We start from the raw sequence: 71,390 nt of genomic DNA, 5'->3' as shown, positions 1-71,390 counted from the left end.
TTGGAACAGAAGGTTTTGCAAGGGTCAATGTTGAAAAATTACCCATGCATGTGTTTTGTATATAAAAAACTATAATAAAAAATGTAAGAGAAAAGAAAACTATCTTTGTATATATTTGGAAAAAATAAAATACTATTAAAAATCAGAAAAAAACATGCTCCAAATCACTATTGATTAGAGAAATGCAAATTAAGACAACTCTAAGATATCACTATGCACCTGTCAGATTGGCTAAAATGACAGGAAACGATAATGACAAATGCTGGAGGGTTTGTGGGAAAATGGGGACACTGATACATTGTTGGTGGAATTGTGAACACATCCAGCCATTCTGGAGAGCGATTTGGAACTATGCTCAAAAAGTTATCAAACGGTGCATACCCTTTGATCCAGCAGTGTTTCTACTGGGCTTATACCCCAAAGAGATACTAAAGAAGGGAAAGGGACCTGTATGTGCCAAAATGTTTGTGGCAGCCCTGTTTGTAGTGGCCAGAAGCTGGAAAATGAATGGATGCCCATCCATTGGAGAATGGTTGAGTAAATTGTGGTATATGAACGTTATGGAATATTATTGTTCGGTAAGGAATGACCAGCGGGATGAATACAGAGAGGACTGGCGAAACTTAGATGAACTGATGCTAAGTGGAAGGAGCAGGACGGGGGGATCATTATATACTTCAATAACAATACTATCTGATGATCAATTCTGGTGACGTGGGTCTTCAACAATGAGATGATTCAAACCAGTTCCACCTGTTCAGTGATGAAGAGAGCCATCTACACCCAGAGAGGACTGTGGGAACTGAGTGTGGATCACAACACAGCATTTTCACTCTCTCTGTTGTTGTTTGCTTGCATTTTGTTTTCTTTCTCAGTTTTTTCCTTCCTTCTTAATCTGATTTTTCTTTGCAGCAAGATAATTGTATAAATATGTATACATATATTGGATTTAACTTATATTTTAACATATTTGACATGCATTGGACTACCTGCCATCTAGGGGAGGGGGGAAGGAGGGAAAAATTAGAAACAAAAGGCTTTATAAGGGTCAATATTGAAAAATTACCTGTTCATATGGATTGTAAATAAAAGGCTTTAATTATAAAAAAAAAAAAAAGCTAACTTTGAGAAGCAGCAGGAGTATTGATTAATCATTGTTCATCATCATTAATCATTGTTAACAAGACAGAGGTGGAAAGGGGCAAGGGGTTAGGGCTCTCTATGCTGGCAGGGCACAAGCAGGGAGACAGGAATAAGCATTTCTACAGCTTCTACTATGTGTTGGGTATTGTACTAAGCACCTTACAATTATTTTCTCATTTGATCCTCACAAAACATTGGGAGGGAGATACTGTTATTATTCTCATTTTGTTGTTCAGTCACTTCTTGGCAGAGACACTGGAGTGATTTGTTATTTCCTCCTCCAGGTCATTTTGCATATGAGGAAACTGAGGAAAACAGGGTGAAACGACTTGCCCAGCGTCACACAGCCGGTGAGTGTCTGAGGTTAGACTTGGTCAGTGGATGAATCTTCCTGATTTCAGGTCTGGAATTCTACCCACCACGGCTCTGGGCTGCCTCATAGAGGGAAGAAGGGGGATGAAATAGATGTCGCATGGGGAGGGGAAAGATCTACTGGGTAGGAGATGCGCTCAGTATAGTAGGTTGGAGTGTGGGAGTTGGAAAAAAAGCTTAGAACTTAGGCTATCAGAGCTGGGAGGGAGCTTAGAACAGGGGATGTCAGAGCTGGGAGGGAGCTTAGAACAGGGGATGTCAGAGCTGGGAGGGAGCTTAGAACAGGGGATGTCAGAGCTGGGAGGGAGCTTAGAACAGGGGATGTCAGAGCTGGGAAGGAGCTTAGAAAAGGGGATGTCAGAGCTGGGAGGGAACTTAGAACAGGGGATGTCAGAGCTGGGAAAAGGCTTAGAACAGGGGGTGTCAGAGGTGGGAAGGGGCTTGGAGGAGCCTCAGGGCTGAGAGGACTTTTTCTGCCTCTCAGAAAAGGGTTCTCTCTCTGTTTCACATTATGTCTGGTCTCAGCTATCACATCAGCCTGAGGATTTAGGAGCAGGTCCATAGGAGAAATTTTTTCTTATGTTAATATTTCTAAATAATTCCATGACAGAAACAGTCCCTAAAGAAAGCATGTGCTAGTCAAGCTGTCTTCTGGGGCACCACTATGAAGCAAGTAAAAGCTGGCTTCTGAAACCTGATTCTCTTTCCCTTCACTCTCTCTTCCCCATCATTAACCTTACCCCAGTCCCAGATGATCAAGGCCTAGTGTACAGTCCCGGCACCTACTGTGTGCAATCCATCAACAAACATATACTAAGTACCTACTGTGTGCTGAGAACTATACTAGGTACTGGGGACAGAAAGTGAAAATTTAATTAATCCTGTCTTCAGGGAACTTACAGTCTATTGGAAGAGCCTGAAGGTACATAGACATAGAAAGAAAAGGAAGAGGAGACCGATAGAAATAGACACCTGATCAGTGAGTTCATTGAGTGTAGGGAAGTCCAGGGGAGCAAAAGCCCTCTACAATGCAGATCTTTTTTTTCTCTGCATCTTAGAGCCCCGATCACTTTTTAGTGGTAATGGAAACCCCCTTGGGGGTTCATGACAATGGTCCAAATGACTCCCCACAAAAATTCCTTATTGGACCTTAAACAGAACATAACTATAAAAAAAATCATGAGTAGTATATTTAATTATGCTGAGATTTCACAACTTTTTTTTTTTTTTTGGTCAAAAGAGGTCCTCAGGATGCTCATTAATTGGGCAATGGTGGAACAAGCAATGGGCTATGAGGGTAATGGAAAACTATGGTGCAATAAGAAATGATGAATAAGCAGATTTCAGAAAAACCTGGAAAGACTTGGAAAAACTGATAGAAAGCGAAATGAGCAGAACCAGGAAAAACTTAAGCAATTTGGGGGGGATGACTCACTCTGAATGACTCAGCTCTTCTCAGAAACACAATGCTACAAAGGACTCATCAAGGAAAATGCTTTCCAGAACCAGGTAAAGAACCGATGGACTCTGAATGGAGATCGAATCATTGTTTCCCTCACTTACTTTATTTTTGTGTGTGTTTTTTCTTTTGATTTGCTTCTTTTTTCACAACTGTAATTCATATGAAAATATAATACACGTATTAATTATAGCAAAATGCTACCATTTCAGAAAAGAGGAGGAAAGAGAAGGAAGAAAAATGGAACTCAAAAATCTTATAGAAATGGATGCTAAAAAAATTAAAAATCGTTTTTTAAATGAATGCTAAAAATTTTCTTGACATGTAATTGGGGGTAGAATATTAATTTTTAAATAAAAAAATCTATCAATATGTATTGTATTAGAACTTAAAATGTCTTAGTATTGTTATAAAAATTGTTTTGACCAATTAATGAGCATCCTGAGGACCCCTTTTGACCAAAAAAAAAAAAAAAGACCCCAGAGTCTTTGACCAGACTTTGAAAACTGCTGGACTTTATATATATATATACGTATATATATATATACGTATATATATATATAATATATATATATATATATTATATATATATATATATATATATATATATATATGTGTGTGTGTATATATGTATATATACGTATATATACGTATATATATATATGTATATATATGTATATATATGTATATATGTATATAAATATATGTTAATGCCTATTACTTTATAAATCATGTTGGGAGAGAAAAATTAGAACAAAAAGGAAAAGCCACGGGAGAGAAAAAAACAAAAAAGAAGTGATTATAGCATGTGTTGATTTATATTCAATTTCTATAGTTCTTTTTCTGGATGCAGAACTGCTGGAGTTTTACTCTAGTTTGTTCTCTCTCTACAAAGTAGAGTAGAAAGCACAAGGCCTAGGAACGAAAAGGCCTGAGATCTCACAGTGGTTTTGGTCACTGACTTCCTCTGTGACCTTGGGCCAGCCTTGGGCCTCCTTATTTACATCTCCTTTCCCCTTCCCCTCCATCCCACATCACTCTTCCTCCTAGGGAGGAGGCCGGTGGCCCTAGGGAGGGAAAGTGCAGATTTCCAAAGCTGGGTGAGTCTCCAATTAAGGAAAGCCTAAGGAAAGAGAGAAGGAACAAAGGGAGGTAGGTTTGGCTGGGGAACCCAAGAAAGAACAGGGCCCACCCACCCTGGAGAGGGAAAGGAGGAAAGGTCAGGGGTTATCTTGGCACCTGGCTGGGGATGATGAATGCCTGGAAGGAAAATCTGGTTCTAAATTCCACCTCTCTGTCCACCCCTGGAGAGAATGAGCTGTGACTAGGGCATTGTTTATGGGTTTAAAAATAAAGGCTTCTTGGCATGGGCCCTGGTCAATGGGTGGGGGGAGACCAAGGGAAAGAAGGGTTCCTCTCCCTTCTCAGGCCCTAAAAAGGAGAAAGTGCCTAATTAGGACCATGGATCTGAAGCACTGAAGAAATTATAAAGGGCGTCTCATCCAATGGCCTCATTTTTACAGATGGGGAAACTGAGGCCCAAAGTTTGGAACTAACTGATTCAAGGGATAGAAGCCGGGTTTCCAACCCACATTGATAAAGCTGTTCTTTTTAAAATCTTTTTAAAAACATTTTTATTTATTTTCTTCTGGTGATACATGTTTTTAAATACACATTTCTTTATGAATCATGTTGAGAGAGAAAAATCAAAACAAAAGGGAAAAAACCAGAGGAGAGAAAAAAAAATAGAAAAAAGAAGCAAATGTACCATGTGTTGATTTACCTTCAATCTCCATAGTTCTTTTTCTGGAGGTAGGTGGAATTTTCTGTCCAAAGTTTATTGGGATTGCCTTCGATCACTGAATCTCTGAGGATCTAGTCTTGCACAGTGGATCATCGCACAATGTTGCTCTTACTGCATATAATGCTTGTTTCCCTCAGTATCAGTTCGTGTAAATCTTTCCAGGTCTTTTAAAAATCAGCTTGTTCATCATTTTTTATAGAAAATCATTTTATATTTCATTCCTTTTATATCCACACCTTATTCAGCCACTTCCCAACGGATGGGCATCCACTCAGTTTTCCAGTTCTTGCCACCACAAAAAAAAAAAAAAAAAAAAAAAAAACTGCTACAAACATTATTGCACACGTGGGTCCTTTTTTCTCTTTGGGATACAGACCCAGTAATGGCACTGCTGGGTCAAAGGGTATTCACACTTTTCTATTTCTTTGCGCATAGTTCCAGATTGCGCTCTAGAATGGTTGGATCAGTTCACAACTCCACCAAGGTAAAAGTGTTTATTAAACAGCCCTACCTCAGGTAGTTTATATTCTAATAGAGGAAACTAGCAGGTGCTGAAGCCAGTTCAAACCAGCTCATGAAAACCCATCATTGAATTTTTCATTGCATGCATTTATTTACCCCCCAGAAATTGGCACACATCGGGGCTTGAGTCTTCTTTTTATTGATTGTCTAGACTAAAGAAAGTGTGAATCATGAAGATTAAATTTAATAGCCTGTCCTGGGTGCATTTTCTAGCCCTGAGGAGATATTTGAGTTGTTATTCCTTTATTTGCATCATCACCCCGAGACCACTCCGAAAAGAGATCGAAAGGGTGTGGGAAAGGTCATGAACAGGAGGGTCAAAGTTTTAATGGATGGGTGGGAACCCCACAGGTGAAGGGGGGGAGAATCTCAGGCAGAAGGAACAGCCTGAGCCAAGACCTGGAGATAGGACACAACAGGACGCACTCAGGAGGCAGGGGTCATTGTAGTGGGTGAGAGGAGAAAATAAGAGAAGGCAGAAAAAGGAGGATGGTGGTAGCTGGGAGGGCCTTGAAGGCCAGACAAACTTTAGGGAACTTGCCATGAGCCAGGAGTAGAGATTAGCACAGTAGTGGGAGCTGAATCACTTTCTTAATTGATGTAAGAGCTGGGAAATACAGAAGGACCAATAATAATAATAATAATAATAATAATAATAATAATAATAATAATAATAATGTCCCTTCAAGAAACTTCCATTTTAGTGGAGGAGATTCTGTGGAAGTGACTATGTACATATATATATGGACGGATGTGTGGATATGTGCATGTGGGAGTGAGTATCTGAAAGAATATCTGTATATCCATGTACAGACATAGATATAAATGTAGATATGGACACAGATAGAAAGATGTAGGTAATCTCAGAGGGAGGCATTGGAGGAGGAATGAAGATGGAGGAAAGGCTTCTTGTTAAAGATGGGATTGAAAATGAACCTTGAAGGTATCGGGAAGCCCAGAGGCAATGGTGAGGGGACAGGGGGACTCATGGGGGACAGCCACCAAAAGGGCTCGGGAGATGGAGCTTCACCGGGGGAAGCAATGGCAGACAGGTTAGTATACTTGGACTACAGAGGAAATGGAATACACCGTAAGAAGACGAAAAAAGTAGGAAGGGGGAGGTTGGGAAGGGTTTTGAACATCAAACAGAGGATTTTATATTTGGTCTGGATAATAGGGAGCCACTGGAGTTTCTTGAGCAGCGTAGTGATGTCGGCAGTCACACCTGTGCATTTTGGGAATATTGATGTAGTATAAATGATAAAAAGACCAAAAACAAAAAAATAGAAAGGGGGAAGGTTGGGAAGAGTTTTGAACATCAAACAGAGGATTTTATATTTGGTCTGGATAATCGGGAGCCACTGGGGTTTCTTGAGCAGGGTAGTGATGCAAGCAGTCCCACCTGTGCAATGGAATGATTGATGTGGCAGCTGAATGGAGGGTGGATCCAGAGGAGAGAGACCAGAGGTTTGGAAGGCCAGGAGGAGGCTGCTGCCATAGTCAGATGGGAGGTGCCCGTGACCTGAAGCAAAGTTTCTTAGACTCCCTTGTTACCCAGGATCATTTTTATTGTAATGAGACCACTTAGCCATCCAAGGTCACCTAACCTGTGTTAAAGCTGAGATTCAAAGCCAGGGATAAAGACGACCCAGGCTCCAGCCCTGACTCTGGGCCGTCTGGTTTCCTAAATGAGTGACTGGCCTGCTGGAGCTCTCGGGGTCCCTGCCTGCTCCAGCTTTGGGGCTCAGTACTCTTCAGTTTGATCCCTTTCTGGGGCTCCTCTGGCCCCCCCAAGACTGGGCTGCCCCCTTTTCACGAGAGCTCTGTGAAAAGCCCCAGAGTGCCCCTCTCCTTTCCCTGGCCAAGCTGGGACCCTGCTTCCCGCCCAGCTGTACCCTGGTCCGTGGCACCGTGCCACCGGCCTCCCCCATCGCAGGCGGGGATCCGGTGTTTGCCCCTCAGCCCCCAGGGCCTCTGCTAAAGCTGGCACAGGAAGACGGCATTCCAGTGAGAGCACCCCCAACACCCACATCCACCCTTGCCAACCCTGGATTCTTGGCAGGGCGGGAGAGGGGGCCACCTCTGCCAGATCCATGGGAGAGGGGCTGAGGGGTGGGGAGAAGGGGCTGGCACAGAGCCAGGGCTGGGCTCCACCTGTTCCTGGGATGGAGGAGGAAACAGGCAGAAGGTAGAGACCGACTGAGCTCCTCTTCCCTCCCCCAACACACACAAGTGTCTGGATGCTCCCGTCAAGGACAAAAAAGGAAGGCCCTGGGAGTCAGACTCAGGTGGAAGGCAACTTGTGCGTCCCTGATCTGGAAAAGTTAATAAACTCTCACTGGACTGGATCGAAGCCGTGTGGGCTCCAAGGGAGCAAAGTGACCAGGATTCAGGGGGCCAGCCCCCACGGGATGAGGAATCTTTCTCTGACACTAGGCTGGGGGACTCAGCGCTTCAAGTCACTTCCCCATCAGGGTGGGGGAAATGTAAGCAGTGAAGTAGCTGATACCCAAGGGCAAAAAGAGTTGCCCAACTGTGACATCCCCTGTTCTAAGCCCCCTCCCAGCTCTGACATCCCCTGTTCTAAGCCCCCTCCCAGTTCTGATAGTGTTCTAAGGTTCTGTGCTTCTGTAACCTCCACCAGTTTCCCCAGTGTAGGCAGGTCCCACAGGGCCAGGCTTTAGAATGGGTTCTGGGGTAAAGACCCACTTAGAATGGGCAGGGGTTTCTCTGAGCCCACACTGGACCCATCCCCTTTTCCCTCTCACCCACAGCCCTTCAGGGGAGCTGGCTGGAGAAGGAAGAGGAAGCCACAGGAAAGAAAGGGAGGAAGCAGGTTCTAGCCCAGGGAAGAATGAGATCAGCGAGAACTGGTGGGGAGAGAGGGCGAAGAAGCCATCGACCCCTGACTCCATCCCCCGGCCTCCCCGTGGAGAAGAGAACAGAAGCGGGTGGCCCGGGAGTCTGGAAAGCCCCTTGGCCTCCTGGTGGGGGTGGGGTGGTTCCGGGGTGACCTCATCCCCCGGCTCCGGTCGGCAGGACTGGACGGACAGGAAACCCAGGACACATCAGATGCTCTATATTTAGTGTTTTTGATTCAGCTCCGAGACAGACTATATCCCTGACCTCCTCATTGTTTGAGACAGCCCAGGGGCCGGGCAGGCCCCCGAATGCTGGGTCCTGATTGATGCCATGCTGTCTGGGCCTGCTGGAGGCTGCTGGGAAGGGGAGCCTCCCTCAGCTCAGGCTGGAGCCAGAGGAGTGAGGGGGGAGGCTCTCCCCCAGCCTCAATTCCACTTCAGAGGAAGGAGGGGACCAAAGCTAGGGTCACTGGAGAAGAGAGGAGCCAGAATGAGCTGGGGGATACAAGGAGGAGGACCCCACTGTCAATCAATGGAGCCCTTAGCACATAGTAGGTGCTTGTTCAGAAGTTGTCTGTGTGTGTGGAGGAGGCTAACAGACAGATTCCTTTTTGGACTCTGAAGGCACAGAATCCGTATTCAAATCTCACCTCTGCTCCGTTCTGCCCATGTGGCTTTAGGCAAGCGGCAGGACCTCTCAGCCTCAGTTTCCTGCTCCGTAAAATGATTGATGACTAAATGGCTATTCCAAGTAGAGCATCCTTTGACTGGCATCCACAGCCCCCTGGGTTTGTCACCAGGTGCCAGGTGCTGGGAGTTCCCACTCCACTCGACCTTTTAATATTTTCTGACATCTCAAAGCTGAGAGACTTCAACTGCCATCTTCATCCCCCCAGACCCTTCCTCAATGCCCCTGAAGGTCATCCAGCTTTTAGTTAAAGATCCGAGGCCGTTGGACGGCACAGGGTTAGAACAGCAGGCTTAGAATCAGGGAGAACTGCCTTGGTCTCTTATTAGCTGGGAGATCCTAGGCAAGTTATTTAATCCTGTTTACCTCAGTTTCCTCATCTGTCAAATGAACTTGAAAACGGAATGGCCGCCCCTCCAGTATCTCTGCCAAAAACAAGCCCCAAGCCCAAATGGGGTCACACAGAGTCGGACTTGACTGAAAAATGACTCAGCAACAAAACCATTGATTCTCTGAGGATCCCCACAGAAACCTTGGGAGAGTCCCTTTATCCCTAGAGACCCTGGGATCCCCGAGTCCAGAGAATGACTCCCCAAAGTGAATTTGCTCAGAGGATACCAGATGCACTCTCCTCCAGAGACCCTAGGGTTCCTCTCCTTCCTTTGGGGGCCTCTCTCAGGGACTTCCCAGACCCTCGGCCCTTTTCCCCTGGAGCTATGGCCACAGAGTGATTTCTGCAATGTGCGGGTGAGGGCAGGGGGCACAGGGCCCTCAGTATGGGGGGAGGGGCAGCGAGCTGGGGAGGAGGGGATCTGAACTGCCATTGAAGGATCACAGGTGACCTGAGGAAAGCTGGCTCTTCGCCACTGGAGGCTCTGCCAGGGTCTGCCTGCGCAGGCTCGGCACCCGTCACCATGGCAACTGAGGGTCCAACCCAGAGATGCTTCAGGTGTACTCCCAGGCTGAGGGTCTCAGACTGCCAAAGGCGCCAAGGTTGGGGGAAGGGGACGACGGAACCCAGCCTGTCTGTGGGCGCAGACCCACGGTCCGTTCCAGCTGTCACCCACTTGCCTGGCAGACATGTGCCTCAGTTTCCCTATCTGTAAAGTGAAGGAGTCGGACTGGATGACCCCTAAGGTATCTTCCACATCTACTGTTATATTCTGATGACATCATCTAGCTATTCTCTCCTTTCTGTTGGCCCAGAGGCCAGCCCTGAACCTTCCCGGGATCCAAGCCCTGGAGCGTGAAGGACTTTTAGAGATCAACAGATAATGATAATAATAGCTCCTGTTTCTGGCTTTACCTCCTTTTGATCCTTCAGACACCCCCAGGAACTAAGGATGATTATCTCCATTTTACAGATGAGGGTCACACCGAAATTTAATTAGTAGTTAGCACCTACTGTATACCGATGACCTCGGTGCTAGGTCTTACAGTTCCAGTAAATGGATTCCTGGTCTCTCTTTGCTGCCAGTCAAATGCCCTTTTACCTGCATGAAGATGCCTCTCACTAGACTGCTTCATTTTAATCTGGGTCATGCCCAGCCATGCTGCAGCAACCCCACCTGCCTGTGGCTGTCCCAGAAGCCAGGTGGGTGCCCCTCCCTCCCTCAGTCCCCTGCACACCTGCCCCTCTGACTAACCTCCCTCAGCTGAGAGACAGTTCTGTGGGTCCTGGGGGCTGCCTGCTCTCTCTCTCTCTCTCTCTCTCTCTCTCTCTCTCTCTCTCTCTCTCTCTCTCTCTCTCTCTCTCTCTCTCTCTTTCTCTCTCTGTTTTTCTGTATCTCTCTCTCTCTCTCTCTCTCTCTCTCTCTCTCTCTCTCTCTGTCTCTCTCTCTCTGTCTCTCTCTCTCTGTGTCTCTCTCTGTCTCTCTCTCTCTCTCTCTGTCTCTGTCTCTCTCTGTCTCTCTCACACACACACCCCATGGTTTTTTTTTTTTTAATTGGGGTTAGGTGACTTGCCCAGGGTCACACAGCTACGAAGTGATAAGTGCCTGAGACCAGATTTGAACTCAGGTCCTGCTCTATCCACTGCACCGCCTAGCTGCCCCTCCACCATATGTTTTTTAAAATGTGTGTATATCTACATACATAAACACACATTTTGTATATATACATACACATGCTCACAGTGCATACACAAACATATATACATATAAAACATTTCAAAACTATGTGTATATCTACATACATACACATTATTTTACATATATACATTACATGTTCAATAAACATGTATATGTACCTATAAAACATTTCAAAACCATGTATATTTATATCTACATACATACATCGTTTATATGTATACACACATACAGTATACACACAAACATGTCTACATGCATATGAAACATTACATTGTGTGGCCATACATATATTTTGGGTGTATGGTGTATACATACACAGACATATATACACATAAGACATTGTAAAACTATGTGTTTATATCTCACACATACACACATGTTATATGAATATAAGATGTATACAAACATATACATAAGAAGCATATTAAAGCTTTATGTATTTATATCTATCTATATATTCACACAGTTTTATATGTATATAAACACACCACAGTAAACATACATGCATACAGATAACATTAAAACTACACACATGTCTATCTGCACACATACCTTATTTTACCTGTGTGCACACATATGGTATGTATGCAATGAAACATTATACGTGTGTACATTTGTTTACATACATATTCACATAGTTTATATATATATACACAGGCACCCCACATGCACATGTGCAGAAACACACAAATAAAACATATTAAAACTGTGTTTGTATATATCTACATACCTATTTACATATTTAATATATGTGTGTATATCTACACATATACACACCAATTTTATGTGTATACACATACACAAACATATACACACACATATAAAACATTTTAAAACTGTTTTCACATAAAATATGTGAATATATAAAAATATTTTAAAACTAGGTGTGTAGATCTACATATATACACACCAATTTGATGTGTATACATGTATCCATACATATACGCACATATAAAGCATTTAAAAACTGTGTGTGTGTGTGTGTGTGTGTGTGTGTGTGTGTGTGTGTGTGTGAAGGAGCACTGGTGCCCATCCCTGATATTTCACCAATATGGAGTGCTCCTCTGATGAATATTAGCAGACTTAGAGCATTACACAAGTGCTTGTAAAAAGACCAACAACAATAGTGATTCACGCTGCAGATCGCACACTTCTATGGTTAACAAAGCAAGGATTCTCACCCCTTTTTACAGAGAAGTAAACTGAGGCGGAGGGAAGTTAAGGGAGCCATCCATCTCCCTCCCCGCTTGCCCACCCCCACCTGTCTGCCTCCCGAGAGCCCCCCTTCCCCCCGCAGGCTCACGGAGGGGTGGGGGCCTCCCCGGGCTCGGGCTCCGGCTAACTGGGCTGCCCTCCCTCCCCAGCCACCCAGCCCTTACGGGAGCTGCTCCCAAGTCTGGATTTCTTGATTTCATGACTCCGTGAGTCATGTTATCATGTTCTCAGCAGCTGAGTAATCACCTGAGTTATTTATACCCCTGGCCCAGCAGGCTTCCTTCCCTCCCTCCTCCCCTCCTCCCAGGGCCGGGCTAGGGAGAGGGGATCTGAAAGGCTGGATGAAGAGGCAGCTGAACCCCACCTCCCCCTCCTTTCCCCTCCCCCACCGCCGGGGAGAACCTCAAAATAACCCGTGAAAAATCCCAAAACAGGATGGGCCGTGATGAGTGTCTTCGATAGCTCGCTGTCATTACCATTCCGGGGGAATTCCTTCCCTTTCCCGAGCTATTCACCAGTCTGGAAAAATAAAGAAGGGAAAAGCTGACATTTTTTCCCTTCCATCAAAACAGGAAAGAGACCCAGGGGAGGTGGGGGATGGACGGGCGGGGGGGAGATGGAGGCCGCGGAGCGCCTGGGTCTGCAGCGGGCCGCGGCTCCCGGAGAGCCCCCGGGCGGGCTCCCCGGGCAGTGCCCGTTAGCCGAGAGGCTGCCCGGGGAGGGGGAGGGGCGCCCTGCCGCGGCCGCCGGCATCAGTCCCCGCAGGGGGGAGCGCGGGGGCGAGGATGCTCGGACGCCCCCGGGCACGCGCCGCCGGCCCCGGGGTGGGCGCAGATGGGCCGCGGCAGCGCGGGCTGGCGTCGCCGTTTGGGAGCGCGCTCCGGGGCCCGGCTGTGCTCCCCTGGAAAATGAGGGGGCTGGACTCCCATCACTTCCAAGGTCTCCTCCAGCTCCGTCAAACCCACACGCCGAGTACACCCGGCTCCCGGGCCGTGCGCACTCACAGCCTCCTCCCACACCCGTGCCAGCCGCTACAGATGCCCCCCGCGACGCGAACACGCCCGGCGCCCTGACACGCGCAGCCCCGCGCAAGCGCCTCTCCGCGCGCACAGCCCCTCACAATATAGTGCCTGCACTGACACACACACATACCTGGGAATATAACCTGTATCCATCCGCATTTGTGCACATAACACACCCTTGCACTTACACACACACCTGGGAATATAACCTGTATCCATCCGCATTTGTGCACATAACACACCCTTGCACTGACACACACACACCTGGGAATATAACCTGTATCCATCCGCATTTGTGCACATAACACACCCTTGCACTTACACACACACACCTGGGAATATAAGCTGTATCCATCCGCATTTGTACACATAACACACCCTTGCACTTACACACACACCTGGGAATATAAGCTCTGTATTCATCCGCGTTTGCCACACACGCCCCTGCAGGCACTTACATCCTCACACACACAGGTGTGTATGTGGCACACTCGGCCCTGCACAAATCCACACTCTCGCCCACACGATATGCGTGCCCTTGCACACACGGTTCTATGACACCTCCCCTTACACAACATATCACTTACACACACACAGGCCAACTCACACGATCCTACCACCTAGCACCCCACTCGTGCCCTCCCCCTACATCCACACTCACCCACAAACCTACCATGTGCTTAACTTCCACGTGGTATATACAACTCATTTGCCCCTGCACACACACACACACTCCCCACCCTTGCCCAGGGGCAGCTCCGGGTCACCCCTGAGATAACCCCTTCCCTATTTTTAAAGAAATATTTATTCTTCAGTACTTTGCTTTTCTAGAAAAAAAAAAAAAAGAAGAGTCTCCATCAGATCTTCAGGAAACAACGCACCTAGATCTGGGACCTCCATCTCCCTGGCAGGAAAACTCGGGTGACTCTTTGTCCTTATTTCCATTCCCCAAAGAGAAAAGCCTGGCTCAGTCCTCGCTTGGGCCCAGTAGGAGGTTCCAGGCCCCATCTCCCTCCGCCCCAGAAGCAGCTGCCCCTCTTCCCCCACCCCCCGCAGCCCCTCCCCGGGCGCCGCGGCCGGAGTGTCCAGGAACACAAACCTTACGGTCCAGACTGTTACTGGGCTGGCACTTAGTCATCCCGGTTATTTATTGCCACCTCTGTTTATTCGGCTCTTTGATCTGCTCTGCCTCGGTGTTTGGACAGCAGAACCCGGGCCCTTTTCTGCCTGGCTGCTTGTGTTGGCCAGGGAGCCCCCTGGGAGCCGCCCAGAGGCCGGGCTTCCTTAGAGGGCCCAGCGAGAGCTGAGCAGGCTGAGCTAGCTGACTGGGCGACCCCGAGCGAGACCCTCAGCCCTCGCTGCACCCCAGCTTCCTAGCCTGTAAAATTAAGCTCCACAGGGTCCCACTGGGGAAAGGGCGCTGGCTGTGAAACCAGGAGGATCCAGGGAGATTGAGCTCGGCTGCTTGCTTCCTTGATCCTGAGCATGTCCCTTCCCTTCGGAGCCAGTTTTTTCCTCTGTAAAAAGAGGGGCTTGGATCAGATGCTTCTTGAGACCCCTTGTGACTCGAAGGATGAGTCTGGGCCAAAAACCAGCTAACCACTCCGAGCCTGTCACTTGGAAAGGACCCCAGAGGCCGAGGCCTCTCTGAATGGGAACAGCACAGGGCCATGGCTGGGCTGAGCAGGGGGCACAACAATACAGGACTAAATTTTCAGCATGAATAGCTGCCCATTATCCCTCCAACACAGCAAATGCTACAAATTAGGGCTCAAAGTGGTGATTTGGGGGATTGTCTAGACTTAAAGTGATGGAGGTGATATTGTCGATGCAAATTAACTTCAAAGGGTGTTGAGCCAGCGGTTAAACATTTACCACTGCTAGCAAAAAATAAAAAATAAATGGAAAATGAGTAGCTGCCCATCAATTGGAGAATGGCTGAACAAGTCGTGATATAAGAAGGTAATGGAATATTACTGTTCTATTTAAATAGGATGAACAAGCTGATTTTAGAAAATCCTAGAAAGGTTTCCATGAACTGATGCTGAGGGAAACAAGCAGAACCAGGAATACATTGTACACAATAATAGTAAGGATGTGCGATGATCAACTATGAAAGACTTGGTTCTTCTCAGTGGTTCAGTGATCCAAGCAATCCCAATAGACTTTGGACACAAAATGCCATCTGCAACCAGAAAAAGAACTATGGAGATTGAATATAAATCAACACATGCTAGGTTCACTTTTTTTTTTCTTTTATGGTTTTTCCCTTTTGCTCTGATTTTTCTCTCCCAACATGATTCAGAAAGCAACGTGTATTTAAAATAAATGAATTTTTTAAAAAGATTAAAAACAAAAAACAAACATTTGCTACTGGGCTTCTGTATATGACCTATCCAATGACTACCTTAATAGGCATCCTAATTCTACTCTGCAGAAGAGTTAGCTAGAGGCTATAGTATCCGAGGAAGATAACCACAGGCCAGGTGAGTCAGAGGAGTCTGGATGGGTGGAGAGAAAAGAGCCGGGGTCAAGGAGAAAAGGGCTGGGAAACAGCTGTAGCAAAGATAGGAAGGAGGGACTACACACTGGGACACTGGAGTGGGAGCAAAGACCTGGAAAGATCCTGCCTATGATAATGAGCATCTGGATTTTCCCATTGTGAATTTTCCCATAAGATTATAGATTTAGAGCTGGAAAGAACACCCAGTTAAATATCCTTAATTTCGAAATTTTAATGTATTTTTCAATTCTTTAAAAAAAAAAAATCTATTTTCTCTCTCCCTAATCGAAAAGAAAAAACCCCAAACTGTCCTAACAAATATGCATAGTCAAACAAAACAAATTCCCTCTCCTCCTCTGTGCTGGTAAAAGTTTAATATCCAGTTTGAAGTGGGGGAGGGGACACACTTTTAATCTGTCTAATTAACATTTTTCTCATCACTTTCTCCTAGGAGGAAAATCAATAAAACAACAAAGCCCAGATTTGTAGTTTGTCGATTCCCAAGGTGTAAATAAATGCTCACACCAAACAGAACAATCACTATTCAGTCTGACTCCCGACCACCCAGAATTCTGTCCCCAGAGTCCATCTCTGTCAAGAACTGGGGTCATGTTTCATCCTAACTGATCACTGCATTGATCTGTTTTCAAGACTTTCAAAACTGTTTACCCTTACAGTGTTGCTGTTGTATAAATTTTCTCCTCAACCCTTTTATTTTATACATTAGACAACTGAGGTCAAGAAGAGGAGAAATGACTTACTCAAGATAATCCAGCAAGTTGTTTTAAGTCTTAGAGAAGAAGAGAGAGAAAAAAAAAAAAAAAAGAAAGAAAGAAAGGTGGAGACCACTTGCTTTCCCTCTTCTGTGTCTCTAGTTTCCTTCCTCTCCTCTGCTCACCAATGAATTTGTGATTTTTCCCCCTGAATAGTATTTTATTTTTCCAATTACATGTAAAGATAGTTTTCAGCATTCATGTTTGTATTTGAGGTTCCAAATTTTTCCTCCCTTCCTCCCTTCCCCTTCCCCAAATAATCTGATAGAGATTATATGTGAGTAATCATTTAAAACATATTTCCATATTAGGCATGTTGTGAAAGAAAAATCAGAAAAAGAGGAAAAACCATGAGAAAGCAAAAGAAAAAATAAGTGAAAATAGTATGCTGTAATCAGCAATCAATCTCCATAGTAATATCTCTCTCTAGTTCCAGATGACATTTGCCATCCAAAGCATATTGGAATTGTCTCGGCCCTGGGCGTAGTTCCAAATCAATCTCCAGAACGGTTGGATCACTTCACAATTCCACCAACAATGCATCAGCATCCCAGTTTTCCCACATCCCCTCCAACATGTATTATTACCTTTTCCTGTCATCTTAGCCAAACTACTACCCATCATTTCTTAGAGAATAATATTCCGTTACATTCACATACTATAACTTATTCAGCCGTTCTCCAACTGATGGGCTTCTACTCAATTTCCAATTCCTCACTCTCAGAAAAAGAGCTGCTACAAACATTTTTGCATACATGAGTCCTTTTCCCTCTTTTATGATCTCTTTGGCATACAGACCTAGCAGTAATATTGCTGAATCAAAGGGTATGCAGAGTTTGATTGCTCTTTGGACACAATTTCAAATTGCTCTTCAGAATGGTTGGATTAGTTCACAACTCCACCAACCATTCATTATCGTCTCAAAAACTAGCACCTCCCCCCAACATCATCCGCCAGAAAACAGACCAAAATATTGTCACATCTTCTCCAACATTTTTCATTTTCCTTTTTTTTTCTTGTCATATTAGCCAATCTGATGGGTGTGAGGTGGTACCTCACAGCCGCTTTAATTTCCATTTCCCTAATCAGTGATGATTTATTTTTTATTAATGTTTTTATTTACAATCAATGATGATTTAGAACATTTTTATAGAACTGGATAGCTTTGATTTCTTCATCTAAAAACTTTCTATTCATCTCCTTTGCCCATTTATCAATTCAATATCTTCACTTTATAACTGAGGAAAACAAGATTCAGAGAAATCACCAGACTTGTCTATGACAGCCAGGTGGGGTTTGATAATATATGTTCTGAACCAAAGGCAACTTTTTTGCTCATCATGCCATGCTGATCTCTCAGGCGCCTTCTTCTTTCACATCCCATGATCCTATAAACCCTGCTGAACAGGGGCTGGCCATTTTTGACACAAAGCAAAGAGGGAGCTGCCAGTCATTTCTCTTTGTTGACACCTTGACTCCAGCTTAGAAATTCATCAGGTCAGATATTTAGAGCTCGAAGAGGACTTTAGAAGCCATAGAATCCAACCCCCTTGTGTTTTACCGATGAAGAAACTGAGGCACACAGAGGCAATGGCTTGTCTATTGTTACACTGGTACTCTATGAGTGAGGCAGAATTTTCACCTAGGTCTTCCTAACAGAGAAAACATCTTTCCTATTCTCATTAAACCCCTCTTGTCTCCTCTGGCCAGCCCCAAGCACACCCTCCAAAAAATGGAGGAGGGCAATCTGCTGGCCACTTCTGAAAGGACAGGGCCAACTCCTCAGCCACCCCGAGACATTCACTGAACAGAACCATTTTGTAATAAGAAGCAAAGGAAAAACCCATTTCAAACCAGAGGCAGGTCACGGGTCAGGACCTTTCTGCCTTCATCAGCCTGGCCACTGGCAAAGTGGCAATGGGGATCCCAGTTCTGACCACCCTGTGATTCAGTCCCTCTCAGGGCCAGGTACGCTGCCATGCCCGCCCCCTCCGATCCCAGTCCAAACATCCTCTTCCTTGTCTGGCGTGTCCAGTAGCTAAAAATTCCGTCCCAGTCGGTCCCAGTAAAATAAATACTAGCACTTCCCCCCAGCATCATCCGCCAGAAAACAGACCAAAGTTGTGCGCCCCCACCTCCCCCCACCCATACACATCAAGATCAAATATCACCTCTTCAGTTTGGCAAACTGGGAAAAAAAAAAAAAAAAAAAAAAAGGCTAATCTGTCTTTTCCCCTGTTTCCCGTAGTTGATCCCTTTGCTCGCCTAATTTTGGATTTCTGCAGTAAAGCATCCTCTGCTTTCCCCAGATCTAGGGTACCTTGGAGCAGCTGAACTGTGGGTAGGCCGGAGCCTTGAATATAGTTTTCCCACAGCCCCTCCAACATTTATCATTATCTTTTCCTGTCGTCTTAGCCAATCTGCCAGGGATGTCAAGCAATCCCCATAACAATGTCTTTGTCCAACGCAGAGGCTACAGGCTGTGGACACGTCCCCTTAAGTAACCCTCTCCCCCCTACGCCTTTGTACACAGTCGCCTCCCCTGGAATGCACTCAGTTCTCATTTGCACCTCTTAGAGTTCCTAGTTAATCCTTGAAAGGTAAACTCAAATGTCACTTCCTACAGGAAGCCTTTCTTGATCTCCACCAATGTCCTTGACAGATTACGACAAGTTTATCTTGCACTTACAGAGGTATACTTGTCTCCCCAGATAGAATCAGATTACTGTTGTCTGACCTCATCGGACCTCAGCTAGAATCTTGTGTCAACCCTGGCTTTCTCATTTTAGGAAGGACATGAAAAAACACTAGAGGGAGAAATCGGGATGGAGACGGGCCTTGGTCCCACAGGAGTCCATGTCACCTAAGAACTGGTAGAAAGAAACAGGCCGTGTTTTCATCTCCTTCCCAGGGAGGGATGTGAGAAGCTGTCTTGAAGTATGGAAAGATCTCCTTGTGGACAAGGGATTCATTAGACAGGTTTTTTTCTGGTTCTAAAAGGGGGTAGTTGGGGGAATGAGGTAGAAAGAAATCGATTTAGAGTTGATGTCAGGGCAAGTTTTCTAACCGTTAGAGACACCCCAAAGTGATCTGGCCTTCCTCAGGAGGCCGGGGGTCTCCAAAGCGACCCTTTGTCGGCCAGGACTTCCTTCATGTACAGGGCCGGATTAGGAGGATGCTGCGGTCTTATTTAATGTCAAATCCTGTGATTTCTCTATGATCCTCAAAAACAGGGAATTGTTATTTAGTCCGTGACCCGACACAGTAGGCACTTGTTTGATTCAGAACACAGAGCCACCAATGTCTTCAGGTGTTATGCCACAGTTTTCTTTAACTGTCCTGACTCAGTTTCCCTGTCTCAGTTACCTTAACTGTTCTGTCTCTGACCCAGTAAAACTAAGGATTATTCGCTCTCGGGTTATAAATTAGCAAGATAAAAGAGTAGATCTCCTGATTCTTTTATGGATTTACAATATTCCTTTAGAATATTCCAAGATCAACCCATGATATCTTTACTTCTTTGTCTCTGGAATTTTTAGGTTTTATGGCTTCCCCTCCCTGATAAAAAAAAAAAAAACTTTCCCTTCCTTTCTTTTCTTTGTCTCCAAAAAGGTATTTAAGAAGTTGTTGTTCCTCCATTCATTGCTGGAGTATGGTGGCTGGCAGTTGTATGCTGGACGCTGGATTCTTTGGGTCCTCCAGCCCTGGGACCAATATGGATTCCTGGGTCCCAGTATACTTATCTCTGTCTGACTGGATAATTCTGAGACGAGAGTCCTGTCCAGTCAATCTTACTCTCCCATTAATAAAATATTAAAAACTCTCTAATCTCTCTCCTGCCTCAGTTTCTCCGGCATTACACAGGGAGATCACGTTCTGCAATATATTCAAACGTGGGCAACTCCAAGATTGGTCCTGATAACTAAGAGAATCAGCAAAAACTTCCTGGGGGAGCTAAGGAATAAGCTTCTCCAGGGAAGGGGAAGGAGCTCGGGAGGCTATGGAGTCGGGGACACCATCTGCTTGCCCCAGGTCATGCATGGGAGAGGATTCAAACCCAGATCTTCCCATTGAACCACCATGGCCCTGTTTCTAAGCTTGTCCAAGACTGGCACCCTGGGAGAGTTCTGAGTCACATGAGTCCGGCCCACACCCAGCTCCTCCTTGGCACTTAGCCCCCCCCTCGGGGCTCAGAGCTTTTGTAAATGTTTTCTGTCTGCACCTAAGTGCCTATCATAAAATTCAATTCCCTGGGAGCCTGGGGCTGGCCAGCCCTGCACTTAGCTGCAGGGGGGAGCCACTTCGGCCACACCTCTGACGGCTGAGGTGAGGGGAAAGTGGGGAGAGACTTTCCCTGTATGGAAGGTAGTTCTCGGGGGTCAAGGGCCTGCTTTCCGGGAGAACAGTTGTATCCTCCTCCTCCTCCAACATCTCCATCCAACAGCCCTCACATCCATTTAGCCCAGAATCTAGAGTAGGTGCTAGCTTTGGGATCTGGAGTGGGAAGTGTAAGCACTATTTACACGTCTCCCTTCCTCCCTTCCACTCATCTCCACCCCCATTTTACTGAAGAAACTACTGGAGCAGAGACAAGGAAGTTCATTCATTCCAAAAGCATTTATTAAGCATCGCCTGAATGCTAGACGTAAAGATGCAAAAACAAAAGTCAAGCAGGGCCCTGCCCCTAAGGAAGGAGCACACAACTGGATCACAGATGAGTGAATAGAAATGATAAATAAAATCAATCAATGAGCTTTTATTAAGCCCTTACTCTGGGCCAAGCACAAGGACAAAGGGGCCCTCAGGGAACTTACTTTTTACTGGGGAGAAACAACATGGAGGAAATCACTCAACTGGGATAGGCCCGAAAAGGTTTCTGGTAGGAAGAAGGGGGCAGTTGGATGGAGTGTGAAGGAGACTGGGGGCTGGAAGCAGCCACAATGAAGTAGGGTTAAACCTACTAAAACTCTCCATTCTAGGAGGGTGAAAGGCACAGAGGTGAGAGATGGCAGGATTCTAACTCAAGATCTTTGACCTTGAATCCAGGGCTCCCTCTCACTCTAGACCCCCCACTACAACTAGGCTGTGCTTGTGAATGGGAGAAGATGTTCCAGGTGGTTTTGAAGCTTGTATCTGGTCTCCTACTGGGTGTGTGTGTGTGAGACCACAGGCAACTTCCTTCCCCTTTGCAGGCCTGTTTTCTTATCTGTAAAATGGTTTGACTTAGATAACCTCCGAGGTCCATCCAACCTTGTGCCGCGGCTGTCAGTTCCCCTCTCTGTGACTCAGTTTACTCATCTGTCAAATGAGGGTTCTGGACTCAATGACCTTTAAGCTTCCAGCTATGAATCCTAAGCTCTATGACTAACCAAGAGCAGAGAGGGTTCTTGGCAGAGAAGGTGAAAACTGGTGACTAGCTTGGCAATTAGGTCATTAGTTTGGGGCCAATCCAGGTTTAATGCATTGAAACTCGAATGTTGACGTTAGAGTGACAGAATCGAATGTTCTGTCGGAATCTGAGATTTCGAGCCAGAAGAGACATCCGAGGTCATTTGGCCAAGTGTCGTATGGTGCAGGTGGGGAAACTGAGGTCAGAGAGAATAAGTGACTTACGAACCCCAACCTGGACCTAGCAAGAGACCTCAGAAGTCACCCTTGAGACCATTTGTCCAAAAAGCATCAAGAGACTGGATCGAGTCTCTCCCCAGTTCCCACCTTTTCTTCCTTCCTCAAGTCACTGACATTGTACAGGGATCACCAAGAGTGGGATCAAAATTCCACTTGGATTCCCCACTCCTCCCCAGCCCAATTATACCCGTTAGAAAGGAGAGGACAAGGAATGAGGGATGAGAAGTCAAAGACCATGCAGAGGGCCGGCCATTCTCTGTACCTGGGGGCCAGACCTCCATGAATCCAGAAGAAATTCGGGAAGTCGGTTAAGCTCAAGAGCATGGAAGAGCTGGGCAACCCGGAAGGGCTTTGGAGTGGATCCAGAGGGGAGCTTGTCAGCAATTCACCTGAGTGTGTGTCAACAGCAAATACAAGACAGCCCCCCAGCTGCAGGCAAGACATGGTGCCCTCATGTCCCGAGGGAGAACCGGTTGGAAACCCTGTGGCTTCAGAAGAGATGGCAGAGACCACAGGAATGAGGCAGAGGGTTAGGGTCATTGTGAGAAGGGCGAATGTGGCTGGTGTGGGTATGTGGGTGGGCATAACTGTGGCAAAGTGGTTACAGAAACCCAAATTAATGTCACACAAGTTCACTCTTTCATACACAATCTTTTTTCTTGTTCACTCTCATATACAATCTTTTTTCTTGTTCACTTTCATACACATTTTTTTGTTCACTCTTTCATACACAATCTTTTTTCTTGTTCACTTTCATACACAATTTTTTTGTTCACTCTTTCATACACAATCTTTTTTCTTGTTCACTCTCATATACAATCTTTTTTCTTGTTCACTTTCATACACATTTTTTTGTTCACTTTTTCATACACAATCTTTTTTCTTGTTCACTCTCACACACAATTTTTTTGTTCACTCTTTCATACACAATTTTTTTCTTGTTCACTTTCATACACAATTTTTTTGTTCACTCTTTCATACACAATCTTTTTTCTTGTTCACTCTCATGTACAATCTTTTTTCTTGTTCACTTTCATACACAATTTTTTTGTTCACTCTTTCATATACAATCTTTTTTCTTGTTCCTTTTGATACACAATCTTTTTCTTGTTCACTCTTTCATACACAATTTTTTTCTTATTCACTCTTTCACATACAATCTTTTTTCTTGTTCACTTTCATACACAATCTTTTTTCTTGTTCTGCTCTTCATACGGGAATGTCTGTGTTTGCTGTTATGTTCATGATACAAAATCAAAGCAAGAAAAAAAATGTTGAAAGGAGGAAGTGAGCAGGGCATTTGATTGGTGGGTCTGGGGAAGGGGGGGGGGCAGAGAATCAAGGCCAGCTCCTTGGATAAAAGAGAGGCATGTTTGCATTACCTACCACATAGGGTGCTTGATGACTAAAATAATATTATGCCCAAGAGGAACCTGTGGGTTTCCTCTGAATCCAAGGTCTTGCTCACCAAGTAGCTGTTTTTTGGTTTGTGGAAAGGCCTGTTTTGCCCAACTGTGCATATATTATAATGCCTCACAGTATCTCTCCTTTGGTGGAAGATGTAAATAGTAACCATAACCCCCATTTTTTAGATGAGAAACTGAGGTCCCCAGAAGGGTCCAAGAAGGGACCTGGCCAAGGCCATTCGGGTTCACTCTTTTTGTGGGGAAGAGGTTGGGAGAGGGTCGAGCCAAGCAAAAGCAGCTTGTCCTCTGGCCCCTAAGGCAGGGGGAGAAGTGGAGAATCTGAGCGAGGGGTCTACATTCTCCCCATCCCACCTTCACTCAGTTTTAGAAGCAGGTGTTGCTGGGGGCAAAGGCTCTTCTTCAGCTTCTCCAGACCACTGAGACCCCAGGGTCCTCTTCCTCCTCAAGCACGAGAGCCTGTCCACTGCTCCCTCCCCCACCTGCTTCAAGACTCTCCTCCCATCTTCCTTTCCTCTTCCCTCCCCCCCATCTTCTCTTCCTCCCTCCTTACTTCCCATCTTCTTTCCCTCCCTCCCATCCTCCCTCCTTCCCACCCCCTTCCCAGTCCCTGCCTGCCTCCTCCTTGGCTTCTCCTGCTGACTTCGGGCCAGCTGAGGAAGGCTGTCTCCACCCACCTCTCGCACACTCTGCCGTCTCCTTTAAAAGCCGGAGCAGCTGAAAGGGTGGCAACTTCTCCTCCCGCCAGCCTGGGCTCTCGGCCCCGCCAAGCTCCCGGGCCCAGCCCAGCCCAGCCCAGCCCAGCTCAGCTCCGGCCAGCTCTCCTCTCCCGGCTCCCTGCGGGGGGGGATCCCCTTCACGCCAGCAGCCGCGGTCTCCCGAAAAGCTGCAGGACCACGTTGATTTGCCATTCTAAAAGATTTTTCCTGGCAAAATAAAAAAAAAAATACAAAACCCAGCCCGACTTGCAGGGGCGAAGCTTAGCCGGGGGCCGCCGCAGCCCAGCCCAGCTCGGCGCTTGTCGGAGCCTCCTGGACGAAGAGCAGCGCGCGGACGTCGGGTCCACCTGTGTCCGCCCGAGGGGCGCCCGGGCAGAGGCACGGCGAGGCGAGCCTCAGGACCCCCCACCCCCACCCGGCGCCCGGGCCGGCGGCCCCTCCGACCCCTCCCCGGGCTGCAAAACGGGGCTTTTCTCCCCGGCTCCAAGTGCCGCCCCAGCCCAGCCCGAAGGCGCAGGGGGGTGCAAAGGAAAGGAACTGGCCACCCAACTTTGGAAAAGTTTCCGGGGGGCTCCGGCTCGCTGATTTCCCCCTTCTTCGACCACATTCTGTGAGATTTTTTTTCACGTCCCCCCACCCCAAATACTGCGATTAATCTAAGCCTGGGGGAGAGGGGATTCGCCCTCTCTCGCCCGTCTTGGGGAGCGCCAACAGGGGTGCCCTTTTTTCCCCCGGAGGGGTCCGGAGCCCCTTGCCCCGCGGCCTATCCCAAACAGCCCCCCGCTCTCTCCCCACCCACACCCCGGGGACGGTGGATGCGCGCTCCGGCTCGGGATCCGCCCGGGTAGCGCCCCCAGGCCGCCCCGAGCGCCGGCGCCAGCGGCTGCAGAAGGACGGGGCCAGAGCGGCCCCAGGCTCGCCAGGAGCCGGGCGAGGGGCGACGGCGCCCCGGGGGCCATGCGGCTGAGTGGTGCCGGGGGCGGCGGCGGCACCAGCGGAAAGAGCCCGAGCGCCTGAGCCGGTGGGAATCAAGGCGAACCGGGCCGAGCGCCAGCACGCACACCCTGGCCTGGAAGCAGGCACGGAGGCGCCCTCCGCCCCTGTGTCCGGAGCCCCGCGGGGCCGGCGGCTTCGGGATGAATTGCTGGGCGCTGCTCTTATCTCTCTGCTACCTGCCTCTGGTCAGCACCGAGGTGAGTGGCAACGGCCCGAAAGGGCTTATTGATTTTTTATTTATTTCCAGCCCTCACCCCCACCCTTCGCCCCCTCCTTTCCCGAAGCCGGTGAACTTCCCACCCTTACGGTGCCCCAGCCAAACAGGGCAAGGATTCGGGGACACCGAGGGGAAACCGGCCAGACTGGGGGTGGGGTGGGAAGCAGGTAGAGACGTGCTGGTTTGCGGAGGGTTAATATCGGCTCTCGGATCCGAAGTTGGGGCGGTCATCCGAGTTGCATCTCGCCTCTCCTCCCTTCCTCGCGGCGCCCCCTCCACCCCCCATCCCCCAGCAACAACAGGTCAGAAAAAAAATAAACAAGTCCTTTTTCTAGCTGGGGGGGAGGGGGATCGAAGGCTCAGTCCTTCCTATTACCCTAAACCCTTCCAGCAGGCGGGGAGGGGGGAATATTTTGACTGCAGCTGTTCTCCGTTATGTACCCTACCTGCACCCTTTGGTGGTGGGGGGAACATGGGGTTTAGAAGGGTCACTGTCCGGTTCGCTAAGACTCGGGAGCCCAGGCAGAGGTGGGCGCCCGCCGGGCTGTGGGAACGGGAGTGGGGCGCAGTCCAAGCCCCGCCCCGGTAAGGTAGGTGGGGAGGAGGTGCGGTTCGAGCGGTGGCGCTCGGAGCCGCGACTTGTCCTCCCGCATGCACCGAGGCACCGCTCGGGGAGGCGGGAGATGGCGAGATCCAGAAGGCTGGCGAGCTGGGGTAAGGGGGGAGGGGGACAGCGGCGGGGGAAGAGGTCAGCGGTGGGGGAGGGGGCGCGGCTATCTTAAAGCTCCCCTCTTCAGACATTTCCCCCCCTCTCCTCGGGCAGAGGCGGGCGTGCGTGCGTCGGAGGCCCGGCTCGTACCTGCGCCTCGCGCCCCCGCCAGCCCGCCGGGTCAGGGCCCGGGGTGGGGAGCGCGCGCCGGCTGCTGCCAATGTTTAGCCGCAGGGGAGGCGGGCCTCAGAAACGTCGGCTGAGAAAACAAATCAGGTCGGATCACTTTTTTTTTCCGCTTCACGCAGTAGTGAGTTGGCCGTTGTGTCGGGAATCCAGGTGGGAAAGGGGCGGGGCGGGCGCGAGGTACCGAGGAGGGGAGCGGGAGGGCTCGGGAGGCGGGCGAGGCAGGCACTGCCGACTCCCGGGCCTCCAGCTCCCGCAGAAGCCCGCGCTGGTGCAGCGCGCTCCTGCGGCACGGGGGAGGGGGCGGCTGGCTGCGCGGCGGGCTGGAGAGGGGGCGCGGGCCGCGGGGGCGGGGCGGGGAGGCCGGGCCGCGGGGGTGGGAAGGGAAGGCCGCGCCGCCGTCAGCCCACCTCGTTCGGACCTCGGAGTAGCCGCCGCCTCGGTCTCCTTTTGTTCTCCCAGTTCCTAGCAGAGCCCCACCCTGGGGCAGCACCGGGGCCGGGGGTGGGGGGCGGGGCGGCAGTTGGAGGTTCCCCCTTTTTCCCACCCCCATTCCCCAACCCGGCCCGGCCCGACCCGAAGCTAGCCGTCGGAAGGGGCCAGCTGCCGCTGCCACCGGTGCCAAGGCGCCCTGGGGACTGGCGGCCCCAGACACAATCACTCACCCCACGCATGCCAAGCACGCACGCTCCTGGGCCTGGCAACGCGAGCAGATGGGCACGCACGCACACCGCCGTGCCCCCCAGCCCCGCACCCCCGCCGCTGCCGTGCCGCGTGCCCCAGATCGGCGCGGCCCCGCAGCCGGCGGAAGGCCCCACCTCTTCCACCCCGCAGTCTCGGGCGGGGGGCGGGGGCTGCGGTTGCGTTGGCGGCAGCGCCAGCCTCGCGACCCACCAACAGGTGGGTCCCGTCCGGGGCGACCTGACACGGAGGATGTGTGGGCGCCAGCGCCCGCAACCCTGAGCTTCCAGCTCTCCATCACTCCATCAGTCTGCCCTGCTTTCCACAAGGACGGGAGGGTCCTTCTGCAGCTTCTCTCCTTCCTCCTCCTCATCCCTCACCCCCACACGGTCCCTGCCTCGGAAAACTTGAGCCCTGGCTTTGGCAGTTTGGGGACCCCAGACTCCCATTCCCAGCCCTGTGACCAGGTCTCCTTTTTAGCAAATGGGGCTGAAGAGGCATAATGGCGGAGCCAGATGGACTCAGTCAGGAGGGATGTTGGTGTTGAACTGATGGTTCCTAACTGTAATTGCGGAAGTAATTATTACTGCGAGGAGATGAGAAAGAAGCCTCTAGAAATATCTTGGGGTCAGGAGCCCTCCGACTCAGCCTGGGGATGACAGTGTAGGAGCTGGGTAAGTCTAGGAGTCAGTCAGGGCCTGGGTTCACTTCCCTAATGAAAAAAGAAGCAAGTACCTAACCTGTTTCCTTACCTGTCAAATGAGGGATCTGGCCCAAATGGCCTCTACAGGCTAGTTCAGGTCTTAGTTAACATGCTGCCTTTTATCCCAGGCTGCCAGAGCCAAAATGGGGCCAGATCTGCCAGATCCAAGGCAGCCAGCTCTCTAACAAGCTACTCTCCCTTGCTGGGGGGTCCTGAGGCCATATTATACTCCTTCGAATAGTGTGACCTTGGATATATCACTTCCTACCTACCCCACCCCTCCCTGGCCACTTCCCTAAATTAAGGGATGTCCCCAAGCGTCTCAGAGTGCTGACTTTCTGTGATTTGTCTGGCGTAGTTTCCTTCCCTAGAAGGAGCATGAGCAGAGATGTCTCAGAGCTCCTGTGAGCCTGCTGCATAGCTTGCCTGCCTTTGCTCCTGCTTCTGCTTTTTATTTTTAAAATGAGCTCATCTCCGTCTGAGGGGGGAAGTCTGGAGGGCAGCTCCATAATCTGAGAGGGCCTTTTTACAGTTTCTGCCACCTTTTTCTGGTGGGAGCTATTTAGCCCATACTAACCCTGGGACAGAATTATTCTGTCCTGATACGGCTCCCCCACTCTAGTGGTACTCTAGGGCTTGTCTTACTCATGGCAGCATCATAGCAACTCCTGATGGAGAAATTGAGACCCACGATTGCACGTACACACCAGTGGCAAGCCATGAACTTGGGCTTGGATTAAACAGTTATAAAAGGGGAAAAAAAAGAGTTATAAAAGGAAAAAAAAAGAGTTATAAAAGGAGTGACATCTTTCTCCGTAAGATAGTTTCAGAACCATCCTGGGGCCAGTCTGGGAAGAAACAGGTAGAAGAAACAGGGGAAGGAAGTTTGTGTGTGTGTGTGTGTGTGTGTGTGTGTGTGTGTGTGTGTGTGGCCATCAGCTGATGCCAGCTCTGGAGAATGACTACAGCCCTCATGTGACTTGCGATTAGCACCCTTTTGGGTCACAAACTCCGAGCTGCTAGGGACCTCGCAGGCCTCCCACAGCCCAGAAGCAGGCCTCTTACCACATCCTTTAGCAGAAGCTTGAGGCTCTCCAGGGAGGAGGATGCCTTTAGCTCTGGAGGCATCCCAGCCTTCCAGTGGACGGCTCAGATTTCTGACAAGCTTTTCCTGACCTGCCTCCAGAGCATCCCCCAACCACCCTTGGGCTTCTTCTGGGCCCAGCAGAACAAAGCTAATCTCTTTCTCATATGGCCATTCATCAGATACTTGAGGCCAGCCTCCAAGTGTTCCTTATTCAGACAAAATAGCCTTCATCCTTCCAATGGATTCTGATAGGTCACAGTCATTACTAACCCCTTCCTATCTCCCATCCCCCAAATTGGGCACCCAGAACTGATCACAATATTCCAGATACAGCTGTCTGGGCCCAAGGGCTGGGGACTGGATGGGATATTTCTATTTGTGAAGCTTAAATTTGCATTGATTAGTCTTTCCTTGATTTGCTTGATTGTCAGGCAGTGACATGGAGAATTGGAGGAGGTCTTTGGGGCATCTAGTCCCCATGGGTTATGTTTTTCTTTTTTTGCTGAGGCAGTTGGGATTAAGTGACTTGCCCAGGGTCACATAGCTAGAAGTGTCTGAGGCCAGATTTGAGCTCAGGTCCTCCTGACTTCAGGGCTGGTGCTCTATCCACTGCACTACCTGGTTATGTTTGTCTTGACTGGGCTGCCCTGAGATGGGAAGAGGGGAACATCACCCTATCCCTGGTTAGAATTGGTTCCCCAGAACTTTGCAGAGAAGAGAGCATGGCCCTTCCCCCAACATACAGAGAAGGAGGAACACAGATTAGACCCTTTCAAACAGTGGGGAGAAAGAGAGGAAACAAGTGACGTTTAAAGGTCTCTTTGGAGAGTTTGATACATTGAACTTCCCAGCAGGAAGAGGGCTATGCTGTAACTCCAGTGGGGGAGGGAGCTGATTGGACTGAGAACCCACCAGCTCGGAGAATGGAGGCAGCCAGGTGAAGTGCTCATGGTTGGGTCCAGCCTCCCTCCACCCTGAAGGAAGAAACATTTGTATCTTCTTTCTTTTTAAATGTTTTATTGTAACTTTTAAAAGCAATTACCTCCCAGTGACTAGACCCGACTCTCACTTGACTATGGAAGCCTTGCAAAGAAAACTCCCAGTGACTGGCAGTGTATATCCCATTCTGCAACTGTAGTCCACCACCTCTCCCAGCAGGGAGGAGGAGGTATGGTTTTGCTTCAGTCCTCCTCCTGGCACCTGGCAGGGCATGGGAAATGGCTTTATAAGATCTGATGGAGCAGCAGCTGCAGAGTTTGGAGTCTTGTAAAAGTGGGCAGAGGAGGCAGTGACCAGGCTTTGGCGAGGCAGTAACAGGGAGATGAGAACGGGGAGCCTGGTAAGGGGGTGAGAAGATTAGGAAGGGATTGCCCAGTCCTAGGGATCTTGGGTAGAAATACCTGGGAATACTAAAATGGTAGAGCTGGTTTCCACCTTGGAGATTATCTTCTCCTTTCATGGGGTGGGGGAGTGGTGGGGAAGGCTCAGAGAAGCAAAAGGTATTTTACTGGACTGACCTCCTACTCCATCCCACCCCAGAGTGAATAGGGGCTGTCCCCAGCTTCTGTCTGAGATTATATGGAATTTAAGGCTGGGAAGGAAGGAAGGGAAGGCTGCCTTTGGAGCTTTCAGCAAGCACTTTATGCATGCAAGTTTATTTTTGTATGCCTTTGGAATACTTCACCATCTAAGGCTGGGATGGAAGGAAGGGAAGGCTGCCTTTGGGGCTTTCATCAAGCACTTATTAAGCACCTTCTGTGTACATGCAAGTTTATTTTTGCATGCCTTTGGAATACTTCACCATCTAAGGCTGGGAAGGAAGGAAGACAAGGCTGCCTTTGGGGCTTTCATCGAGCATTTATTAAGCACCTTCTGTGTGCATGCAAGTTTATTTTTGTATCTGTTTGGGCCCAGAACAGTCTCTGGAATACTTCACATGCAAAGAGATGAGGAAACAAATACAGTCCCTCTCCTCAGGGACCTTACAGTCTAATGGGGGTAATGTCACCCCTCTCCCCCACCCTTTATTAGGGAGAGGGGAGAAAGTATGAGGGCAAAGCAGTCCTGAGCCATTTTTGGAGGGAGATGAGGGATTTCCCCTTTCTCTCCCAGGAGGCGGTGGCCTTGGTGACTTGATGTGACAAGCAGGGATGGGGGAGAGCCACGGACGGCCCCGCCCAGCTCAGGTGCTGGAGGGGCGGGGGTAGAGGCAGCCACAGTGTGTGTGGCTTTGGCACCGGGTGCCCGGCAGGTGGGTGGGGGATCAGGCCTCTTTGATGGGGCGGCTTCTCTTCTGAGCGAGGTAATTACCCTGCCCTGATCCATGCGGCCTCTCTCCTTTGGCTTACAGGGAGGAGGGAGCTGTTTAGCTTGGCCCATATGTCTGGCTTAGCCTCAGGTACCTGCCTATGTACCTGCCTGCCCGCCTGCCCCACCCCTGCCCCTCTCCTGGCCACTACCCCAAGCCTGGGATCAGGTAGAGCCGTGTGATAACATCAGGGATTGGCAGTCTTTGGGCCCGGCCCCAAGTGACACCCCTCTCCCTTTCTGGAGAGGGAGGTGCTCTTCGGCCCAGCTGTGCTAACAGTGTTAGTCAAATCACCACCTGCTCTCGGGAAACCTGGGCTCCTGCCGTCTTCCCCCTCCCGAGTCGGGCAAGCAAGCTGGTCCCTGCTCCCCAGAGCTCTGCCCTGGAGCTTCAAGCATCGTGGGGCTGTAGAAGGAGAGCAGTGTTTGGAATCAGAGGTCCTGGTGGTCTTAGGGAAGTCATCCTGTGCCTCAGTTTCCCCATCTGTAAGATTAGGTCTGTATTTGTCACATTTTTGTGATAGGGTGGATGATACCGTTTCATCCAGAATTTGTGGCTTGAGGGCCTGAGAGTTCACTGGGTGGGTGGGTAGCGGGGAGAGGATTGGGCTAGAGGGCCTCCAGTCCAAGTTTGTGATCATCTGCCTTCCCCACGGGGCAGGCCACTGTCTTTCCTCTTCCACAGTCCAGAAGGGCCTGGCAGTTCCCTCAGCCTGGTGACCGAGTGCCGCCTCTGGCTGGAAGCCCTGGTTATCCTTAGGTGGCCATTGAAGCTCAGAGCTGGGAGAACATTTGGAGGGCAAGATGGGCCACTCGGTGTTGAACCTGTTTGTCTCTGCAGCCCGTACTTTATACCAGGTTGCCTGACCTTCGCTTGATTGCCGCCGGCAGTAGCCCAGTCGACTATAGTACAACTCCCAAGGCTGAGGAGTTCATCCTTCCTGGGAGCTTAATCCTTTCTCCCTCTAAGTTCCACCTGTTGTTTCTTGCTCCATACTCTGGGGCCAAGCAGACTTTTAGAGTCTTACATCCTTCCCTTCTTTGGGCTAAAACTTTCCCACTTCCCTCAACTGATCCTTCAATGGCAGTCTTATGACTCTCTTCCTCATCCCGGAGGCCAGTGCGTCAACATCCTTCCTAAACGGTGGGCTGCAGAACTCGGTCCAGCCCTCCACATGTGGTCTGGCCGGGGCAGGGATCAGCAGGACACTCAACACCCTCGTTCGGGACCTTCCTCCTTCCTCTCGTCAGAACCTAAGATCCAGTGGGCTTCTTTGGCCACCATGGCACAATGTTGACCATTGACCGTCTTGGGAACTCCAACTGGGGTTATCCATTAACCAATACGTGTGTCTGTCTCCATGGGGGCCAGTGAGTTTGATATGAAATATGGGTAATATAATTGAGGAAGTCTATACCTTCTACTTTTTCTTTTCTCCTTCCCCCTTCTACCTCTTTGTGGGGGGAGGGAGATTGGGTCTCCCTTTGTTGACTAAGCGCAAAGTACATTGACCACTCACTGACTGGCCCCATCGCTGATCAGCATGGCTGCTTTGATTGGCTCAGTTTTTCCCCAGCTGTGCTAGTTTGTACCTCCTTACCCAAGCCCCAATGGTCTTGCCTCCTAGTGTTTTGAGGATTAAATGGGATGGTATGTGTAAAGTTCTCCGGGAGTGAGACTTAGGAGGAGGAGCAAAATTTGGAGGGAGGAGTGATCATTCTTGGGGGATTCAGGGGTTCTTTGGTGGAGGGCCTAAATTCTGTTAGAATTTAGAATGAGGAATATCTTTAGAGAATGGTAGAGGTGGGAGGGGGCTTAGAACAAGGGATGTCAGAGCTGGGAGGGAGCTTAGAACCAGGAATGGTAGAGCTGGGAGGGGGCTTAGAACAGGGGATGTCAGAGCTGGGAGGGGGCTTAGAACCAGAAATGGTAGAGCTGGGAGGGGGCTTAGAGCACAAGATATTAACATTGTACAACATCCAAATTGGAAAGGACTTCACAGACCCATGTGTTGACGCATATTTATTAGGGGGTTCAGAGTAGTCTAAGGAGGGAGATAAGGTGTCCATAGATTATTATGGAGGAGCTAGGAGGGAGTCTTGCAGGAGGAGGACAGGGCCCCTAGTTTAACCTAGAAAGGTTGTACCTTTGTACATCCTCTAATACCCAGGGCATATTGAGTGGGGTGTCCAGCCCAGAGGCCTCTGGCACATTCTGCCTCGGGCCCCGGGGGGGGGGGGGGGGGGGGGGGGGCGGTTATACCCTCACTGGCCACTCCTGCAGCTCTCTGGCCCCTCTCCTCACTCCTTGAAGCCCCACCGGGCCGCCGTACCACCCACCAGCCGTCCCTGCCCCTACGCCCCACTGCTGCGGCCAGGTAGCTGTCCAGGGGACTGAGTGGAAGGTGACACTCCCAGCATCCCCTGCTCTTCTCCTCTGCCCCTTCCCCCTCACTCACTGGTTCAGGGCTCAGCTGAGAAGCCGAGGTCTGCTGAACCTTGGAGGACTGAGTTCCTGCCTCTGGAGACCCGGAGTTCTGCCCTTGGCCCAGTTCCCTTCCCCACCCCCACCCCAGCCTATATTTCTAGAACCAAGTTATGGGAAAACAGCTCCTCCCCCCGCGCCCCACCCTCCTCCAGCCTTAACCAAACACCAGGAACCAAAGCGGAGTCAGTCAACATTTACTCTGTGTCTGCCCTTCGCAGGCCTGCCCCGGGCTGCCGGGGGCTGGAAGACAGACCGGAAAGCCTCCGCCTGCTCGTAGCGGGAGCCCCTGGTCGCGTGATCTTGGACTAGTCCCTTCCCTGGGTCCGTCTCCTCCTTAGCAGAATAAGATGAGCGGAGTCCTGGGTCCTGCTGTCTTGGGCAAGCACTTGCTAATCCGCCACTCGATGGGGCTCAGGGCTCGCCCCCCAGGGAGGGGAATGTCTTCTTGCCAGCTGCTCACTGCGGGCTGGCCACGTCACCCTTCTGACCCTCCGTCTCTTTTTCCAGAATGCCCAATCTACCCACTTCCTCACTGCCCACTTCCTCATGGGCGTTCCATGCACAGCTCTTGGTAAAAGGCGGGATTAGCTGTTACCCAGGGAGGAGGGGATCATCAGGAGGGACTTCCACCTGTGGCCCTGGAGCCAGCGGAGCTGGGACTGAGTCCTGCCCGGAGGCTTCCTCACCGCGGCACATCGCTTTTCTGGGGCTCCTTCCTCCCTGCCTAATCGCCCTAAAGTCCCTGACAGAGCTTCCAGGAGACCTTCCAGTCTGAGGCAGAATGGCTGCAGTGTGCTGTGGGTGGGGTGCATGGTGTGTGTGAATAAGTCTGTGAGTATGGTGTGTCAGTGAGTGTGTAAAGGTGTGAGTGTGTAAGAGGGTCAGTGTGTGTGTAAGACAGTGAGTGTGTCAGTGTGCATGGTGTGTGTATGTGAATGTGTGTCAGTGTGAGTGTCAGAGTGTCTGTGTGTAAGAGCGAGTGTGTAAAGGTGTGAGGGAGTGTGTAAGAGTCTGAGTGAGTGTGTAAGAGTGTGAGTGTCAGTGTGTATGGTGTGTATATGTGAATGTGTTAGTGAGTGTGTAAAAGTGTGTGTCAGTGTGTAAGAGTGTCAGTGTGTGTGAATGAGTGTGTAAGAGTGTGAGTATGTGAGAGTATGGGTTAGTGTGTAAAAGTGAGTGTAAGAGCAGAAAGAGAGGCCTTTCCCTTCCGTGAGGGCTGCGGATCTATTCATTCCTCTGGCCTCCTTTTCTTCTCCTTGGAGACTGCTCTTGTTCCCCAAGCCCTCCTTTTTTCCCCCCTCCCCCGTGGGGGGTGCTGGGGCTGCCCCCAACCTGCTGTGGGCAGTGAAACCTGAATCCCTGGGATGGCCCGGGATGGCCCATGATGTCATAGGGCCCTTCGGATGCTTGCGATATGATATTGTAGGATGGATGGCTTCCCTGGGAGAAACTGGGCCATGGGTGGGGAATGGTTCACCCCCTTATTCGGTTTCATGTGCTTCGGGGGAGAGGCCAGAACAGGACTCTGAAAATAGTCTTGGCTGGACACCGGGAGAAGGGCGGATTTCAGGCCTTGGGGGTACCTGGAAAAGAACTGCCCTCATGCAAGAGGCTTCTGTCTGCATTTTCAGTGATAAGCATTTATTAAGCTCCTACTACACGCAAAACACCCTGCTCAGGGGCAGTCAAAAATATGGGATGCTTTGAACTTTAATGGAAAATGAAGAGATTTAAGGTAGGAAGGCTGGATTCAAATTCCCCTCTGCCACTTGCTGCTTATATGACCTCAGTTTTCTTATCTGGAAATTTTAGAGCTTCAGCTCTAAATGTATAATCCTAGAAACAGCAGAGGCTCCACGGGGAGCCAACACAGATAGTTTCCTCATCTGTAAAATGGGCTGGATGCCGTGAGGTCAGATCTGATATTGTGATCTGAGTGGGTCTGTTTTCTAACCTGAAAGATAAGGATTTGGGGTGCTACCCAGGGGCGAGGAAGAGCTAGAGCGTCCCAGGCCCAAGGGGATGGATACAGAGGGAGCTCAGGGAACCGCTGGCCAGCTCATCTCGGTGGACAGTGTCTGGTGGGCAACAAAGATGGAGCACCCGTTCCCCAGCAGATTGGAGAGCTCCCGTGGGAGCTCCTGGGGACAAACCTGTCTAGAACTAGAAAATGTGTGTTGTAATATATATGTGTATATGTGTGCTGCATGTATGTGTATGTAATAAAAATAAATTTAAAAAATAAAGAAAACAAAAAAAATTAAATCAAATTTCCTTAAAAATTGTGTGTCAAATTGGGCTCCCTCGAAAGCGGTCTAGGACCATAATGGCTCTAGAACTGGCATCTAGGCCAGCCCCCTCATTTTATAATTGAGTAAATTGAGGTCAAGGAAATAAGTGCCTTAGCCAGTGAATGCAGACCCGGCCTTCGGCATCATGGTTTCCCTTTTGGGTGTATGTCTGTCCTTGCCTTTGCCTTCCCTTGTTCCCCCCTCTCCCCGCCCCCGCTGGCACTTCCCAGTCCTCCTGGTGCCGGACTGTTATGTCTCATTCCTCCCCCCACCCTTTCCAAGCTCACACCTTCCTGTTTGTCTTTGCCTGGCAGGGGGACCCCATTCCCGAGGAGATCTATGAGCTGCTCAGCCACCCCTCGCTCCGATCCATCAGCGACCTCCAGCACCTGCTGCGGATAGACTCCGTAGGTAAATCCAGTCTGCCCGAACATCCCACCCTTTCCCCTCCCCCAACACCCCCCACTGGGGCCAGAAGCCAAGGTCCATCATTTAGAATCCGCCTGATTTTCCCTCCCAAGCCACATCTGTAACGGGAGGAAGACTATCTTAGCCCCAGTATTTCTTGTAGCGCTAAACCTAGGATCTCCATACTTCAGAGTCCCTCCCAGGGACCCAGGCATGTCCTCAGCTGGGCCGGGTGGGCTCGTGGGTAACGAGAGAAAAACCTACCTTGATGTAAGAACTGGACCGAGGCCCAGGAACAGGGAGGCAGAAGAGAAGCTGGTCTTGGAGCCCAGTGGGCAAAGCTTGCACCCAGAGTTAGAGAGTTCTTGGGGAGAAAGCTGCTGTAGTTACTACTTGTGTGACCCGGACAAGTCCCAGGCTGTACAGTGGGCAAAGGATGTGCCCAGAATGATGGGGGGCTTGGGGAGAAAGCTGCCGTAACTACTCCCCCGTGACCCTGGGCAAGTAATCTCCATTGCTTCCTGTTTAAAAACGATGAGGACCTTAGACAAGGTGATGTCTCTGAGCTCTGACTCTGGTCCGGGTGGATTTGGAAGCGAGTGGAAGTGAGGGGGGCGGGGATGGCCTCTCTAGGTAGGAGAGTCTCCCTGGCTCAGCTGGCCACTAGCCCGCGCCGAGGTCCCTTGGGGACACCTGGCTGAGCCTGAGGGCAACCCTGCCCCAGCCGGAGCCCAGATTTCAGGCACGTGCTCCCTGGCACACACGTGCCAGGGCCGGCGGGCTGGGTCAGGAATGTATTTATAAACTCGGTCTTCAGGGCAAATTCCATTCCCTTCTAACCCCTACCCCCCCCAACAGCTTCTCCCTCCCCCCAACCCCCCCCCAGCTCTCCTTCTCTCTAGGGTTTTGTCTGTTTGTAGTTTTGTGATTTTTACCGAGACACTATCTATGGAGGAACAGAATTTCCTCCCTTTGTTCCCTCTACCAGGCGGCCCACTGGCGTCCTCTCAAAGGCATTCTCGCTCCCTTTCAAACTGGCCCGCTCTTGGTGGGGAGGGGGGGAGAGCGGGAGGGGGCACCAGCTGTGCTCACCTATTGTTTGCCCTGTTGAAAGGAGACAGGGTCTCCCCACCCAGCGGCGGTCTCCTCCACCTCCCCCTCAGCCCCGTGCCCTTGCGGCCCACAGCCACACAATGGGGCCGCTTCCAAATTTAGCCATCCCTCGGCCATCAAGACCTCCTCCACCTCCCAAGTGCCTCCCGGCCTTCCCACAGTCCGCCCACGGCTGAAAGCTGGATGGTGGAATAGGGTGGAGGCCGGGGGGTGTCCGGAGAGCAGCGTCTCGGTGGCAAATTTGAGGGGCTGTTTATTTTCCGCCTAATCCTCCCCTCTATCCGTCTCTTTCCCTCTCTCCCAAGCCCCAGGGAAATTCAGCAAGAGGGAGGATGGAGATAGACAGACAGACACACTGTGTCATGGGACGAATTGGGAGGAGAGAGAAGCATCTAGCAGGACATTTTTAAACCCCTGAGTGAGCAGCTGGAGCAGGAGCTGTAATCTTGGCCTTAAGGGACCTACTTAGCTGGACCCTGAGCAGGGCCCCCCCATGGCCAAAGGCAGGCCCCAGGGAGAGCTGGGAAGGTGTAGGAGTGGGCCAGGAAGCCCGGGATCAGAGGATTTATCTGTACTTTTATAGGGGCTGAAAGCAAGGCTCAGAAAAGACAGGTCACCTGTCTGTCGCCATCAAACACTGAGTCCTAAGGCTGGCATTGGAACCCAGATCACCTGCAGGGGAGTGTGCAGGGGGGTCCCCGTTCTGACAATTTATCCACAGCTCCCTTCTCTGAGAACTAAGTGGTTCATGTCTGAGATTGCTTTTTTTAATTCCCCTTGATGTTGATCATCTGAAAAATGGGGATAATAACACAGCATTGTTGGGAGGACCAAATGAAATCATGATCATAAAGCACTTACTATGTGCTTTGTACACGATAAACACTATGTGCAATGGTAGCAAATATTATTATTGAATATATATACATATATATAGAAAATATGATATTGAATATTATTATTAATCAACCAACAAAAATTTAATGAGACCAGGCCGGGTTCTGGGGCTACAGAGACCCCAAGTGAGACATTTCCTGTCCTCCGGGCATTTCCATTCTAGGGGTACGGGGTGGGGAGAAGCCCCATGTATATAGAGCTGACCTTGGAGTCAGGACTGGCTCTGATGCTTCCTCCCTGTGTGACATTCAGTAACATGTGGTCTCCCATGTCCTTGAAGAAGGCTGGGTCAGATGGCATGGGGGGGGGGGGGAAGCTTTGTGGCTCAGGAAAAGCTTCTTGTAGATGATGCTCAAGTCTTAAAAGGTGGTAGAAACTCCCAGAATCCTTCAGGATTCTAAGAATGAGAGCTTACCCGTCAAAGGCCTGGAGGCCGGCATTGAAATTCTGCTTGTGAAGCCCCCGACTCCCCACCTCCAGCCACCATCCTCTTGGATGGCTTTAGCCTGTCTTGGTAGGGCCAGTGACCCAGCTTGGGGAAATCCCTCTCCTCCCAGTCTTAGAAAGGCAGGAGGTTTAGAACCCAGACACCTAGAGTAAGGAGCTTCTCTCTGAGCCTTAAACTCTCCATCTGTAAAATGGGGACAGTGGTCCCTGAAGCGGTCATTTCATGGGAACTGTTGCACGGACGGTGTTTTGTTACTCCCAAGGCTTTGGAGAAGATGTAACCCATTGATCCTTTTACTTTCTAGCCTCCCCGGTAGAATAGAATGATTCACATTCAGTCCACATTTATGCTAGGACCTTTCCTCTCTCTGGGGGACAAAAGCACTGATCCCCCAATACCCAGTGCCCGGCCAGCCGACTCCAGGTCCGGACATCCCTGGGATGGCCTTCTGCTGGGAGAATTCTCCATAACCAGTGCCCAGGACCAAGAGCACTGCCCTTCCTCCCCCTCCGCCCAAGTTCAGCTTCCCCCTGGGGATTCTGGGAATTTCTCCATTCAGCACTTCCTGTGGGAAAGCAGGGGGAGATGGGGGCACTGGCAGCTAGTGAATGCTCAGGGTCCTTGCACCCGCCTGGCCTGGGGGACCGGAGGTTTCACTTACAGTAGCAGAGGGGAAGGTCTATTTTTAACTCCATTTTTATGGGTTCTGGCCAAAAATGTGACTCCCTGACAGAGGGTGGGGTTGGCAGCCCCAGGGGAAGAAGGCTTGACTTTACCAACCCTGTAACTGCTGCCTCCACCCCTCCCTCCCTCCCCACAATCCCATTAGGGATGAGGTAGGGCATCTTGGGTAGAATATCCTGGCCGGAGACCCTCTGGTGCAAGCCTCCCATTTGATGGATGAGGAAACTGAGACCCAGCCCAGAGTCACGTGGGTAGCCAGCCCGTGCCCTCTCTTGTACCTTATGGTACCGGCTGTGGTGAAACGGAGGCCCTCGGTTCTCAAGCCCCCCAAGCCCACCGCCCGTCGCCGGCCGTGCTGATCTTGTCTTTCCTTGCAGAGGAGGATGTGGCCGAACTGGACCTGAACCTGACTCAGGCGCGTTTCCCCAGTGAGCGGGTCAGCCTGTCTCGCGGAAGGAGGAGTGTGGGTAAGGAGGCTGGGGAGCCCTGTGCCTACCAGCGGGGGATGGTCAGCGTTCCTCGCTCTGTGGGTGAGGAAGGGGCTGGCAGCCCCAGGTCCGAGCCGCGGGGGGCCGAGGGCAGCGCTTCGGGGCGGTGAGAACCCACTCGCTGGGGCCGGGGCGGCAGCTTCCCCACGGGCTGGGCCCCGGAGCACTCCGTCTCACCCGGCCCTCTTCCCCAGCGGCCGTGACCGTGGCCGAGCCCGCCATGATCGCCGAGTGCAAGACGCGGACGGAGGTGTTCGAGATCTCCCGGCGCCTCATCGACCGCACCAACGCCAACTTCCTGGTGTGGCCGCCCTGCGTGGAGGTGCAGAGGTGCTCGGGCTGCTGCAACAACCGCAACGTGCAGTGCCGCGCCACGCAGGTGCAGCTCAGACACGTGCAGGTGGGCGCGGGCACGAGTGCCCACAGAATGTGTGGTAATAGTGTCATACCTGGCGTAATGCGCTAATGTAATATAATATCAATGTAATCCATCAGGTAATCAATATGTCGCTATGTGATATTAATAATAGCTCAGAATGTTATAATGTGTTATAACACATTAATGTATAATATGTGTTAATATAATATTAATATTATATATGTGACAGATTGATTATATTATGCATTAATATACTATGTTAACACATAACATAATGTCTAACATATTAATATTATATATTAGCACATTAATTATATGATTTATATTATTCGAATTATATTAGCTATTATGATTATTCTTCTAAGAAGGACAAGGAACAAGGAAATCCTCATCTCACTGAGATCAAATGTACATTAAGTGTGTTGTAAATTCCAACATTATCCATCCATGGATCCGTTGCGTAAGGATTTATTGAGAACCTTCTGTGTGCTCTGCTGTTCCCTGCAGCTTTGAAGGAGGCTGGGAATTGTAGCTTCTCCCACTCCCTCCTTGATGTCCGCTGGCCACTGTTTCACTTCCCTTGGGTGTTAATGACCCACGAAGCATCCATGCCCCCAAGCCCAGGTCCCTCTGTCCTGTCGAACCCCCCCATCACCCTCACTCAACGGGAGGTCCTCACCAGCTGGAGTGTTTCCTGGGACAACCGTCCCCTCTCCCTGATGGATTTCCCCTCCAGCCATCTGGAAACAGACACTTGACAGCTGACCCAGCCCCTGACGGGCGAGCCCCCCCCCCCCACTTCCTCACAGACAGCCACCTGCCCCCTCCCTCACCCCCACAGTCCACCCCTCTGAGCTTGGCTGGCGTTTTAGGGATCACCAGAGTGAGGATGCTCACCATCTGCATTTCAGCCCGTCTCCGTTCCAGAAATGGAAATGCCTTTTGCTCTTCCTTGGGGGGGAGGGGTTGGGCTGGGGCTGCTGGGCAGCCCTGTTGGATGGAAAAAACAAAGAGAAGGGAGGACGTTGAACTTCCGACAGAGGAAGGGGTCAACATGGGTCTCTGCTCTGTTCTTATTTCCGTCCATCTCCTGCAGGTCAGGAAGATAGAAATTGTGCGGAAGAAGCCGACCTTTAAGAAGGTGACGGTGACCTTGGAGGACCATTTGGCCTGCAAGTGCGAGACCATAGCAGCCCCCCGGTCCTTGCCCCGGAGCCCCTCGAGCATCCAGGGAAACAAAGGTACGGGGCTCTTTCCCTGGGATGCCAGAGATCGGGGTGAATGCCACGGGCCTGGATCCTTGTAGACATGTCAGAATCCGTCATCAACATCATGGCGACTAACATTTCTAAAGCACTTTGAGGTTTGCAAGGATGATTTCATTTGGTCCCCAAGCAACTGTACCGACTTGCCTATGGTCACACAGCTATTCAATGTCTAAGGCTAGGTTCAAAGTCAGAGCTTCCTGCCTTCAGATCCAGAACTTCATCGCATCTCCCTGGACCACAGGCAAAGCCCTTCTGCTTGGTTCTGCTCTCAGGTGCCACGATGGATGTTATCTGCAGAATTTGGAGTTTAGTTTATTTATTATGCATTTATTACATGGAGAGAGAGAGCTGGGATGGTGGGGTCAGGAGTCCTAAAATGAACCCCACCGTATCTTTGGTCCTCAGTTTGAAATGAAAGAATGAGGGGATCTCTAAGGTCCCTCCCAAATTTAACATTCTTTATCCTATCGATCTGCTTCCAACATGAATTGTGACGGGTCTCTTTATCGGTAGGAGAGGATTCTAATACTCCGTTTTGGCGGATAGGATGGATAAAGGAAGACTCATAGTTATGAGTTCAAATCTAACTCAGACATTTCCTAGCTGCGTGGGCCAATTTCCTTATCTGTAAAAATGAGCTAGAGAAGGAAATGGCAGTACCTTGGCCAAGAAAATCCCAAATGGGGTCACGAAGAGTCAGACATGACTGAAAAGTGATTCAATGGCCACAAATTGTGGGTTAGGGTCAAATGAATAAAAATGAAAAGCATCATGTAAGTGTGAATGTCTCAGGAGGGAAAAAATCGAAATGAGATAGTGGAGGATGTGGATCCAAATCCCAACTGCCTGATTACCTTCCCGGGTGATCTTGAGCCCTCTCCAGCTTCATCTCTAGAATGAAGAGACCCCTTAGGTGCAGCTCTGGATCACAGATCTTAGGAAATGTGGGACTGGTTGACCTGTGAATTTTTTGTGTTTTATATTTTCTTTTCCTCAATAGAAAGCTCTTTGAGGTCAGGGACTGTGGGTTTTTCACTTGTGTAGCCCTGTCTCCTGGCAGAGGACTCTATAGGTGTTTAATAAGTGCTTGTTGAGTTGAATTAAATGAAGAAAGGAGCTGAACAGACCATTTCTCCTGCCCTCTCTTCACCAGGGCCCCACCATGAGACCTACAAAGACCCCACATTTTGTGTATGCTGTGTGGGTTTGTCAGATATTCTGAGATTTCTTAAAATAAATTTGATAACATTTATTTTTACATCACCTACATTCTGAGTATTCTCCCCTCTCCGATAGCAACCTTGATTACAAAAGCAAAAACCATGTTACCATTTGTTTGGCCAGCTCCCATCAATAGATATCTTTTATTTCCAATTCTTTGCTACCACAAAAGGGGGTGTTCTAAATATTTTGGTTTTAGAGCCTTTCTTCTTGTCACTGGCCTCTTTGGGATATATACCTTGAACTCAGGTCCTCTTGACTTCAATGGCTGATGCCCCAACCATTGCACCACCTAGCTGCCCCATGAGTATGAATATCTTGGACGCTTTCTTCAAATTGGTTAGAACAAATCTCAATTCCACCAATAAAGATAGAGTGGAATTTCTGGCTTTTCATAGTCATTCCAAAATTCCTTGTTCCTCATTTTTATCAGCTTTGCCAGAGTACTAAGGTTCAAGATGGAAACTAAGAGTTCTAATTTGTATTTGTCTTACTATTATTAGTGATTTGAAGTATTCTTTCAGATAGTTGTTAATAGATTACAATTCCTTTTTAAAAAAATTTTAATAGTATTTTTTTCAAATACATGCAGATAGCTTTCAACATTCACTTTGCAAAACCTTGCTTTCCAAATTTTCCTCTCCCTCTGCAAGACATCAAGCAATCCAATATAGGTTATACACGTAGATTGCAATTCTTTTTGAATTATTTCTTCATATCATTGGACTATTTATCTATTGGGGAATGACTTTTTTTACTTGCATATTTCTAATAATTGCATATATATCTTGTATAGCAAAAGTAGTCACTTTATGCAAGTATTTCTGTGATCACCTTTTTCCTTTCTTAGGCTAGTTGTACCCATTTTATTCATGCTAGTTGTATCATTTTATTCATTTACTCAGTGGTATCATTTTATTCATTTTATTTTCAAAGACACATAATCAAAAATACCCAGTTTATCTTTTATAATCATCTCTCCCATGCTTACTTTAAAAAAAAATAACTTCCAAATGCAGCTATGGAAGGTATCTTTAAAATTCAGGTGATGTTCCCCTTTTGAGTTTGTTGTGGTGTAGGGTGTTGGTCTAACCCTAATTTCTGCCAAATTGATAGCCAGTTTTCCCAGAAGTTCTTGTCACTTAGGGCGTACTTTCCTGTGCCATTTATGGTCTGGGGTTGAGACTTTTTACTCCCTTGACACCAGTGAGATGACAGGCTTTTTCTCCGTCCTTCTGAACAGGTGGGTCCACCCCGAACAAAGTGACAGTGAGGAGGGTACGCATCCGACGGCCGCCCAAGGGGAAGCACCGAAAGTTCAAGCACACCCACGACAAGACAGCTCTGAAGGAGAGTCTCGGAGCATAGGGGCACCCGCCAGAGAGAGCATGATGGGCAGGTAACAGGAAAAGATGAGGAGCAGGAAACCCCTCCCGCCCGGTCCTTAGGGGATCCCCTGACTCTTTCTGAGGATAATTCCTGGGTAGGAAATGAGCCAAAGGAGATGACATAGTGGAAGGAGCGGTAGGTTTGGAGCCAGAGGTGAAGAAGGTTCCAATCCAGTTCTGCTGCTAACTCCCTGTGTGACCTTGGGCTAGACACTTGTCCTCTGGAGCCTCAGTATTCTATAATGTGAGAAAGAGGGACGGATCAGTCACTACTCTCCTTCCCAGCCCTTATCCCTTGGTAACCATGACCTCCCCCCCATCACTGACCCTGGGTTCTGTCCCACCAAGCCAATCTCAGGCTCAGAGCTAATGAAACTTCCTTGTCTGACTCTCCCCTTCCCCATTGTACAGATGGGGAAACTGAGGCCCAGGCCAATTCATGTAGGGAGAAGTATAATAGTAAATTTTGTATTTGGCTTCAAGGTTCAGTGGAAGGATCCCTGACCCAGAGAACTCGGCTTCCTTCCCAGAGTCCTTTGGGAGACCAGGATTGGGGTCTGTTCCAGAGGGGCTCTCTGACCACCACATTCTTTGTTTGCTTCTAGGGTTATTTAATGTATTTCTCGTATTGCCCCCATGGGGTTCTTGGAGTGAGAATATTGTTCTTCTTGTCTGTCCGTCTCGATGGCCGACGCGGATGACAAATGGTGCTTCCCCTGCCCCACGGCCTTGCAGCGGATCTCCCGTTCCCCCCAGCTCAGCGGCACCCTGGCCTTCTGCACCCAGCAGCTCCTGGGTCTCCCAGAAGCCCCCGCCGCCATCCTTCCCACTGGCAGTGGAGAAGGCCTTTGGCTAGAAGGGCTGCTTCTTCCGGAAGGCCCTGCTGGGGTGAGAGATGGGACTGTGGACCCGGAGGACTCCAAGCGTTGGCCCAACAAGCCGGATTTTGCCCTAGGACTCATAGTATTGGCCTGTTCGCATGGCAGCCCAGAGCCTGAGTGTCCCCGGCCCTGGACTGGCGGGGCTGCCCGCAGGAACCTTCTTCCCATGGGCTCCACCCACGGAGCACGGAGCTGGACCCTGCGGTCCCTGTTCCCTCCTGCCCATCCCCTGCTTGATTATTTCACTTTTTATGCACATAATTTGGAAACTGGTTTCTTCCGAAGCGGGTTTTGCCACGGGAGAGCAGCCTGTGGCCTGTGGTGCTGACAGGAGGTTCACCCCCTGCTCCTGGCACTGTGGGGGGGCTGTAGAGGGAAGCGGGGCCCAATCCTGTCTCTCACCACTCCCTCCTTCCATTTCTCTGCCCTCCTCCTCCTACATCATGGTCGGCCCCAACCTCGATGGAACACCTCCAGCCCTGACTCGGGTGAGCCCGAGGGGCAGGAGTGGGAGCGAAGGAGGGAGGAGAGCAGGTGTGGAGTGTGAGAAGATCCCCTAGTCCACCCCCACTCCGGCCTCATTCCAGTCCCTCCCTAGGTCTCAGTTTCCCCATCTGTAAAATGAGAGACTTGGACTACATTACTTCTGAGGTTCCATCCAACTCTTAAAAACCCGTCCCTGAGCATTTTGGTCCTCCTTGGGGGCACCTACAGAAGGGCCTCTTGGGAGACAGAAATGCCCCATGTGACCTCATCTGCAGTTCCCAGAGGCTGCTGAGTCTTGGAGGAAGCCTCCCCCTCCCCCCAATCTCTCCCAAGACCTGCTCCCGGGGCCTCCTGGGGGAAGGACTGAGTGGAGATGACTGAAGGGAGGGGCAGGCTTGCCTTCCCATCTATCCCACGTTCTGCAGCTTTCTCTTACTCAGAAACCCGCTTCCTTCAGTTTGTAAAGTTGGTGATTATATTTTTTTTGGCTTTTCTTTTATTTTTTAAATGTAAAATTAATTTATATTCTGTATTTAAAATTGTAAAAAAAAAAATCAAACCATATGACACAAGGACAAATGAACCCACCAGTTCTGTCTCCGTCTATTACCTATGTATCCTTCTTCCCTTCTTCCCTCCCTCCATCAGGGGAGCTGACAGTGGACTGCTGAAAGTCCAAGTCTCTGCACAAGGTTCTGAAGTCATTCATCTCCTGCTTTAATACTTCTGCAGTTGCAGAGTTTGTTACCTGAAAGGGCAGCTCTTTTTTCTTTGGACAGTTCTGATGGTTAGAATATTCTGCCTTCTACGGAACTGAAGTCGGGCACCCAGTGACCAACAAGCTTTTACTAAGTACTGCCTTTGGGCCAGACACTGCCAAGGGTTGAGGATGCAAAGAAAGGCAAAATTACATTTCCTACCCTCAAGAAAACATACATTTTTTCAGGCTTTTTTAAAATCAACCTGTTCATTTTTTATAGAACAGCAACATTTCATTACTTTCACACATATTCAGTGTCCCCCATTCATTCCCCATTTGATTCAGCCATTCCCCAATTGATGGGCATCCACTTAATTACTAGTTTCTTGCTAGGACTGCCACAGACATTTTCCTATCTTTTGTGATTTCATTGGGACACTTTTGGATCAAAGCCCTGTGGGCCTAGTTCTAAATTGCTCTCCAGAATGATTGAATCAATTCACAACTCCACCAACAATCCATAAGTGTCCCATATCCCCTAGGAAATCCCATATTCCCTAATGGGAACAGAATGTGCAGGTAACTAGGTACATCTAAGATATATGTAGAATAAGTTAGAAATAATCCCCAGGAGAAAGCACAAAGTTTTAAGGGGATACTTTTATTCCTAATCCTAAAACGGGGAAAGACGTCTTGTAGGAGGTGAGATTTTCCATAGGAATAGAGGAGGGCAGTCATTGCAATGACATGGAGTCCTACTCAAAAGAACAGTATTACTAGCCATGGAATCCTCAAGGTTCCCGTTCCCTGGAGATTTTGATTTTGAGCCTTTTCTAGACCTAGAAGGCAAAATCTTGGAGGCTCCTACTCCAGTAGAGCGGAAAGAATATGGAATTTGGAATCTGGATACCAGCATTTGAACCTCAGCCCAGATCTTGTGACTTATACCATCCATCTCTGTCTCCCCAAGGCTTAGGAAAGAATATCCCCATGGTAGGCTTTTAATAGTGAATTGAATTAAACCTTGGCACCTCATGGGGCAGCTAGATGGCAAAGGGAAGAGATCAGGCCTAAAAGACTCATCCAAGTTCCTGATTTCCCGAGTTCAAAGGCAGCCCCAGGTACTTAGCAGGTCACTTCATCAAACCAGAAACTGCTTGAATCTCAACTCTGCAATGGACAAGAAAAGCATCCTGGCTCCTGTAGCAGTTCAGACTCTGGCCAACGGGGATGCGGCCGGCCGGATTTCCAGGAATATATTTAGACAGATAACATCTGGGAGCTGGCCCACCCCATCTCTAGGGAAACTTCCATTTCCACCTTTGTGAGGAGTAGGAAGAGAGCGTGGCTATCCTGAGATTTGGTGCTCCGATTCTTGCCCGGTGACCGGCTCAGAAGACAATGGTAATGTCTCCTCCATCCCTTCGAACATTGAGCTTTTATTCATCCCTCTTGAGGTCACCTGTTGATTCACCCCACCCCTGCTCCACTCACTACTCATTCTTGACCCCACTGGCTGAGAATCCAGATGTCATGGAGCGGTCCCCTCTCCCAGGTGGGTCAAGATGTATGGGAATGGGTGGGAAGAGCGGTGAGGGCATCTTAGGTAGCAGGAAAAATGGACAGGATTTGGATGATCAATGGGGGAGGTTCTGGATTCAATGTATTTTGGAATTTATTGACATCTTTTGGTGGTACAAAAGTACCCCTTTACTTTCAAATAGATCACCAGGACAAAGGAACCGTTATTTGTAATGAAGAATGAAAAATTAATGGGTGGGGGAAGCAGTTCATGAAAACTAACCAACGGGTTGGCTGACTCTGATGATATATTTGACATTCCATCCCAGTAGTCCCCCATTTTCTCTTCTTTTGGAGCACCCCCAGATCAATTTCAACTCAATTCAACAAAGACTAAAGTATTGCCTAGGTAGGAAGAATCCTGCTAAGTTCTGGAAACAAGAAAAAAAAATGACAGTCTTGAGTGCAAAATGACTCTTGACAAGCTCCCAAGGGTTGGATAGGGTGCCGAATATGACACACACCCATAGCTCTTGAGCTCAAAAAGGGATGGATAAATGGAGTCAGATGGAGGGAGCAAGGGGGGAATACAGAAAATATAGAAGGAGGGAATGGATGCTTTCCATGGATGGGGGCGGGGGGGAAGAGGAAATGGGATTCTAAAGGCATGAAGATCAAAACCCTCCTTTAACAGAATAAAGTGAAGCTCAGGGAAACAGGGAAGATTTGGGGCAGAAAGTGTCACCTAGTTGGGCCTTGAAGGAAGAAACCAGACTTCCAGAGAGGCAGAGGGTTGAGCCAAGGACAAAAACAAAGTATCCCTGCCCTCAAAGGAATTACATGCTACTAGATGATACAACATATGCAGAGAAAAGTCAGCCAGTCAACAAACATTGAGCAACTTCTGTGTGCTGGGAGCATAGAAAGTTAATCAAAAGCCAGGAAAACCTGGGTTAAATCCAGCCTCTGACATATATTGGATGTGACAGTACATGAGCCACTCACTCTACTGTTCAGTGCTCTAGGGAACTAAGCTGGTGAGTTCCAGGGAACATACCTACTTGTATTGACAGAGGGAGTTTCCTTATGGGGGCTTTTCTTCTACCAATGAAACAGCAGGTTCAGTCATTGGCTTTCTCCCTTCTAAGTGTCAGGCAAATAAAGATAATCCTCTTCCCTCAAGAAACAGCATAAAGAAGGGGCACAAAAGCTTTGGTCCCAGATTAGGCAGACTTCCATACCCTTTCTTATAACAATGACAACATTTATATGAGTCTTGTTCCTCAAACAGGAGATGAAAGGGATGGGGAGAGCTGGTAAAGACAAAGGAATTTTTTTCAGGACTTTCTATTTAAAAAAATATTTTAATTATTATTTTTATTTCCCTCAGTTTCAAAAACTTTTTTTTTGTTATACATGTACATTCATATTCACATTTCCATATGAATCATGTTGGGAGAGAAAGATCAGAACAAAAGGGGAAAACCTTGAGAAAAGAAAATAAGGTGAAAATAACATATATTGTTCTACATTCAGTCCCCATAGTTCTCTCTCTGGATGCAAATAGTGTTTTCCATCCAAAGTTTATTGGGAGTTCCTTGGATCACTGAACCACCGATAAGTACCAAATCCATTATGGTTGATCATTGTCCAATTCTGCTGTTGCTGTGTATAATGTTTTCCTGGTTCTGCTTATTTCACTCAGCACCAGTTCATGAAATCTTTCCAGGCTTTTCTAAAATCAGCCTTTTTTTTTTTTTTTAAATTTTTATTTTTAATTTTTTTTTATTTAATGATTACTTTATAATGACAACATTATTCCTTGCACTCGTTTCTTTTCCGATTTTTTTCCCCCTCCCTCCCTCCATCCCCTCCCCTAGATGGCAAGCAGTCCTTTATATGTTGGATATGTTGCAGTATATCCTAGATACAATATATGTTTGCAGAACCGAACAGTTCTCTTGTTGCATAGGGAGAATTGGATTCAGAAGGTATAAATAATCCGGGAAGAAAAACTAAAATGCAGATAGTTCACATTTGTTTCCCAGTGTTCGTTCTTTGGGTGTAGCTGCTTTTGTCCGTCATTTATCAATTGAAACTTAGTTAGGTCTCTTTGTCGAAGAAATCCACTTCCATCAAAATATGTCCTCATACAATATCGTTGTCGAAGTGTATAATGATCTCCTGGTTCTGCTCCTTTCACTTAGCATCAGTTCATGTAAGTCTCGCCAGTCCTCTCTGTATTCATCCTGCTGGTCATTTCTTACAGAACAATAATATTCCATAACATTCATATACCACAATTTACCCAGCCATTCTCCAATTGATGGGCATCCATTCATTTTCCAGTTTCTAGCCACTACAAATAGGGCTGCTACAAACATTTTGGCACATACAGGTCCCTTTCCCTTCTTTAGTATTTCTTTGGGATATAAGCCCAATAGAAACACTGCTGGATCAAAGGGTATGCACAGTTTGATAATTTTTTGGGCATAATTCCAGATTGCTCTCCAGAATGGTTGGATTCGTTCAAAAATCAACCTTTTTTATAAAACAATAATTTTTTTTTATAGAACAATAATATTCCATTACTTTCGTATACCATAACTTATTCAGCCATTCCCCAATTGATGGACGTCTACTCACTTTCCAATTCTTTTACAGCACAAAAAGAACAGTTACAAACCTTTTTGCATGTGTGTGGCCTTTTCCTTCTTTTATGATTTCTTTGGGAGTCAGATCCAGTAGGGCTACTACTGGATCAAAGGCTGTGCACAGTTTTTTAGCCCTTTGGGCATCGTTCCAAATTGCTCTCCAGAATGGTAAGGCTCGGTAATTTGAGGAAGGATACAACACTAACAATGTGAGGGAGAGATCCGGAAAGCCTTAAGAAAGGTAGCGGCCCCCAAACTGGAACAATTAGAAAATAAGGATTCTATATAAAAAGCTATAATAATTTAATAAAATAAAATAAAAAAGAAGTACATGAATTGGAAAAAGAAGGATTCAGAGAGAAAGCCTTGAGGAAGAAGTTGCCAAACGTAGGGGGCAGGTTGTGGAGGAGAGGTTGGCAAGTTTCAAGGACATACCCAGGGAGACGTGGGCTCCATACCGGCTCATATCCATCCTACTCTAGAGAATCTGGAGAGGGCATTTAACAACTCTGAGCTTCAATTTCATCATTCATAAAATGAAATGTGGACTTTGGACTTAATAGCCTCTAGGTCCTTTGTAGAGCTGAATCTATGGATTCAAGACTCCCAGGTTCCTTATGGCTAAAATGGAGGGATTGGATTAGATAATCTCAAAGGTCCCTCCAAGCTCAAAATATACAACTTAGTATCTGTACAGTACATGACATATATTGCAGAAGGAAACATACATCTCTAGAGAAGGAAATGATAAATCATTCCAGTATCTTTGCCAAGAAAACCCCAAGTGGGATCACAAAGACTCAGACATGACTGAGAATCCCTAAACAGCAACAACAAGATATAAAGGGGAAGAAGGTTAAAATAAGATTGATAGGGAAATCTGGAACCAATTTTGGGAAGCCTACAAGACCACATCCTAAAAGCAACTGGGAGCCACAGAATACTCTTGAGTAGAGGATAAATGTGGTCAGACCAAAGCCTTAGGAAGTACCAGTGCTATTCTTTTTGGGCAGTTGTGTGTAGGATGGGTGATAGAGGGAAGATTCTGGAAGCCAGAAGACCAATTAGGAAATAATTTTGATGGTCAGACCCAAAATGATAAAAATTCAAACTATGGTTGTAGTTGTGGGAGTGGAGAAAAAGGGAGAATTCAAGAGAATTCACAAGACTGCACCTGGTTCAACATATTGGGTAAAAGAGAGGAAAAGAGTGAAAGATAATTACAATTACAAGATTATATATCTGGTGTATGTATGGGGGGACCGAGAAGGTAGCAACACTTCACAGAAATAGGAAAGTTTGAAAGAGGGGCAGATTTAAGAGAAAATCTATTGTGCTAAAAGAACCTTTTATACAGCAACGATTATGTGATGAACATGGCTCTTTTCAACAATGAGATGATTCAGACTAATTCCAACAAACTTGTGAAGGAGAGAGCCATCTGCATCCAAAGAGAGAGGACTATGGGGACTGAATGTGCACCACAACATAGTATTTTCTCCTTTTTGTTGTTATTGATGTTGTTTGCTTGCTTCTTTTTTCTTTCTCATTTTTTCCCTTTTTGATCTGAATTTTTGTGTAGCATGATAACTGTGAAAATATGTTTTTTATTGTTATTAAATCTTTTTATTTTCAAAACATACACATAGATAATTTTCAACATTCACTCTTGCAAAATCTTGTGTTCCAAATTTTTCTCCTTTCCTTCCCTACCTCCCTCCCCTAGAGAGCAAATAATCCAATATATGCTAAACACGTGTACTTCTTCTATACGTATTTCCACAATAATCATGTTGCACAAGAAAAATCAGATAAAAAAAAGAACAAAATGAGAAAGAAAACAAAATGCAAGCAAACAACATTTTTTAAAAAGGAAAATCTATTGACTTTGACACAGAATATCTTGGAGTTGGTAATGGGCCATTCACAGTGGAGCTCCAGAGACAGATCTGGGTTACCCATGTCCCTCTTCTACATGACAGACATGATCTACACCATCCCCCCAAATCCCTTCTGTGGGCTGAGCCAACCCTCAAACCCAATTCCTTTAACCGATGACAATCTGCCCCAGTTTCCAGTCTTCCCTTCTTGTTGACATTCTTTGGCAATGCTTTAGCTCAGTGGTTCTCAAACTGTTGTTTTCAGTATCTTTATCCTATTGAAAATGATTGAGGATCTCTCCAACGCGTTTTTGTTTATCTGGGTTATATTTATAGACATTTACCATATTGGAACTAAAAACTATTTTTGAATTTATAAACCCTCTAAAAGGGTTTCAGAGATCCCCAGGATTCTCTAGACCATACTTTGAGAACCACAGGGTAAAGTTTAGCTCATCAAAGCCATTTCGAGAATGGGATGCTCAGAAAGTCAGATCCCATTCTCAGGGACCAGCTTGCTAACCATCTATCTCCATCCCCATCTCCTTCGGAACCTTTCGCCAACAATGGTGATGAAAACACCACCTGTGTCCCCGGGGGCTTCGGTTTTCTTGCCTAGGACGGCACAATCTCATCATCTTTGTGGCTTGCCTTAATTTTTTTTAATGTCTTTTGTTTTGTTTCCGGATACGTCCAGCCTCTCCCTCGGTGCTCGAGCCGGGCTCACATACACACACAGCCCCGTGAGCCTTCTCATGTAACAAAGATAATTCTATCTGGGCCCATCGACCAAGCGGGAGCCGAGCCCGGAGTCTGCCGGTGCATGTAGCATTCCAAGCTCATTGTCTCCGACCGCCCCGAGCAGAGGAAGGAGCTACATTTCCTCATGTCTTTTCCAAGGCCAAGGCTGGTCATGATAATCCCACATGTTTCCTGTCTATTTTCAGACGGGCCTCCAAGTAGCTGTATCTTATTTCTCAGACATCTCCACAGTTTGGATTCGTCCTGAATCCACCAGAACAAGAGGACAGAAACCTGGAAGAGAAGGGGCTGCAGAAGCCTCCTCTTTCTTTTGACTCACACTAACTGTAGTCGTTTATCTCTCCACGCTCTAGACGACCTATCGAGATGATAGATCAGCTGCAGAGAAGGTATTGATCTGGATTGGTGGAGGGAGCTCCCCCAGAGTTATGTTCAGCCCTCAGTTATCTAATCGATGAACCTAACAGAGAGCCTCAAGGGCACACAGGTCCCTTTAAATATATGGGGGACAGCTTTGCAGAAACATAAAAACATCGACATATAGAGGCCCTAGTGACCCCTCGTAAGGAAAAGCTCTAAGGATTTTATTTTATTTTATTTTTTTGGTTTAAGTGACTTGCTCGGGTTCATTAAGCTAGTGAGTTTTAAGTAGAATAATGTCCTTTCCCATACAGAAGGAAACCTAGGTGTGTTGTTTATATATTTTTTTGAATTCTAACAGGTTGAAAGTGCACATAATGTCCCCTTCTTTAGACTGTAAACTCCTTGAGAGCAGGGACTATTTTAAGATAAAGGCCCAGAGGCAGGAAAAGCTGAGTTCAAATCTAACCTTGGATACTTCCAATAAAATGAGCTGGAAAAAGAAATGGAAACACAATGATCCCGAGCAAGTCGCTTAATCCTGTTTGCCTCAGTTTCCTCATCTGTAAAATGAGCCGGCAGATCACTCAGTATCTTTGCCGAGAAAATCCCAAATTAGTTCACTGTTGAATAACAACAGATGGCTGGCTGGCTGAATAGACAGATAGATACATACATACATATTTTTTATTAAGTGCTTATTGTGGACCAGGCATTGTGCTTAAGTGCTAAGTTTATAAATGTAAGCAAACAACTGCAGGTAGCTGGGTGGTGCAGTGGATAGAGCACCAGCCCCGAAGTTATAGAGGACCTGAGTTCAAATCTGGCCTCAGACACCTAACACGTCCTGACTGTGTGACTCTGGGCAAGTCACTTATCCCAGTTGTGTGTGTGTGTGTGTGTGTGTGTGTGTATATATATATATATAATATATATATATATATATATATATATATAATATATATATATATATGTATATATATATATACATATATATATATATATATATTATATATATATATATATATATATTATATATATATATATGTAATTTAAGCTTGGCATGACATGGGGATGAGACAAGACTCATCAATCAAGGCAAGGGAATTTTTTCTTTGTATTTCTGGTCCTCGGCACAGTATCTGACCATACTTTGCGGGTTTACTGACCTATGCTTTGACTTACCAAAGTCATTTCCAAATGGGATGCCCAGGAAGTCAGATCCCATTCTCAGGAACCAGTTTCCTAACCACCCATCCCCATCTACCTTCCCCTTCCAAACCTTTCATCGGCAATTGCCTTTGGATGCATGATAAACCAACTCCACCACTTTCTTGATCGAGCTCATGAAGGCAAACCTATAAGCTGTTCTCTGCAATTCCACTTTCTTCATGTCTCCCATTTAATTTTTAATGAGAATATAGAGGTAACTCACTTCCTCCAGGTATGTGTAAATACCTACATTTTCAGTAGGTTTTTGAATGATTTTCTAGGATTCTCTAAGTATGTCATCATATTTTCTGCAAAGAGTGATAGTTTTATCTCCTCATTATCTATTGTAATTCTTTAATTCTTTTTCTTTTCTTATTGCTAAAGCCAACATTTCTAGTACATTGTTGAATAATAGTGGTGATAATGGGCACCCTTGTTTCCCCCGATCTTATTGGGAATGCTTTCAGCTCCTCTCCATTACAAATAAGGCTTGCTGTTGGTTTTAAATAGATACTGCTGATTATTTTTAAGGAAAAATCTCTTTATCCCTATGCTCTCTAGTGTTTTGTTTTTTTTAAATAGGAATGTGTGCTGTATTTTGTCAAAAGCTTTTTTCTGCATCTATTGAGATTATCATATGATTCTATTGGTTTTGTTATTGATATGGTCGATTATGGTAATAGTTTTCCTGATATTGACCAGCCCTGACTTCCTGCTATAAATCCCACTTGATCATAGTGGATTGTCTTGAAACACTACATTAAGAGACCCAAAAGAAGCTGCTTTCAGAAACTGCTTGATCCATAATGTTTTCTGCCCTTTTTCAGCTGTAGAAAGAGAAAAGTTCATGAAACTAGAGGTTCTTTTGAATTCCCAGCTACTTATCTAACCATGGAAGTAAAAAACTATCCTCACTTCATAATCCCCACTTCTGGGGAGGAGTCTCTCCATACTTAGCTAGAATAGGTTTTGGACAGCAGATATAGGAGTTTTTCTTTCTTTCTTTTTAAATTAAAGTTTTTTATTTTTTAAAACATATGCATGGATAATTCTTCGATATTAACCCTTGCAAAACTTTGTGTTCCAATTTCCCCCCCTTCTCTCCTAGATGACAAGTAGTCCAATATGTGTTAAACATGGTAGAAATACATGTCAAATCCAATATATGCCTACATTTTTATATAATTATCTTGCTGCACAAAAAATCAAATCAAATGGGAAAAAATGAGAAAAAAACTAAAATTCAAGCAAATAACAAAAAAAGAGAAAATGCTATGTTGTGAACCCCATTTAGTTCCCACAATCCTCTCTCTGGGTGTAGATGGCTCTTTTCATCACGAAATAATTGGAACTGGTCTGAATCATCTCATTGTTGAAGAGAGCCACATCCATCAGAATTGATCATCGTATAATCTTGTTGTTGCCGTGTACAATGATCTCCTGGTTCTGCTCATTTCACTTAGCAAGATGTAAGAGTTTTCACCAGCCCCAAACCTGAAGAATTTCTGCATGGGTGCAGCCAAGCAGAGTTGGTAACTCCATCAGAATCTGAGAACCCAAGGATTCCTTTGCTTCAGCGTAAAACATCAGAGAGAACTATTCTGGTGAGCAAAGGAGAAAGAGATCGGCAGACCAGATGTCTCTGAGATACCACGGTGCCTGTGGGAACTGGAGAGGTATTGCCATGTCAGCTTAGCTAATATGAGGGTGGGTGTGTAAATTGCATGAGACAGGAATGTATTCAGATGATATCAATTCCTGTGTGTCTCAAACCTGTTTGGTTGAAAACTAATAGACATAAAGTTATACTATCTTTAGAATGGGAACTATACCTGTGCAATCTCATTGATCTAGGTAATTTACAGATGGAGAAAAGGCTCCCATCGATGCAGGTCATTTCCTTCAGAGTTGCCTAACCCAGAGGTGTCAAATTCAAATAGAAATTGGCAGCTACTGATCCATACATAAGGATCCCCGAGGGCTATATATTGATTTAGAAAACCATATATTTATTTATTTGTTGGTTGGTTGGTTTTTTAATAATATATCAACACATTAAAATCAGAGGAGATCTACATTTTAATTTGGTTCAGGACACACTTAGCCATGTCGTGGCTGCTTGTTCAGACCCCTGGCCTAAGCATGGCAAGATTAAAGAGCCTCGCCCAGGGTCCCATGATGACGTTACAAGTAGAACTTATGAGAACTTTCATGACTTTGAAGTCGGCTCTCTATCTCTTGCACCATGTACCTCTCTTTAAGTTTTTCTTAAAGCTCCTTCTGGCATATATATGTGTGACACAAATATCTGTCCATCCATTTTTGGTTCTCGACTTGAACATCTCTTTGAATTTGCAGCCTTTGAAGATGGAACCAGGAGACTCATCCTGAATCTCATTGATGACGATACATGATCTCTAGCTTTGTCTCCCTGGCATTCTGCACATATCACGGGCCCTTAAATGGATGCTAAATTAAATTGAATTGACTTTGGCTAAATTACTTTTCCCTTGCAGGCCTCAGATGCTTCATCATAAAAGAATTAATAACTACATCCCTCCTAAGATGGGTTCCAGCTCTGAAATTTATGATTCTGAGTCTTGTCTTTTTAGACAGTGGGAAGGAACACTGGAGTCTATTAATTCAATCATCCATTGATTTTTGGAGGGGGAGCTGAGAAGCTGCTCTTTTTGGGTTCAGGACACTATGGCTCTGTGCCATTCCTGCATGTTTTATAACATGTCTTTGGATAAGGGGGTGGGGAAATAAGGAAATTATGGAGGCAAGAATCACAAATATGCATGGGGGGGCCCAAAAAGGACCCCTTTCTGTAGGCAGCGTATTTTTTAATCAGAAGTAACCCGGTTCCCACTGCTTGTTGTTAATCATAGCATTATAGAATTCTATACTACAAATAAACAAAGAATGAATGAATGAACAAATACATAAATTAATGAAATTCTAAATAAAATAAATAAATAAAACGTATCATTTTATTTTATAGATGAAGAAACCCAGGTTTAGACTTGTCCAAGATCCCACAAATATAGACCTTATGATTATCTTTGGACAATTTGGATAACCACAATCCTGTTCGTTGGAAGATCTAAATTTAAATTGGTCTCAGACTTGTACTATTCAAGTCATTTAACTTTTCTCAACCTTAGTCTTCTCATCTGTAAAATGGAGATAATAATATCACCTGCTCTCAGGGCTATTGTGGAATCGAATGTGATAAATGTGAAGTACTTTTCAAGCCTGAAAGTGCTATAGAAATGCCAGTTATCATCATCATCATCATCATCATCCCCAAAGATATTGCTACTCATGTCAATGACCCCTCTGGTGATAAGGCCTTTCTAATCCTCAGTTTTCTCAGTGAGAAGGGCCTTCTCCTCCACATTTCAGTCCCAAACTAATCTGGTCATATCCCAGACCTTAACAACACTCAGAATTTTGCTGCTTTTTAGACTTAGAACTTGAAAATACTATTTTCTAATGACAGTCTCTTATCCTTTCATCTCTCCCGACTCGTTCAAATGTGAGTGACCCAAACTGCTGAAACAGAAATCTTGTGTTTGGTTGGAAACTACTCACAATGAAGATCAGAGTCCCCACCCACTGAATCCCTTAGACCAGTCAGGACCGATCACATGATTTCATATCATAACTAGAACAATTCAGCCCTAAAATAGAAGGCATTGTGATATTGAGAAAATACATTAAAAGCAACACTCCCAATGCCTGCGGCCCCTAGGAAGCCGCCTCATCTCCTCCCATTCCCCTGAGAGGGGAAGGTTCGGAGTCCAGCTCAGTCCCTGCCTTGTATTCTATCCCGCTCTCGTAGTCAATGAAAGGAAGCCAACAATGTGGGGATAACTATTTGTCCTTCTGGTGACCCCCCAAAGGTGCTACATAGCTTGATATCTGGGTCACAGCTGCTATTCCACTCAAGATCATTTAGAGATCAGGAATAGGCCATCCCCACCTCCCCACAAGGATGGGGTGACTGATTGCCCCAAGTCTGGGAGAGCTAAGAACAATAGCCGGACCTAAAAAGAGAAAAGTGGGAGGAGAAAAATGTAAAGTTCTACAATTTTTTTAAAAGACAACTTCAAAAGTCAAATATAAAATGGAGAATACAAATATAAAATACAAAATAATTTGTGTGGAAAAGAGCTGGGAGTGTTAATGGACTAGAAGCTTAATGTGTGTCCAAAACGTGAGACAGTAACCAAAAAAGACACTCCGGCCTTGGGCTGAATTAATAGGAGTCTGGCTCCCAGATAGCTCACAGTGTTTAGAGCTAGAAAGGACCTTGTAGTCCAATGGTTTTATTTGACAGAGGGAGAATGGCAAAGCGGTTCAGTGGTTGCTCCTCACCTGTAAAATGGAGCAAGTGACTGAGGTTTCTTCCAGGTAGCTCAAGGATCCCAGATCTAAAGGGAGCCTCCAATTAGAGCCTTTTTTCTGTGAATTACTTCCTCTGGACACCCTGTGATTCTGAGTCTTGTCTTTTCAGACAGTGGGAAGGAACAGTGGCGTCTATTGATTCAATCATCCATTGAGCTGAGAAGCTGCTCTTTTTGGTGCTGGGACACCATTGCTCCTGTTCCGTTCCTGCCTGCTTCATGATGGACGAGGGGGTGAGGAAATAATGAAATTAAGGAGGCAAGAATCCCGAGTATAAAGCTTGCTCTGTATGCTTGTCGTCTCCCCAGGTAGATGGTAAGCGTCCAGAGGGCAGGGACTGGCTTTTTTGTGACCCCTGGTGCCCTAGGACATAGTAATCATTGAATAATTAATTGCTTGTCAACTTTATCTCCTTCTAATTTCTCTTTCCTCTCCCCACTCTACTTTCCTTCTCCTCCTCCCTCTTCTCTAAGTGGTCCTTTTCTCCCAAAAGTTCTGAGAGAATGAAAATCTGTGGAACAGCGACCGTCCCAGAGTTTCCTGGAAAGGTGAGACTAGCCCTGATTCTGGAAGGATTCTGATGGGATTTGACACCATTGGGGAACCACAGAGGGGGTGCACGGGACCACAGAGGGGAGCAGGAGGTGCTGTTGGAGGTTAGGGCAGGGCTGGGGCGGGGGAAGGACTTTCTCCTGCAGGCCTCTGGGAAGCAGGCGCACCTGGCTGGAGGAGGACAGGTGAGGGAGTCAAAAGGAGCACAGCGGGCAGGGATGGGAGCTGCTCGCGGTGGGGAGGACAGGATGAGGTCATGTCTGAGCTCCTGAAAGAACCAGCCTTAGATAAACACTGGCTGAGGCTTCAGGATGCTAGATAGTGCTCGCTGCTCCCGGGGGGCCCAGCCCTGGCGTGGCCGGGGTGGGGGATACGCAAGGCGTGCGACAGCATGTGTGTGTCTCTGTCTGGGCAATGGCGTCCTCCCCTAGTCCAGGAGCCCTGAATTACAAGGAAACTCCAGGGAGCTAGGGAAGGGCCATTCTTTGGGACCAGGGGGCAGAGTTTAATGGCACCCCCAACTTAGGGAAAGGAAAGCTTATTGAGTGACTGATCACTTGTACCCTCATCCCAGTGCGTGTGTCTCAGTATGGGAGCTGTAGGTGTGTGTAGGAGGTGTGTGTACATCGGTCACTGAGTCTGAGGAATCTGAGTGGAGAAGGGAGATTTCAAAAGCCATCCTGAGCCAGAATCCTCTAAAGGCCTTCCCCTCCGTGCTCCCCCAACTCTTGCAAGCTCTGTTTCTTTCTCTGTCTCTCTTACTCTCTCTCCTTTCTTGTTCTTTCTTCCTCTTCTTCTTTCTTCTTCTTTTTCCTCCTCCTTCCCTTCCCCCTCCTCCTCCTCCTTCTCCTCCTCCTCCTTCTCTTCTTCTTCTTCTTCTTCTTCTTCCTCTTCTTCTTCTTCTTCTTCTTCTTCTTCTTCTTCTTCTTCCTTCTCCTTTTCCCCTCTTCCTCTTCTTCTTCTTCTTCTTCTTCTTCTTCTTCTTCTTCTTCTTCTTCTTCTTCTTCTCTTCTTCTTCCTTCTCCTTTTCCCCTCTTCCTCTTCTTCTTCTTCTTCTTCTTCTTCTTCTTCTTCTTCTTCTTCTTCTTCTTCTTCTTCTTCTTCTTCTTCCTTCTCCTTTTCCCCTCTTCCTCTTCTTCTTCTCCTCCTCCTCCTCCTCTTCCTCCTCCTCCTCCTCCTCCTCCTTCTCCTCCTCCTCCTCCTTCCCTTCCCCCTCCTCCTCCTCCTTCTCCTCCTCCTCCTTCTCCTTCTCCTTCTCCTTCTCCTTCTCCTTCTCTTCTTCTTCTTCTTCTTCTTCTTCTTCTTCTTCTTCCTTCTTCTTCTTCTTCTTCTTCTTCTTCTTCTTCTTCTTCCTTCTCCTTTTCCCCTCTTCCTCTTCTTCTTCTTCTTCTCCTCCTCCTCCTCTTCCTCCTCCTCCTCCTCTTCTCCTCCTCTTCCTCTTCCTTCTCCTCCTCTTTTCTTCTTCCTTTTTCTGCTTTTTCTCCTCCTCCTGTTTTCTTCTCTCGATCTCTCTCTGTCTCTCTCTGTCTCCCTGTTTCTCTCTCTCTCTCTCTCTCTCTCTCTCTCTCTCTCTCTCTCTCTCTCTCTCTCTCTGTCTCTGTGTGTGTGTGTGTGTGTGTATATGTATGTGTGTAAGGGGGAACTGAATGATGTCCAAAGTTCTATGATAGATGGCTTGCCATATGGTATATCCATGGACTTAACAACTAATGGACACACACACGCCCCCTTTTTTTAAAAAACAAATGGGGAAACCGAGGCCCATAAAACTGAAGAACAGTCACCCAGCTGCAGGGGAAAGACACAGAACTAGATTACACTGTTTCCTGGCAGGATGAGGATCAGGGAGCGCAGCCCTAGGGGAATAATTTGTCCCAGGAAACACAAGGAGTAAATAGCATCAAGGTCCACATTTTACGCTCTTTCTGCTGCCTCCCCTCTGAGATGACCCTTGATCTCTTCAGTGCATCTCCCCTCTGGACTAACTGCTTGTTGCATGCCTCATTTAAAAAAAAAACGAGCTCCTTGAGGTGAGGGCCGGCTTTTGAAAGTCTCTCTCTGAATCCCCAGGCGCAGCAGCCAGTGTTTGCTGATTGACTGTGCCAGATTTGGATATGTGTGTGGAATCACATCCACTTCCAAGCATCGTCCTGTTTTGGGGCCGGGTGCTCCTCCTGTGACACATTTATCCCTGGAGAAAAGCAGAAAGGGCTTGGCTTTGGAGGTAAAGGATCTGAATTCAAATGCTCCCCTGCCTCTTCTCCCAGTGTGACTTTGAGTAGATCACTTCGCCGCTCTCCTAGCCTCAGTTTCCCTGCCTGTGAAATGAAGAGGGTCAGACTCCATGGTCTCTGAGGTCTCCTCTGTGACCCCCAATACTGTAATTTGGGGGTGTGCTGAGATGAAGCAGAAAAAGCTGGCTTAGAGATAGCCCCATCTCCTGCTAGACAGACAGCAGCATTGCTGGTGGAGGTGTGAACTGATCCAACCATTCCCGAGAGCAATTTGGAACAATGCCCCAAGGGCCTTCAAACTGTGCATACCCTCTAATCCAACAGTCTCATTACTGACTCTGTGTTCCCAAGAGATCATAAAAAAGGAACAGGCCCCACATGTAGGAGGTGTGTGCACCGGTCTCTGAGTTTGAGGAATCTGCGTGAGGGAAAGGGGTTTCAGAAGCCACCCAGTGCCACAATACTCCCCCTTTTGTGATCCAACAAGTGTTCCCCCAGCCCTATCAAGCTCCCTACCAAGCCACCCCATCCCCTTTGGGGCAGCGTTAACTCCAGTTCATCCCACTAAGCATTTTACAGATGGGGAAACTGAGGGAAAGCAATTTGGAATTATGTCCAAAGGTCCATAAAATTGTGCATACCCTTTGATCCAGCAGTCTCACTACTGCGATTGTATTCCAAAGAGATCATAAAAGAGGGAAAAGGGCCCACATGTGCACAAATGTTTGCAGCAATTCTTTTTATAGTGACGAGGAACTGGAAATTGAGTCAATTGGGAAATGACTGATAGATGAATAAATATAACAAAGGATTATTGTTCTACAAATAAATGAAGAAGAGGCTGATTTCAGAAAATCCTGGAAAGACTTACATGAACCGATGCTGAGTGAAATGAACAGAACCAAGAGAACATTGTACACAGAGACAACAAGATTAGGTGATGATCAACTGTAATGGACTTGGCTCTTTTCAACAACGTAGTGATTTAAGGTAATTCCAATAGACTTGGGATAGAAAATACAAATTGCATTCAGAGAGAGAACTATGGAGACTGATTCTGGATCAAAGTATAGTATTTTCTCTTTTGGGGGGGAGTGTCTACAATTTTACAATTTTTTTTAATAATAGCTTTTAATTTTCAAAATACACTTGCAAAACCTTGCGTTCCAACTTTTTCTCTCTCCCTTCCCCTAGACAGCGACCAATCCAATATATATTAAACATGTACAATTCTTCTATACATATTTCCATATTTATCAAGCTGCACAAGAAAAATCCGCTCAAAAAAGAAAAAACGAGAAAGAAAAAAAATCAAACACAATAAAAAAAAGCTGCAAATACTATGTTGTGATTTACATTCAGCGAAGTAGAGTGTTTTCATTTTTTATTTGTTTTTTTCTCGTTTTTTCCCCTTTTGGTCTGATTCGTTTTTCTTGCACAGCATGACAAATATGGAGACATGTTTTAAAGGATTGCGTATTTTTTTAGCCTATATCAAATTGCTGTCTTGGGGAAGAGGGAGGGAAAGGAGGGAAGGAGAAAATTTTGAAACACAAAAGTCTTACAAAAATTAATATTGAAAACTATCTTTATACATATTGGGAAAATAAAATACTATTAAAAAAAAAAAAAAAGACAAACAGCCAAGTCTCCGGCTTTGGGACTTCTCTCCTCTGTCACCCACTCCATCCCCCATTCCTTTTTTTTTTGTTTGTTTCGGAGGCAATTGGAGTTAAATGACTTGCCCAGAGTCACACAGTCAATAAATGTCTGAGGCTGGATTTAAACTAGCTGCTCTCTCCTCCCCTCTCCTACGTGTTTTTCCTCTTGTTTGTGCCCCTCAATGGACCTCTGCCCCAGGGAGGCTCGGGGAGCGGGGAGAGCCAGAACTTGGGCCCTTGGAGGAAGGCACGTTGGGAGTAGGGAGGGATGTGACTGGAGGGAGCGGGCAGGGCTGGAATGTGTTTGTGTTCCATGCATGGAAAAGGAGGGAGAAAAAGGACCTTCCTTCCCCGTGACAGATGCTGGAATGTTTCCGCTAATCAAGGAGGAAAATGAGCAAATGGGAGGAGGGCCCGAGCTGGGCTCTGGTGGCCTCCTGCCTGCCCCCTGCCTCTCCCCCTCCTCCTCCTCCCTGGAAAGGCAGCCACCTGTCCAGAGGCGGGTGGGAAAGTCTGGACCAAGGTGGGGGAGGGAGCTCGGAGAAGGGGTCCAGCTCTGTGGCCCCACCCCCACTCCATCTCACCCAGAGAGCTCAGATTGGCAGAGATTCCTCCCCCAGATCTCGGTTTCCTTCTCTGCTAAATGAAAAGACCTTCTAGTTCTAGAACTCTGGTCCCATGATCTACTCCAAAATACTCATGTTATAGATGGGGAAACTGAGGGCCAAGGCATCTGCCCAGTTTCCTTCTGGACTCTTATTTGTTGCTCAGTCACATTCAGTCATGTTTAACTCTTTGTGACCCTTTGGGAGGGGGATTTCTTAGCAGAGAAACTGGAGTACTTTGCCATTTCCTTCTCCAGCCCATTTTACAGATGAGGAAACTGAGGCAGATGGGGTAAAGTGACTTGCCTAGGTCACACGGCTAATAAATGGCAAGGTCAGGACCCAAACCCATTTCCTCTGACCCCAGATCCAGTTTCTTTTTCAGCAGAGCACACGGCCTCCTTGCAGAGACGGTTCTGTGGTCAGGGGCCCTCAGAGGCAGGCCTGTACTGGGCTCTTTCCCTCCTTCCTCCTTCTCCCCCATTCCCTGCCCCAGTCCCATCCTGACTGAAGGGCGGATAGGAGAACAAAGGCTGCATCTCGGTGACAGCATCTTGCCCGGAGACTAGGATCCTGCCTGGGCCGCAGAGAAGGGAGGGCGAGGTACCGGGCTGAGGCTGGGCCAGGCAGGCCTTGATCTGTCAAGGATCTAGTTCAGAACCTTGGGCCTCAGCCTCCCAGCTCCTGGGGGACAGATCCTCCGGTAGACTACCACCCAAACAGCAAATTCAGTATTTTGGAACCTTCCTTAGTCCCTGAAACCCAGCTTCAGTCTCCTGTGTAGCACTAGGCAACCCATCGAACTTCCCTGTGCCTCAGTTTTCCCATCTCTAAAATGAGAAGATTGGACTTGGCACCCGCTGGGGTTCCTTCCAGCTCTTGATCTAAGGGTCTATGCTCCCATGTAGGCTTCTTCCTAAATTTAGGTCCTGGGATCTACCGGTTCTGGCTTTTAAGGTCCACTCCCTTCACAATGCTAACTAGGCTGGGGCAGCAGGCGCTTTGCCCCAGAGCGCCAGATTCCATCGGGCTCAATAGCCCCTGACAGAGAGTGTATCTCTCCTGCCCCGCCGTGGGACGGGCTCCCAGACAGCCCCTTTCCAGCCTTTCAGCTGCCTTGCCCTTCCCTTTGAGGTCCCTCCAGCAGCGGCAGCAGCAGCAGCCTTGTACCTCAGCCCAGATCCGGCTTTCCAGGCTTGCCTCCCGCAGCAGAATGATCGCACGACAGCTCTGGCTGCGTGACCCCAACCTGCAAATGACTTCTCCTTCTGCTCCCATTGTTTGTCCGGGCAAGGCTAGCCCCCACTTCCTTCTTTCCCTTCCTCTTTATCCCCTGCCCGGGCTCCACGCTCCGGAGACCACACGTTTCTGGGACTTGTTTACAAGGAGATTTAAAGATTCAGAAGGAAAGCTCAAGTGAGCTCACCCAAAGAAAAGAATTAGCGGGGTGTGAAGTAATAGAGGTCTGAACGGGGCAGCTAGGAAGCACAGTGGTTAGAGACTGGGCCTGGAGTCAATCAAATCCAGCCTCTGACACTTCCCAAATGTGTGAGGCTGGGTAAATCATTTCACCCCGTCTGCCTCAGTTTCCTCATCTGTAAAGTGGGCTGGAGAAGGAAATGGCCAATTATCCCTGTATCTCTGCCAAGAAGACCCCGAGGGAGACGCGGCCGAATGACAATAGTAGTCTCTTTTCTGGACTCTGGTTTCCAACCACCAGCTGTCCCCTAGAAATCTCACATTGACCTGTCCAAACTTTCCCCCAAAGTCTTCCCTCTTTCCACTTTCCTGCTTACTATGGAGGCTACCACCTTCCCCTCCAATCTAACACATTGATCTGACTGTGAATTCTCTCCTTGCTCAAGCAGGTGCAATGGCTCCCTATCACCTCCAGGTCCAACTGGGGTTAAGTGACTTGCCTAGAGTCACACAGCCAGGAGATACCTGAGACCTTTGTTTGCCATTTAAATCTGGCCCTTCCTCTCTTTCCAACCTTCCTGCTCTGGACAAGCATGCTCCAACCCAGCCATTCCTCCATCTCCGTCTCCGTCTCCTGCCTTTGCATAAGTGCTCTTCAGGCCGGAATCTTTTCTCTCCCAAGTGCCAGCTTTGGGAGTTCTTGGCTTCCTTCAAGCCTCTGCTCCAGCACTCTGGCCTCCAGGAGGCCTTCCCTGGGCTCCCAGCGGCCGGTGCCTCCTGGAAGGTCCCCTTCCACCTGCCCTGAAGCCATGTTAGCCCATAAGCTCCCGGAGGACAGGAACCACTCTTGCTTTTCTCTGTCCCTGACTCTTAGTAAGTGCTTGTTGACTGACTGTCTGGCCCAACTCCCTCATTTTACAGAGTGGGGAACTGAGTCACACAGAGGAGAGATAATCCGCAGCAGGGAGAGGGTTTACTGCACCATTATTGTGAGCATGGGCTGTGGTACCGTACCATGCGAGGCAGGGGAGACTCTGGGGGCTCGCTGGTGGCCGGGCCTTCTTTCCCAGCCTGCTCAGGACTCAGCCTCCCTACTCCCTTCCCAGCCTAGCCCTGCCCTCCCTCCTCCTCCTCCTCCTCCTCCTCCTTCTATTCACTCATCCCTTGGCTGGAGTCCAGCCTTCCCCTTCTGTTGACTGCAGGCCTCTCCGCCCTGCCCCCTGCCTGAAGGGGCAGCCTCAGTCTGACCCCCTCCTGTGAGATCCCAGGCCCGATGAGTCACCCCCGAGAGGGGTCAGGCCCCGGGCTGAGAATAGAATGTAATGTCAGAGCCGGGAAGGATCTTAGAACAGAGTGTCCATGTCCAAAGGGAGCTTAGAACCCAGAATGTCAGGGCTGAGAAGGATCTTAGAACAGTGTCTGTGCCCAAAGAGAGCTTAGAACCCAGAATGTCAGAGCCGGGAAGGATCTTAGAACAGAGTGTCCATGTCCAAAGGGAGTTTAGAATCCAAAATTTTAGGGCTTAGAAGGATCTTAGAACAGTGTCTGTGCCCAAAGAGAGCTTAGAACCCAGAATGTCAGAGCCGGGAAGGATCTTAGAACAGAGTGTCCATGTCCAAAGGGAGTTTAGAATCCAAAATTTTAGGGCTTAGAAGGATCTTAGAACAGTGTCTGTGCCCAAAGAGAGCTTAGAACCCAGAATGTCAGAGCCGGGAAGGATCTTAGAACAGTGTCCATGTCCAAAGGGAGCTTAGAACCCAGAATGTCAGGGCTGAGAAGGATCTTAGAACAGTGTCTGTGTCCAAAGGGAGCTTAGAACCCAGAATGTCAGGGCTGAAAAGAACCTTAGAACAGTGTCTGTGTCCAAAGGGAGCTTAGAACCAGAATGTCAGAGCCAAGAAGAACTTTAGAATACTGTCTGCATCCAAAAGGAGCTTAGAACCCAGAATGTCAGAGCTGAAAAGAACCTTAGAACAGTGTCCATGTCCAAAGTGAGTTTAGAACCCAGAATGTCAGAGCTGAGACAGATCTTAGAAAGGAGAGCCTCAGAAGCGGCACAAAGAACGTCAGAGATGGGAGAGACCTTAGAACAAGGGGAGCTTAGAACCCAGAATGTCAGGGCTGAGAAGGATCTTAGAACAGTGTCTGTGCCCAAAGAGAGCTTAGAACCCAGAATGTCAGAGCCGGGAAGGATCTTAGAACAGAGTGTCCATGTCCAAAGGGAGTTTAGAATCCAAAATTTTAGGGCTTAGAAGGATCTTAGAACAGTGTCTGTGTCCAAAGGGAGCTTAGAACCCAGAATGTCAGGGCTGAAAAGAACCTTAGAACAGTGTCCGTGCCCAAAGTGAGTTTAGAACCCAGAATGTCAGAGCCAAGAAGAACTTTAGAATACTGTCTGCATCCAAAAGGAGCTTAGAACCCAGAATGTCAGAGCTGAAAAGAACCTTAGAACAGTGTCCATGTCCAAAGTGAGTTTAGAACCCAGAATGTCAGAGCTGAGACAGGTCTTAGAAAGGAGACCCTCAGAAGCGGCACAAAGAACGTCAGAGATGGGAGAGACCTTAGAACAAGGGGAGCTTAGAACATGGAATTTCAGAGCTAACATGGATCTAAGAGCCTTTCTCTCCCATTTTATTATTGTCCAGAGGGAAGAACTGAGACTCTGAGAGCAGATTCCCCTCATCCCACCTCTGCCTCTTAGATTCTGCTCCTTCCTTCCAAACTAAGCCCCAGTTCTAGTTCATTTGAGAATCTCGTGGTCCCCTCAGCAGCTGAAGCCTTCCCTTCCAAGGTTCCCTCCCTTCTGCTCCATGGATCCTGCATGCGCCTCATTGCTGACAGGTTGTCTCCCCCCTTAGAATATGGCGCTCCTTGCCCAGGGTCACTCAACCTTGGCATGTCAGAGGCAGAATTTGAATTCAGTTCTTCCCGATTCTGGGAGGGCCTTTCAAGCTACTTGACTCACCTTCCTTCCAGCCTATAGCTCTGATCCTAGTGCGAGCCCTCTCCTGTTCACTACCACAATAAATTGTTCTCTATCCCTCAAGTTTGACTTTATCAGTCCCTCCCTCTGTAAGCTCTAGTGGCTCCCTATTACCTTCAGCATCCAAGATAATCTGGCCCCTGTCTTTCCAAACTTTCCATCCTTCTGCCGTCCGTCCACACTGGGCAGCTAGAGACTCCCCTCCCATGACCCTCTCTCCCGTGTCCTTGCCTTGGCCTGGAATGTTACCACGGTGCCCAGAATTCTCTGCCCCCTCATTTCTGCCTTCACATTTCACAATCCCCTTTCAACATCCAGCTCCAACCCCCTTTCTGCAGCTGAAGCTCCTTCCCAGCCCCAAGCTCCTTCCCCAGCGGCTCCCACCTTCCCCTCTACAACCTGTAACCGGCTGCTTGGCGGCTCCTCCACAGCCCCTTGAAAGCAGGGAGCATCTGACCTCTGTGTAGCACAGTGTCTGGCACAGAGTAAGTCTTCAGTAAGTGCTTTCTGTCATTTATTCCTTGCTGGCCCGCCCTCCTCCCCTGACCCACTCCCAGCCCTCCTGCCGTTTGCTTGCCAAGCCAAGGGATCTCAGAGTCTGGCCGAACTCCTCCCACAACAAGCTGTGGGAGGTCTGCCATTTGGACTCCTCCAGGAAGCCTTCCCTGACCTTCCCATCGCGTATCCGTCCCCTGGTCCTCTGCAGCTCTGCTCATTCCCTCTGCCTTTAAGATTTCCTAAGATCAAGGTAGGAAGAGGCTGGGTGGCCCAGTGATGGAGGCCGGGCCTGGAGGCAGAAAGCCTGAGTTGTAATCCAGCCGTGTGACACCGGGAAAATCACTTATGTTGTTTGCCTGGGGAAGGAAATGGCCAATCACTTTGTCCCCCAAAACCCCCCGTGGACAGTGGGGTTCACAGAGTCACAAAGACTTGGATGCAACTGAAAAAACAAGGCTTGAAGTTGTCTTTTGTTCATGGCTCGGCTCTCCGGCTCTACTGGAAGCTTCTTGCGGACAGGGACCCAGCTTCTTTTGTTTTTATTAAAGTTTTTTTATTTTCAAACATGTGCATAGATAATTTTCAACATCCACCCTTGCAAAACCTTGTGTTCCAAATTTGTTTCCCTCCCTCCCTTCCTTCCTGTATACGGCAAATAATACATCGTATGTTACAATCTTCCATACATATTTCCACAGTTATCATGGTACCCAAGAAAAATCAGCTCAAAAAAGAAAAAAATAAGAAAGAAAACAAAACAGAAGCAAACAAAATAAAAAGGTGGAACTGCTTTGTTGTGATGCACACTCACTTCCCACAGTCCTCTCTGGGAGCAGATGGCTCTCACCACCAGACCATTAGAACTGGTCTGAATCATCTCATTGTTGAAAAGAGTCACGTCCATCAGAATTGATTGTTGTATAATCTTGTTGTTGCCGTGTACAATGATCTCCTGGTTCTGCTCATTTCACTCAGCATCAGTTCCTATAAGTCTCTCCCGGTCTCTCTGAAATCATCCTCCTGACCATTTCTTACAGAACAATAATATTCCGTAACATTCATGTACCATAACTTATTTAAGCCATTCTCCAACTGATGGGCATCCACTCGGTTTCCAGTTCCTTGCCACTACCGAAAGGATTGCCGCAAACATTTTTACACACGTAGGGATCTTCTTCCTGTCTGGAGGTGGGATGGTTCAGGCTGGATGACCCCTGGACACGTTTAGGAAACATTCTTGTCCAGTAAAAGGCTGGACCATATGGCTTCTGACAACCTGTCCGGCTCAGGCCTATTGTGGATCTTCGAACCTCACGTGAGCTAAAGGAGACAGACAGCTCCCAGATACTTCTCTATGGGCTCCCATACTTCTACCACCGCAAACATCCTTTTGGGTGAAGGCATTATGTCCCCCCCGCCCTGTTTTCCTCCCTCACCCCCCAAGAGCTCCCATCAAAATGCAAATGATTTAGAGGATCCAATGAAGAACTGTCTTTATTCATTCTTAGAGAGTTTCCGGGGATACTGAAAGGGTCAATAACTGAGCCAAAGTCACATGGCCAGTAAGGAACAGAATCAGAATTTGAACTCATCTCTTCCCTCCTCCCAGCTCAGCTCTGTAGCCAGTCTATCAGCTTGCCACTTATTCTGGGGAGCATCATCGAGGGGGAAATGCTCTCGCTCCGGTAGCAGTCTGCTCAGGTTCAAATTCGGGTCCTGTCCCTGATTCCCTCTGGGATGTCCCTCCTCTGGCTTTCCCTTTTCTCCTCTGCAAAAGGAAGGGGCTGGATTTCTCGCTCTCTGAAACTCCTTCCAGCAGCAGATTCTGGGATAATAATAGCCACGTTCCAAGGAACCCAAGACTTCATGCGCCTTGTCCCAGTAGAACTTCATTCCAACTCCTTGAACTAGGTACCATAGACGCCATCACCTCCAATTTACAGCGGAGAAAGTCAAAGTCACTCAACTAGCATCAGAGGTGAGATTTGAACCCAGAGCTTCCCGGGTTTTTGAGTTTATTCCTCCATCTCCTATGCCTCTTACACTCGGATTCTAATATTTGGAACTGGAAGGGACCCTGTATTCATTAGACCCCAATGACTGTTTAAGATCATACACAACGACCAGGTGAAAATTATACTAGGAATGCCAGACTGGTTCAATGCTGCTAAAACTATTGAAGCAGTCTCTCTCTGCCTCTGTCTCTCTATCTCTCTGTCTGTCTCTCTGCCTCTGTTTCTCTCTGTCTCTCTGTCTCTGTCTCTCTCTCTCTGTCTGTCTCTCTGTTTCTGTCTGTCTCCATCTCTGTCTCTCTCTGTGTCTCATCTCTCTCTATCTCTGTCTCTCTCTGTCTCTCTATCTCTCTGTCCCTCTGTCTCTCTTTCTCT

The 71,390-nt window shown here is 47.8% G+C and overlaps 1 protein-coding gene across 2 annotated transcripts; it reads left to right on the top strand.

The window, feature by feature from the left end:
* Positions 1-24,150: 24,150 nt before the first annotated feature.
* On the top strand, positions 24,151-46,139 carry PDGFB (platelet derived growth factor subunit B). 2 transcript variants are annotated; one of them, XM_051962007.1, is made up of 7 exons: positions 24,151-25,416; positions 36,203-36,299; positions 39,816-39,905; positions 40,121-40,326; positions 41,402-41,546; positions 44,038-44,193; positions 44,788-46,139. In XM_051962007.1, exons 1-6 carry the CDS (start codon positions 25,360-25,362, stop codon positions 44,160-44,162), a joined length of 720 nt encoding a protein of 239 aa, XP_051817967.1. In that variant the 5' UTR covers positions 24,151-25,359; the 3' UTR covers positions 44,163-44,193; positions 44,788-46,139. The 2 variants fall into 2 exon arrangements, with proteins under 2 accessions (XP_051817967.1, XP_051817966.1); XM_051962006.1 differs by lacking the exon at positions 24,151-25,416 and adding an exon at positions 25,436-26,150.
* The last annotated feature ends 25,251 nt before the right edge of the window (positions 46,140-71,390 follow it).

Source organism: Antechinus flavipes, chromosome 5 (assembly GCF_016432865.1).
Source record: "Antechinus flavipes isolate AdamAnt ecotype Samford, QLD, Australia chromosome 5, AdamAnt_v2, whole genome shotgun sequence".
Classification (NCBI taxonomy): Eukaryota; Metazoa; Chordata; class Mammalia; order Dasyuromorphia; family Dasyuridae; genus Antechinus; species Antechinus flavipes.
This window is presented reverse-complemented; position numbering and strand designations above follow the sequence as displayed.

Coding starts and splice junctions, on each gene's coding strand:
- PDGFB (XM_051962006.1), top strand. CDS start 26,088: ATGCACCGAGGCACCGCTCGGGGAGGCGGGAGATGGCGAGATCCAGAA. Junction 40,327..41,401: donor TGCAGCTCAGACACGTGCAG/GTGGGCGCGGGC, acceptor CATCTCCTGCAG/GTCAGGAAGATAGAAATTGT. Junction 41,547..44,037: donor GAGCATCCAGGGAAACAAAG/GTACGGGGCTCT, acceptor CCTTCTGAACAG/GTGGGTCCACCCCGAACAAA.